We start from the raw sequence: 62,613 nt of genomic DNA on the forward strand, positions 1-62,613 counted from the left end.
ACTCAGGCTCTGTGAATCTGGACAAAGAAGTAAGTCCAAATCTATTTCTTTGTGTATCTTTGGGGATTTACTTCCCATAAGGCAGCAGAATGTACACTAGCTGACTTATCTCTGAACCATGGCAACAGTTTGAAAAGGTAAAGCAGAGAGTACACGGAAGAGCCATTTGTCAAGAGCAATTGCAAGCAGTCCAAAAGTGCAGGCTGAGTACATGAATCATGATGTAAAAATGGTGAAGGGCAGGCACTTAGACCAGTTGTGGTAATACTGGGACATAGCCTAGCTGTGGCATGATTTACTAAAGCTGTGTGCAGAGGGACAAGTGCAATGGAGAAAGAATTAAAGTTTGCCTTTGTATCTCATGAGGCATGGGAAATTTAATTTGACATCACACACAATTCACAACTTTGGAAAAAAAGGGAACAGTGGCACCGCAAAGGCAAAGACCTTTCTTATATCCTGGTATTCCCCACCACAACCAATTTTGACTTACAAAAATGTGTTTGCAAATAAAACCGACAATCTGGACAAATGAGTGATAACAAGAGGGTCAAAGCAAAAGTGAGGGAAAGATTTTTTTTTCTTTTCTGAGGAGAAATTTCAGGCTTCTCATTCTTGCTCCAAATACACTCAGCGATACTGAACTTACACAAATTGCTTACATTAAATTCATTTATGTTTTGTATACACCTTATGCACATAGCCTGAAAATAGTTTTATACACAATATTTTTAATATACTGTTCTTTGGTATTATAACTAATTGCTTTTAATCATATTTGTTTTAGCAAGTACATTTATATACCATAGTTTTTTGTGGGTTTTTCGGGCTATGTGGCCATGTTTTAGAAGAGTTTATTCTTGATGTTTCACCAGCTAGAACATGGCCTTCTTCTAGAACATGGCCACATAGCCTGAAAAACCCACAAGAAACTATGGATGCCGGCCATGAAAGCCTTTGATTTCACATTTATATACTACTTATCAGTGCATTTAAGAACTCCCTAAGTGGTTTACAATGTATAAGCCAATTTCCCCAAACAAACTGGGTACTTATTTTAGCGACCTATGGAAGGATGTATGGCTGAGTCGACCCTGGAGCCTTGGCTGGTACTGAACTCACAACCTTGTGGTTGTGAGAGGCTGCAGCGCAGGAATTTAACCACCGCACCACCAGGACTCCCTAGGTTATGTGTAAACAGTATTTTTTATAATTCTGTGCATAGAACATCGAACCATCAGACAGCAAAGGTGCCCCTGTCTCAGCTACTCAAGTGAACAATTTTGGATTTTGGAGTATTTTGGATTTTGGAATTCTAGATAAGGGAAACTCATCTTGTACAGATGACAATAACAAACTGCCATTTGGGACATCTAGTCCTTACACCTTTTACACAGCCCTGTATCTTTTGCTTCTGCCTTCCTGGGAAATACCATGGATTATGACAGAAATAGACAAACACCTGGATGTTTGTGGAACTTCCCTGTGGATTATTTCTCCCCTAAAACCCCCACCCTTGAATATTTGGCACAAAGTGAGAACAATGATATGGCTGGGTGAGTAGCACAACCTGGCGCTGCCATGAGAGCTGGCCCTGAAAGTAAATACTATTCAGATATTGGGGGAATAAACTTCTCTTCTTTGGACTAAAACTCAGAGAAACTCCAGCCAGATATAGCACCCAGCATGACTGGAGTCATTGTCCAAAGGCTAACTGTTCAAAATGCTGGCACCATTCTTGGCAGTCTGAATCACTTGGCAGACTGAAGGCACTTTCACACTATACCTTTATATCATTATGACTCCACCTTAACTGCCGTAGATCCATCCAATGGAATCCAGTAGCCCTTTCACTCTATGCAATCAAAGCACTATGGTTCCAGTTTAACTGCCATGGCAAGATCCCATGGGATTTGCAATTTTGTTATTGCTGTTTTGTGCCTTTTAGTCATTCTGACTTATAATAACCCTAAGGGTTTTCTTGGCAAGGTTTGTTCAGAGGAGCTTTGCCTTTCCTTTCCTCTCAGACTAAAAAGAATGTGACTTGCCCAAGGTCCCCAGTGGGTTTCCATGGCTGAATGGGGATCTGACCCCAGTTCCCCAGAAATCATACTATGTGCCCATTTTTTAAAATTAAAGAAAAAAAATCCTACCTAAATAACCTACAGAGCTGTGATTGAAATGAACTCTGGTCTTCAGAGTTGTAGTCCAGTGATCAAACCACTATATCATGCTGGCTCTTTTATTTGCTGTTTAAGGAGGGCTATTTAGAATTGTCAGCTAAAGAGCCCTAGTACCTCACCAATCCCAGGATTCCACAGAATATTATGATGACAATTAAAATGAAATCATAATGCTATAATGATGTAGTCTGAAAGAACACTAGATCTGCAGTTTTTATGATCCCAACCTCTTTTCCACTACTGATATCTATATGACACAGCAAGATTCTTCTGAGTTCCTCCATTCTGCTAGAATATTCAAATGCTGAAATGCTCAATAATGGGGCCAGAGATAAAAATAACTAAGTGTATAACAGATATTCCTAGGGCTAAGAAAACTCCCCTCAAGCTCCATTAGAATGGATATCAGCAGTGAAAGAATATGGCCGTACCCTTCCTATCAGACTCTCAGAGGAGACCTTGTGGTGGATTGTGCCCAGCACCATTGCAGCCTAATGCACAGTAAACAGTTGTTAGTCAGAGTGATTTGTTTACCCTAGCATTGAAACAGCGTCTCTTTTGTCGCAGTCAGTTTAAATTAAGTGTCTCCAGTACAGATTTAATTTTCAATTAATACGAGTTATTATAGGATAATTAGGGGCCAATTGATTAGGAAAAATGTTACTGAAATATAACAATGTCAGTTATTACACTTTTAACAAACATATTTTTATAATCAATTGGCATTTAATCTTGTTACATGTATATCAAGCCCATTTAAGCATAATTTAACACAAACAAATATTCTGTTTTACACCATAAAACCATAATTTGTTTTGCCTAACAACCATTCTGCTAAATAAATGGAGTTGGATTTTCTGACACTGTGGCTTTCAGTATAGTTACTCATAGACTCTCAGTGCATCCTAGTCATGTCTACGGAAGAGTAAATTTCATTTAGTTCAGTGGAGCTTCTGTGAGTAGAGGCCTATGCCATCCTAGGGAGCTAATTACAGCCAACATCATTTTTGGACAAAGGTGGACAAAGTAAGGTGAGTCAGATGTTGTTAGATCACAAATACCATTAGTCTTGTTCAACAGAGACAGAAGTGAGGAATAAAACACCCTGTAACATTTGGAGGGGCATCCTTGTGAATGGTGAAGCAGACAAAACGTCAACAGAGGACCAAGAGTACATCTGCTTGTATACCTCCATCACAATTGCTACTGAATCTCTGACTGCATAAAAACATTGGCCTTCTATTAGAAAAAAAAAATTTGGTTTGATCCTCTTCAAATAATATCAATTTAATGTTCATTTTTGTCTCTTTTTAGTGCTATTACTTTTTGGTTTTTGTTTTAGTCTGAATTTTAAGTCCCAATTTTGGGAGCTGGCCTTTTTATCTTAATTACACCAGATCTCACTGGTCTTGGAAAATAAGCAGTCAGCTCTGTTTAACTTGGGTGGGAGACTGCCAATGAACACTGGGTGCTGTATGGTATGTTTCAGAGGTAGGAAGTGGCACAACCTTCTGTTAGTATTTCTTGCCTGAGAAAACCCTAAGAAATTTATGAAGTCACCATAAGTTGACAAGCAACCTGAAGGCACATACACATATAGGGTTACTAGTTTAATATTGCTCATCACTTTCCATCCTCATAGTGTAAATTCAGTCCACCCCAAACCTTTGGAAAGGAGCCAACAAGGATTAGCAACCACAATGAGAGCTTGGCTTCTTGAGGCTAAGCATTATTTAATATTTGGGAGTTAGTTAAAACTGCCTGAGTACACAGTAGAAGTGGATGCTTCCAAGTTTAATGTGGCCATGTCATAGAGGACATGTGTGAAGGCAAAGAGAAAGGCCATAACATTATGTGTTAGTTGGAGCTTCTCTTGACATCTCAATTCAAGCTGCATTATACTAATCAGTCCTAACATTTATAAATACAAGGATGATGTTCATTGCAATAGTTCTAGGACTGTAATGTGCACACTCCTTCCATTATATTGTGCTTATTAGAATGCACGCATAGGTCAGCATTCTGCTAGTGACTTGCACAAGTTTAAGTACAACCTATAAATGTGTAAGTCCCTTTTTGGACAGTGCACAAAAGGCTATTTTCTTGCCCTTATACTCCATCCAAAAATCTCCCACAAATGGCAACTGTGAAGCCCTGGGAGGGACTTCTACTGCTTTTTCTTACAGAGGGTCTGGGAAGGAGTGGGAACGAGATTCACACTATGAAGACCTGGCTGCTCTGAGCTCCTAAGGGAAGAAAGTGGTAGTTACACCCCATTTGAAGCAGCCTAATTACTCTAAAGACCACAGAGAGCATCTGGTCTTGGAAGCTAAGCAAGGTTAGTACTTGGATGGGAGACTGCCAATGAACACGACATGCTGTAGACTCTGTTTCAGAGGAAGGAACTGGCAAAACCACCTCTGAGTATTCCTTGCCTAGGAAAATCCTTTGAAATTCATGAGGTCACCATAAGCTGACAAACAATTTGAAGCCCTTATACACACAAACACAAGGCAAACCTATCACAGGGATTTCTTGGCAAGATTTCCAACCAAAGGCCTGCATGAATAAAAAGGTATTAGCTTCTAGGCAACATTATTTATTTGTTACATTTGTATTATATTTATGCTCTAGCACTCCATTTGAGAGAGAATTTTCATTCTGCCCCTCTGATCCAAATAAGTTGGGACCAGTTGCTTCTTTATGGACTGAACCTCTTCTGTCCCTCCCTACTGTCACATGGCAGTAACAGGCCCCCTTCCCAGGTTTTGATAGCTACCAGGTAGTGGGAGAACATGAAACTGTGCATGCAGAGCTACATGCACATGTATGATCTTGGTCGTTATGCACACCTTTTTTGTTTTCTAAGTTGCCCCCTCAAATAACAGCCACTTCAGCACTGTGACTCTCATGGGAGAAATTACTCTATATATTCTCATGAGAATTCTTTTTGCCCCTTGAAATTTCATGGAGGCTTAAATGGCAGTTCTCTGTAGTTTCCAAGGCCTATAACACTTTCCTCTTCCATTTTATTTGAACAACTACAGTAAATCACAATTTGCTGTGACTAGACCTGGAGGGGTTTGAAAGTATCATAAAACTCTCTCTTTTTTTCTCTTGCCCAGCAGGAAGAAAATCAAGGAGCTATCCAACATATGTATAACAATCTTTCTGTTCTGTTCTCTCTTTTGGTAGATTAATAACATGTTAGTGAAGAGATTCAATAACATTTCACAAACAACCATGGCCTAAATACATGTGTTAGAGGCAGTGCAGACTGGCACTTTATGCCGGCCTGTGTGCGAACTAGGGCTGAGTGTCCAGATGCTCCTAGCCCTAGTTTCACTGCCTGGCTGTCATCATGGTGTGCTCCCATCCACACGGTGTATGCCATGATGATGTGTGCCAGGTGCAGTGTCCAAACAGCACCGGACAGAAGGAGCGTCATGACACCATACTGCGGAGTTATGACAACCCATTCCAGGAAGCTGCTCAGAGCAGCTTCTTTTGGGATGCAGCTGCTGAGGAACCAATCTGGGGCAGGAAGGGCTGCCCCTTAGTCCAGACCTCCAGAGAAGGGAAAATCCACATTTCAAGGCAGTCTATTTCATTGTCAAACAGCTTTTACTGTCAAAAAGTGCATCCTGATGTTTAGACGGAGTTTCTTTCTTTCTTTCTGCAATACAAGTATGAATCCATTGGTTCATGTTCCAATCTCTAGATTAGCAGGAAACAAACATACTCCATCTTCTACATGGCAACCCTTCAAATATTTAAAAATAGTTAAAGGCAAAAGATGTATACTATCTGAAGAGACACCAGAGTAAAAATAGATATCAGGTTAATTTTCAGTTTTATCTTCTCCAGAGTAAAGAAGTTCCAGGTTAAGCTCACTAAGCTGTTCCTCATAGGATTTGGTTTCCAGGCCTTTTACCTTCTTGGTCATCCCCTTCTAAACATATTCCAGCTTGTTGATACATGTATTCAATCGGTGTATTTAAATGTAACTACCAGGGGTAATTTAGTTAACAGGTGATACATCTGTTAGGCCCGTTACAAACGGGCATAAAGTATGTGCTCTGCGTGTACTAGGGTTAGGAAGGGGCGTCACTTCCTGACGTTCCTAACCCTAATACACACGGAGCGCATAGAAAATGGTGGTGCCCTATACACATGGGCGCCGCCATGACTACGTCATGACCGTGCCGCCTCCAAACAGGGTGGAAGTGACGTAGTGGGGCTGGCGAGGGTGCCTGAGGCGCCCTTTCTGCAGCCCCGGAAGGAGCTCCATTTCGGAGCTCCTTCCACCTTTGCGTCGCTGGGTGCAGCCTTTACATGGCTGCGCCAGTGACGCAGAACAGAAAGGGGCCAAGCGGCCCCTTTCTCCTCCTCCTCCCCGCCGTCGCCAGGTGTCCTTGGGGCTTGAAGTCCCAAGGACACCCCTCTCCAGGCTGCAGGGAAGCGGCCTTTTGCTGCTTCCCCGCAGCCTGGAAAGCGGCGGATCGGGGCCTCAGAGGCTGCCGCTGTGGCAGCTGAGGCCCCAATCCAGCGGGGAAAGGGCCAGTTACAGGCTGCCCCAAACGGGCAGTCTGTAACGCACCTTAGTTACGATGGATATACAAATCTTCAGATTCATAAATACTGTTTCATTGAATGTTAATTGCCAAGGAGGAACAACAGGAATGGCTGTTCCCACCATAAACAGGTCAAAGCAACCATCTTAACAACCAGATCCTGGGTGTTCCTCATAAGCTCCCCAACTCCCTCTCCTGCAAGATGATAAACCTGTACATACTACACAATTTGTCATGGGCCTCATTAAGTAACTTTTAAATGTAGGTGTGGTGGATTATGGTATCTCATTGCCACTGTTCCAGTTAAGATGCAACTGCAATTCCAAACAGGTTCTTTACTTTTACTGGGAAGGGGGCATCATTTTGTTCTTTGTATCAGGATGCAAAACATCTTTGGCTAGCCCTGAGAGCAGGAGAGGCTTCCTGCTTTCCTGACCTTCTTAGGAGCCACTGTAGAAACAGAATGCTGGATTAAATGGGCCTTCAGTCCTTCAGTTTGATCCACCAGGTTCTTCTCATGCAAACCCCCCCCCCCTTGTAGGTCTCCTTTCCACATTTTTCTAAACCAGATTGTTATTCTATCTTTCCCCCTTGCATTTCATTTAAAAGAAGGACTGTCGATATTATCCTGGTGCTCACATATGTTTAACTGTCTTATTTATTTATTTAGGATTTGAATTAAAAGGCAACAAAAATGCTTTGCCTTGTAATCTTTCAAAATGACACACAGGGATAGCTGACTTATATACACACTGATATTAGTGTGGATTAAACTTCAAAACTGTGCAACAGGTTATTGACTGAAATTAGACCTGCCTTATTATGTATTTACTTACCTGTGAAGAAGTCCATGGAATTACAGGGATGTCCAGAGTATCACAAATTATTTTTGGTTTATGTCCTCCTTGTTCTCCAGGTCTGTAAACACTCTTTGTTATGTCTCTTTGTATCTGGAAAAACAAAATGATTAACTTGCAATTTTAAGCAAACACTCAGTTGAATGAGAAGTCATAGGCTTTCACGGCTTGCACCCATAGTTTTTTGTGGCTAATTTTTTGGGCTATGTGGCCATGTTCTAGAAGAGTTTATTCCTGATGTTTCACCAGCATTTGTGGTTGGTATCTTCAGAAAATGCTGGCATGGAAGAGAGTGGTGTGTGTGTGTGTGTGTGTGTGTGTATTTACTGTGTGACCCTAGCTTGGGAAAAGTGATTTACATGTTAATCTGTGTATTGTTCTGTTGTTGAATGGCTGGGTAAAAAGGATCTGTGAACCTCTCTTCCTGGAAGATGAATTGAAGCACCTGAACTGCTTCAACATCAGAAGGGCTGCCAGAAGCAGAAAAACCCAGAGGAGTAAAGACAAACAGCTGCTGTTTGAGTTAGGCTGTGTCTACATTACAGAACTGGCATATTAGTTTGACACTGCTTTGACTGCCATGGCTCAATGCTATGGAATTCTGGGCTCTCTAATTTTGTGAGATATTTAGCCTTCTCTGTCAGAGAGCTCTGATTCTACAACAAACTACAAAACCCAGGATTCCATAGGATGGGAGCCATGATAGTTAAAGTGGTGTCAGACTGCATTAAGTGTGCAGTCCAGTGAATTTATTCAATTTTGAAATAGTTATAATATTTTAAATTTATTTTAAAAATATTCCCCAGGGAAGTTTACAATACAATTTAAGCCATAAAAACAAACATAACAGTTAAATTACTGCACCATAGCTGTGTCTTGAATTACAAGTGACTTTCAATTACTAAATCAGGTATGTGGTTCTGATCTAACCAAAAAACATGTCAGATGTTTCTCTTTATTTGCTACCATTTCTGTGTCTTCTTGGAATGAAATATATATGATTCACCATTAAACTAAGTTGAGGCATTTGAAGTGAATTGTTCTCTGTGTCTTACCATCATATAGACATAGAAATATAAAGGTTTAGTTTAGAAAAAAGCTAAAGTAGCATTTTGGTTGCACTATTGCACAAAAATAGACTCCTTGTAATTGGGACATTTTAGCTTGTATAATCAGATACAAATGTTGACTCTGACATCATGATAGCTTATGCTTGTACTGTAAAGGTAAATTTCAAATATGAGATGATCCATAACAAATTAGTCACCCAATACAAGTCATAAGCATGCAGCCATTGGAAGCTCAAATATTTTCTTTATAGACGAATTTCAGAGCCAAGTTTGAAAGACTACCATTATTGGACTAAACGCAGAATATCGACAAATGAGCTTTCTGGGTATAGGAATCCATTTTTCACAGTCAATCCCATTCTGACCTGGAGGGGTGTTTTCTATATCCCTGAAGCCTGACTGTCAATATTCCAGCTTTAGCCCAATAAAAGGTATTACCTGAAACTTGACTCTACATTTTGTCTCACTGATAATAAAGGCAAGTAATTAAAAATATTGAGTTAGCTAACAAGACGCATAGTGCATTGTGATGCGCTAGTGACTATGTTCTTTAGAAATCATCTACTGTATCGCTCTCTAAAACATACAGTGGATACAAACAAACTGAAGATATAAACTGGAGACTAGAAAGGGGGGAAAGAACAATTTCCAAGTGTGGTTGGATAAGCAATATACAAAGGAATGCAAAGCATGAGATGTGTCCAACAGTCTCTCCATTTCAGTGCTTGACATGTCTAGTAATGGAGGAAGACAGTCCCAGAAAGGATTATTATTCAGTGGCAGCAAATCCTGAATACATATGAACAGCTGGAGTCTTGCTGTTGGCTCTGAAAAGTCTAGGTTCCTGTGCCCTATTTGCAAAGGTAATGCATAGAAACAAACGTCTTTACTCCAGTCATTCGTTGAACCAAATGCAGTGGCAACCCAAAAAGACAGAAATGTTCATTCTTGTTCTCATACTGTATTTTCAGACCTTAAATGAGAAGGAGGTGCAGTGTGAAAGATGCAAGTCAGTGGTGTGATTGGATTGGAATTAGTGAATTTCCATCCCTACCCTTGGTCACTGAATGAACTTAGGCTACATTCCTCAAACGTCCAACATATATTTCATGTACCAGATGTGATGGGCTTGGAGTGTTGTATCTAGTATTACATATGTATGTGTTTCACCTCCTGAATAAGCTCCTTAGGGCATTAAGATTTGAGATCCTGCTCTGAATTTTCTCTCTCTTTTGAATCAGACTGTCATGTGTGAGGCAGCACTTCTCAGCTGTGGCATTTTTATAGTATAGCAGGGTGATACCAGCCGCACTGCCCAGACACCCCTCCAGTCCTGGCCAGTTATGGCCATATTCCCACATTAGGATTGCATAGTGTAGATATCTGCATGTGAAATTATGCATTTGTTGTGCTATGAAACTGAATGGCCCTGGTCCCATTAAGTATGCACATCTGCATATCAATTGATGCACTATTTCCCCCCATATCCTGAATGCATGCACATAAATACACATCCAGATTTCTTCTCCCTCTGTCCTTGCACCCCTGCATGCTCAGGGGATTCTCCACAGTTTCTAGCATGATCCAGAGCAAATGGGGACTTGTTTTACTCTGGAGAGCTGCCCTGGAGACATGTTTAGCTTGTTTTGGCCCTGTGTGTCACCTGAACAGGTCAGTGTGGGAACAGGATGGGAATGTTTCTTTTCCTCTGTGCAGACACCACCCTAGTTTAATAGCTATCCATGATGAAACCATAATATCTAGCCCAAGCATTACAAACTTCCAGTTATGGCCATGTTCCTGCATTAGGATTGCATAGCATTAGATATCTGCATGTGGAATGATGCATTTACTGTGCTATGAAACTGAATGCATGCCTCTATATGCAAATAAATCATCAGGGAGAAGAAGGAAATGGCTTGTCCAGAAAATAGGACAGTTTTTTCTGCACTTTACTGTGAGTCTCTCCTTTCCTTGTCCAGCTACTTAATTTCATCACTCCTTCCACCAAATTATTGTTTTTCCCCATGTCACTCTGTCACTATTCAGTGCCACTGGTTTGTTTGGTTTGGACTTAATTCCCCCTGCTCCTAAGATTTATCTTTTAAGATTTTTCATAGCCTTGCAGAGTTCAGGCTTAAGTCAGACAATACCTCCATTTTGTATATAAGATTTTGGCTACATCACTATAAGAAAACTTAAACTGGAGTTTGAAGGAATGATGTAGACTCCTCAAGAAAAATCTGAAAATGACATAATACATAATTGTTATTAATCTTTATCTCTAAGTGACATTACCATTAGGGTGAAGTTTAGACTTATTATGCAATCAAGTAGAGTTTTGCTATCCACTTGTTGATATGTTTTGCAACCCATGTATAAGAAAAACCAGTGATTTTTCTTATGTCAGTCACTGGAACAGCATTAAACAACATTCCACCTATTAAATAAAATTCTTAGATTCAGCCAGGAAAAGTCCGAACCGCAACCAAGAGTTAGAGCTCCAAAGAGACTCTTTCTCACCAGTCCACAGGGCCAGACAAAGGGGGCAGATCAATGGAAGCCGGCTTTTATTTCTCAAGGCAAGCCACCCCCCCCAATTTCGTTAGCCAATCCAATTGATTGGCTTGATTTCGCAAGCCAATCACTGCTGCTAACGAAATTCAAATTTCGCGCCAAAGCTAACCCTAACCCAGCCCCCTTAGGTTTCCGTTAGCCCTGGAAATCCCTGGAAAGCCTGTAGATGCACTTTGCATCATTTGAATTTCGCGCCGAAAAGAATTTCGTAACCCGAAAAATCTTTCGTAACCCGGAACAGTTTTTTCCAAGCCGCGTTTTTCGTATCCCGGAAATTTCGTAACCCGGTCATTTCGTATCCCGGGGTACCAGTGTAATTTTAAAATCTACCAATATTGATACACTGGAGAGAAGGGTCTAAACAGGCTAAAATGTCTGAGGGCTCTTTTGTCCTTATGGATAATGGTGTTACACCTTTTATATTTTGGCCATCAAATATACAGTAAATTAAAGCTCTTTCCTCAAACAAAACTTATGAGGCAAAGATTGTGACTTTATGAAATATGACAATAATTCCACTGGCTTGGATTCCAGACTGATCTTTCAACAGACTTGCTGAAATAAATGAGACTAAACTAAAATGGTCCTGCTCTAAACCAACATGAAACGAACCCCTTTGCAATGTGCTAGTGTGACACTTCTTGGGACAATATTTTTATTTTTAGACCTCTCTAACAACTTTGGCATTATTTACCCAATAATAAAGAGGCGCTGACCAATTGCATATTTCTATAGAATTATGGCCATCACCTAATCAAGCCCATTTGTTATGAGAACAGGATTATATATTTATATAAAGCATCTCCTTGTTTTATATCTACTGGACTGATAACAAAGGGCAAGGCTGGATGTTAAAAGAGCAGGCCTCCATTCACACAACAGGTTGTTGTCTTCTCCTCCCATTCCAGCAGCCTCCTCTCCTAAATCTGCTCCAGAGGGTTCCCCCAAGCCTCAGGAGCAAACCGACAGAAGCTGTTAACTGGGTACAACCTATAGTATCAGACATTTGCATGCCCAATGTCTCCTCTATTGATCATCTCACAAGAAGAAACAGAGTATGATTTTATTTTTTTTAAAAATGACAAACTGCCTCTCCATTTTAATGTTCATTATCTATTTACAAGGGTAGGCTGCACCTCTCATAATGGATACTGGTAGTGAAATGGTACTTTCCAAAGCATGGCACCTACAACAATACACACAAAGCCAACAGAGGCTGTGTTCAAACACAGTGCTGTCAGTCTTCATTCTCAACGTCAGTTAAGGTTGGGACTTTGAACAGGTTTACAATATTTCTGGAATTGAGCCCATCACCTCCCACTGTTGTAGGTCACAAGGCTCCAGTCTTCTGGAGCTACTACCTCTTTGCACATGATTCGAGTACAAAGCTACAGTACTTGAGACTATCCTTGCACCTTTTTCCTGACAGAGCTTATGTGGCTCATTAGTCCGGTTTTATTGCGCGCTAACTCACCCCACCTCATTTCACATTCCAAATTATCACGAGCACTGGGCTGTACTACCCAGCACCATGTTTTTCTTCAAGTCTGAAAGCGACTTGAGCAGTTTTGAGAAAAGAAGATTGACTAGACTGCACAAAGAATATACTTCTGAAAATATTTACATTATTATACATTTACACACCACTGGAAGCTAAACCTCTGGATATAAATGAACATAAGTACTGACAGTTTGGGACACATTCTTTCCAGTAAAGCAAAAAGGCTAGGTTATCTTCAAGTTTTATACACTGGAATCATGTGAAGATCCTCATTTTAAAAAATTCATCTGAAGAAAAACAAACAGCCTTTCTCTAATTACCCACACTGGAAAAAACCCTCATACTTATACTTCTGATTTATTTTATTCATTGCAAGCCCTATTCATTTCTCCCAGTTTTTCACTTAAGAAAAGCTTAAGCTCTGAGATTGTTTGTAAGGTAACTGCATATATTCAATATATTTCCAAATGTTGCTGTAACAATGCAAGGTTTGTGTGTTTGATGGGCAGCTTTTGTGGATCAGCTAAGCCCAAACTAAAACGTCAGCAATTCAACTTGTAGGCTAATAAAATCTCCAAGCATGCTCTCCAACACACACAGCAAGGACATTTCCAACCAGTTTGAAAACATATCTGCAGATTTCATGAGAAGATTAATAAACAACTTTCAGTGGAGAAACTGACAGTATGGGAAAAATATGAATAGCACCACAATGAATTGCACTAAGGTGCTAAGAGGAGGTACCTTATTCCCTGCAGAGTGAATGCTCTAGTTCTGAAACGTATTGCAATAAGTAAATGCAACTGTTTAAATGGTTACCATTTGGTTCATTCATCTACAGAAAATTAATTCTTTCTACTATATGTTCAACTGATGTTCAGTTCACAAAATATTACAGAATTTACAATTTATGAAAACAAAGCTTGGAGGAACATTATGAGGGCATCTTGAGGAAGATGGATGTTTTAAAGGGCAAATAGAAGGTAAGACATTTTAGTTTTTTATGCTAATGGTCCAAGAGTGGGGTTTTTTTATTACCAATATATATATATATATATATATATATATATATATATATATGGGGAAAAAACAATGACAGTCTTTATAGCTGTTATGTAAGTATCTGTGGGGAGGTGGGGGGATTCACCGAGTTGCCAGGCTACCATGCTTGCAGGTCTGGATGTACAGTACAAATGTTTGTGATTCATCAGGAGACCTGCCCTCATTTAGACACTAGATGGATGCTTGCTATATGGTACAACTGATTGAGATTCACTCTATGTTCCCTTTCTGAATTCATTTAAACAAGTGTTATCCCTTCCAATTCACCCACTTTACAACACGTCAGTGGGCTTTCTGCATCCTGTTTTTCTCTCTGTGGCATGCTGGTGTTCTTTTACTGATAACTTTCCAGTTATGTTAGAGATCAGGAAAGCGGCTAGGGTCCTCCTTGTAGTCATCGGGAATTGTGAAGATTGATTCATCAAACTCATCATAGCGAAACTCCTGAAAAGTCACAGTGGCCGTGATGGTTGGAAACACAGGTATATCTAGAAAGAACAAAACAAAAACACGGTTGCATTAAATACAAAAACGCACAGTAATGAGCATTTTTGTTTTTAGAAAAAGACTACATCTGGCTCACTTGTTCCATCTCCATGTTATCCTTCTGGACTAACTGGTCTGAGTAGGATAGGGAAGGCAAATTTTTGATGTCTGCAGTCTTTTTGAGTTGGTCCAGAAGGTGATACTCTTGTTCCACTCCATGGACACTGGCCTTTAAGAGTTTTGCCTGTCCCCAATATGTTTCTCTCTTATCTACATCTACAAGAAGAGGTTAATTGGAGATTTAAGACTGAAATCACCCTAGTTACCTCCAGGTGCATGGATCAATCAGTTTGGGCACTGATCAGGGGATACAGATGATAAATCCAAGTAATATGGAAGTATTGCTCATTGCAAGATCTGATGATATGGATGAGGGCTGCAATGAACTGTGGATAGGCTGTTGTTGCTGTTGTGTGACTTCAAGTAGTTTCTGACTTATGGTGACCCTAAGACAGTTTCCTATCATGGAGTTTTCTTTGCAGAGAACCAAGATTGTTCAGAGGAGGTTTGCCATTGCCTTCCCCTGAGGCTGAGAGCATGTAACTTGCCCAACTCAGTCGGTTTACATGGTCAAGCTGGGAACAAAACCCTGGTCTCCAGAATCACAGTCCAACACTCAAACCACTATGCCACAGCCAAGCAATTTGGGGTACACCTCTATTCAGATACCAATGGAGGCAGAAGTTGGGAATGACCAGGATCCAGAGGCTGAGGGGGAGTGACTGCTCAGAGAATGACAGATGATGAGCCATCAGCAAACAAGTCTAGTGTCAGCACAGATATGCTGTGGCCCATCAGCTGCTGATGGGCCATAATTATTTTACCAGTCATATTCAGGCTAATTTTTTTTTAAAAAAAAATCTACACCAAAATGATATTTATTCCTATATTCAGAATAAGGGCAAGAGCAAATTCCATGCAAATTCATAATGGTGGTTTGATTTAAGTTAGTTTAAAGTTAGAAATTACACATTTGGGAAGTATTCTTTTCTTTAAAAAATCAGGATTGCAAATGTTTCCCATAAAACTACATACCTTATTTGGCATGCTATGTAGCCCTGGAGGCACAGTGGTTATATAATAATAATAATAATAATAATAATAATAATAATAATAATTATTATTATTATTATTATTATTATTATTATTATTATTATTTCTATCTTCCCGCCTCTCCCCATGGACTGAAGCAGGATCACAACAAGGTTAAAGTCACAAAGTTAAAATTACAACAGCATTAAAACCACAATAAAAATAAAAACAAAAAACATCAGAATCTAAAAACGGTTGCATCCATCAATCAAGGGGTCAGCTGGTCTCATTCCATACTAATGATCTTCATAGGTGGTCAGGGGGATAAGCATGCCAAAACAGTTCTGCCTTTATATGCCTGTACTGCAGCCACTCACTCACAAACCATAAGGTTGTCAGTTCAATACCAGCCAGGGGCTCTGAGTCAACTCAGCCTTGCATCTTTCCGGGGTTGTTAAAATGAGTACCCAGCTTGTTGGAGGCAATTAGCTTACACTTTGTAAACTGCTTAGTACATTGGTAAGCAGTATAGAAATGCATTTGTTATTGCTATTATTTTATCCCAAAATAGCCATTTAAAAGAACCAGAATACCCTAGTCATTGTTGGATTTTAGGGATAGAGCCAGGTCTAGCTCATGAGGTTCAGAGAGTTGAGGAAAATGGGATGAGCACAACTTTCAGACCCAACCCTAATTTATCAGAAATTTGAATGATGAGTAGGGAAGAAGAGAACTTGTAGAACTGTTAAGTGGGGCAGAAGGGAACATGACCTCAGTGGCCAGGACTACCTTTCAATAATTTAGGCTGCTTTGTCATCTGCAACCTCATCTGGAGTTCTGGCATGGACTACACCTAGACCAGACTTTGCACTACATATAGCTAGGAGAAAATCTGGAAACTTCACCTTCTGCATATTTTAGCCACCAGGATGCTGGGGGCAACTAGGCAGTTTGATCATGTCACATCAGTTTTATATCATTTGAATTAGTTGCTCGGCCATTTCCAGAGTCTAAAGAACTTTTCCCAAAAACTTCACGCCCTGAAGATTCTTAGAGCCACTGGTATCAGCATATCACTATGTTTTTTCAGGTTAGTGCTACAGGAACAGGGTTTTGTTTTTTATCCAATCCAACTTCATTTACTGTATTTGTCTAAAAGACATTACACATCTAATAAAACAATACATACATACATGTACATATATAGAAAAAGTCAAATTAATGAGCCCTCTGCACATTCTACAGCAATAACTTTCAGAGAGATAGACTGTCATGGTCGCCTTGGTTGATGATCTCCATCTGTGCATCGACAGGGGAAGTGTGGCCCTGTTGGTGCTCTTGGACTTCTCAGAGGCCTTCGATACCAGACCATGGTATCCTTCTGGAGCGCCTGAGGGAATCGGGAATCGGAGGCATTGCTATGCAGTGGTTCTGGTCCTATCTCTCGGGCAGGTTCCAGATGGTGTCGCTTGGTGACAGTTGTTTGGCCAAGAGGGAGCTCAAATTGGGCGTCCCTCAAGGTGCAATACTGTCGCCAATGCTATTCAACATTTACATGAAGATGCTGGGTGAGATCATCCGGAGACATGGGGCGGGTGTTATCAGTATGCTGATGACACTCAAATTTGTTTCTCCATGTCTCGGACTGCTTCAGTGACCAGGGAAGGCATTTCCCCTCTGAATGACTGCCTGAAGTCAGTAATGGATTGGATGAGGGAAATCAGACTTAAATTGAATCCAAATAAAACAGAGGTACTCGCTATAGGCAATCCCAATCCGGGTATGGTGATAAGCTCTCCAGTTCTGGACAGGGTCATATTTCCCCTAAAGGACTGTGTCCATAGCTTGGGAGTGCTCCTGGACTCGTCACTTCAGCTGTCATCCCAGGTGGATGCGACAGCCAGGGGCACCCATTATCAGCTTCGGTTGATTTGCCAGCTACAACCCTTCCTGGAATGGGAAATCCTAGAAACGGTTGTACATTCACTGGTAACCTCTTGTCTCGATTTCTGCAGTGCACTCTACATGGGGCAACCCTCATGCCATGTTTGGAAGCTGCATCTGGTCCAAAATATGGCAGCCAGATTGGTGACAGGGAGTTCCAAATTTGATTCTATTACACCTATCTTAAAATCCCTACACTGGCTGCCCATTAGCTTCCAGGCACAGTATAAGGTGTTGGTTATTACCTATAAAGCCCGGCATAGCTTGGACCCAGCTTACCTGAGGGAAACGCCTCCTCCCATACAATCCTTTCCGCACTCTCAGGTCCTCTGGGAAGAACCTACTGCAGTTAGAGATAACTAGACTGAAGACAATTTCTCAGAGGACATTCTCTGTTGCTGCTCCAAAAATCTGGAATAACCTGCCGGATGAGATCCACCATCTAACATTTTTGGAGGCCTTTAAGAAGGCAATAAAAATGCATCTCTTCCGGCAGGCCTTCCCAAAATGATCTCCTCAGAATTTTCACTCTCCATTTGTTTAGCTGTACCCACCGGACTTTAAGCTAGATTTATTTTATTAACTATTTTATTGGGAATTGTTTTAATGGTATTTTAGGGTGGGAGGGAGATTGGGGAACTAGGATCTAATATGTCCTGTTATGCTATTGATAGTCAAGTTTGATTTTATTGTTTTTGTTTGTTGTTATCCACCTCGATCCAATACAGGGAGAGGCGGGATACAATTATTATTATTATTATTATTATTATTATTATTACTACTACTACTTTTAGCAGCCTTGGCATATAAGGTTGTTTTTTTCCCTTGCAAATTAGACTTGCCACAGATAACATATTAAGAGTCACTGGTGTTTTTACTAAATAATCACCAGACACAAAAATAAACTGACCTTACTCAGAAGTAAGCCCAGTTGGATCAAGTGGAATTTAATTCTTGATACATGGGTGTGATAAAGTTATACTGCTCTACTCTGATATCCTTGGATATATCTGCATTGTTATTATTAAGTATTAAATGCCGTATTTTTTCATATAGTTTGTTTCAGTTATTACTAATTTATAAAAAATAAGTTCTCTGGAGATTCATTTGTTTTGTTTTTTGTTTTTATATGAAGAGACCAAAAAAAAAAAAAAAAAATGCAGTGAAGTCACAAACAAACCCATAACCAAAACTGAAATAACATTTTTTTGGCTTATCTTATAAGATACTATCATTTAATGTAGCATATAAGGTTGTTTTATATGTGACATATGAATCACAATCTGACAATAGCAGCATACCTTCATGTAACAACTCTCACACTGTAAGAGAGCCAAAATCTGTTGCTTGTTTCACTTTGGACCATATTGATCTTTCATCTTTTACTAAAGATTTCTGTGGAGAGGACCTTTTTTTTTTAAGTTGTGGTCCCATACGCAGAATTCTTTTGTCTACAAACTCTGCCTGCAGCGCTGTGTAAATTTACAGCACTATATAAATAAGATTGCATCCACTGAACTTTTTTTATTATTTGCTGCTTTTTCTGTTGTACTATTATGATTTTATCTGATACTATTTTAATCAACAGTTAATTATTTTAACTTATTTCCAGTTGGCCTTAAAATGATGAGACTCATTCACCCAACTATTTTTCTCAGATGGGAGCACAATGGGTCTTTTTATCCCACTGCTGTCACCAATATTGTGATGGCTACCTCCCTATCTGCCACCAAATTGCATGACAAAACCCTCAAACTCAGATAGATCCCTTGCTTGAGTGACTCCCACACTTTTCTTTTACCTCTGGGCAACTGTCTAAGACACTATTTTGAGTGTTCTGAGCAATAAAATTATTATTAATTCCTGGTAGCATTTGGCTTATAGTTTCTTAAAATACTTCAAGTGACCACAGACAAAAGAAAACTTTATTTACAAGATAGTTGGTTACAGTATCTCTCTTCTAGGTGATATTCAGAGTTGATACGGTGTTTATGTGCTTAAATGGTTACAAAGATTCACAGTATCTGTTACTAACTATGGTGCTTTCTGCACCGCCATTTGGGACGTCTGGAGGACGTCCCATTTTTAAAAGGGGGCGTCTCTTATAGACGCCCCTGGGCCTAGTACGGACTCCGTCCGTACAAGATGGCACAGGCCCTTCTACATGGCCGGCGCCATCTTTGCGTATCGGACGCTGAGCGTCCGTACGCGTCGCGTCGCTTGTGACGTAGAGAGTGCGCCCCTGGCGCCTCGCTACGTCGCAAACGCGACGGAAAAAGAAGCTCCATTTTGGAGCTTCTTTTTCGGTCCGCGCGGGAGTCGGGCCGTGTGAAGGCTCCGACTCCCCTGCGGACCTACTGGCGGCGGCGGCAGAGCGCCGCAAAGCGGAGGTATGTACCCCACCTATATTCTAGAAGTGGTCTCCAGGTTATAGTTTCACATAAAACTTTTTTACTAGACTCTGAGCTTTAAAACTTTGTTTCTACTTTATGCCTCTTCCAGAAACACCAATTCAACTTCCACACTTGACCTCTTGTCAGGCCAATCTGGGTATTCAAAGCCCTTCCAACTGCCCCCTTCAGCACCTTGGCTGTTAAAGCCCCTCAGGATTTAATATACCTCTAACTCAGAGCTCTGTCCCTATTTGGCCCCTATCCTATTCCCTATCTACCTCATAAATGCTCCTCTCTTCCTATTTATACTTGCTCCTGCAAGTAGCCCCCACCTTTTGTTGGTCAAGCTCCCATTGGCTGATGCCAATGCTCCAATCTGCCTTTTCTCCTCAAGCAGCTTCTGTGTCATCATGAAGGTCAGCCCCAAAAAGAGTGTATTGCAGTAGTCTAGATGGGAAGTTACCAGTGCATGAAACTACTCTGATAAGGACATCCCTGCCCTAAAATAGTCACAGTCTGCATCATTTGTTTAGAAAGTATTATAGATTACTTCCCTAGAATATTAAAAAACAGTAAAGCTGTTTCTCTTATTCAACTGTAAAATTCAGACACCACTAGGAATTGAATATGACATTTCTAGGCTCTATAGAGCAATAAAGGGTTGCAGAAAAACTGAGCTGGAGACAGAGGGACTGTTTATGTGTTTGAAAAAGCTGAAGGGGATCTGACAGCAGAATTGCCAGTTACAGTATATATTCAGTCCTTTTTTACTTCTGATTAACAGCTTCCATAGTGTCTTATCTAATATGAAAAATGTAACAAATCTGACAAAGGTGATAATAAGACAAAATTGGCATAGGACAGAAGAAATTATGCTCCCTTAAAACCACTTGTGGCTCTCTTATGAACACTTCAAACTGGCTGAAGTTAAAAAAAAAAAGGAAGTGAACATTTAAAAGTGTGCTGATACTGCTTTGTATCTGAGTAGTATTTTGAAATCCTTCCTCCCCACTCTCCCACAATAGTCACACTCCAAAAGGAATAAGGATTTAGGAAAAGGCAAAGGCAAAGAAATCTCTCAGCTGAAATAGATGACACATCAAGTGTGTGACTGTACTTGACACATTTAAAAAAAAACTCTCAAAGGAAGTGGTAATCCTTTCCAATCAGCAGCACAGTTTTGATGATCCCTAACGCCAAAACTTCAGGCAATAAAGGCTGTCCCTTGCAGCAACAGTAGCTTTGGGGCAGGGGAATCTTCATGAGGGCTGGGGCACAGGGGAATGGCTTGATCACCACCACTGCTGCATCACAGTCTCAGTTCTGCCCCTGGCCAGTCAAACGGCAGATTAGGGAACAGGAATTCAGCCTGTGCTGTTTGGGGTTACACTCCCCTTTCAATCTCAGGCTCGCAGTTTGGGGTTTCCCCTGGAATAAACTCTGAGCCTGGAGGCCCAGGTTTCAGCAGTGGTCAAAAGTAATACATTTGCACATCTAAAACTAGTGAGCCAGCTATGCTTTGTTCCCTGAGGCGTCAGATTTGGCTACAGTGACATATACCTTGACTGTTCATAAACTTCAGTGGGTCCAAAATGCGGTGGCCAGAACACTGGCCAGAACCAGTTATAGGGAGCATATAACTTCCTTGTTAAAAGAGCTTCACTGACTAATGATTTGTTTGTGGTCATGGCCAATGCTGCTCATGACTTATGTGTTTGTCATCAGCTATGAAGACCTATACAGCTTAGGTCCACTCTATCTGAAAGACCTTACCTCCTCATATGAACCTGCAAGAACTCTTTAAGATCTTCAAGGAAAGGATTTCTCTCGGCCCTGCCACCATCACAAGTTCAGTTGGTGAGGATACAAGAGAGAGCCTTCTGAGTGGCTGCTCCCACCCCCTGGAACTCCCTTCCACGGGAGGCTAAGTTGGCCCCCTCCCTGTTTTCCTTTGGCCAGCAGGCAAAAACCTTTTTGTTTAAGCAGGTTTTTAACATGCAACTGTGCAAGGGAGGCTTTTTTAGTGGGATGTGAGTTTTATTTATTTTTTAATGTTTGTACGTATTTAAATAATTTTATATTTTTTAATCTCAAAGATGCCAACAAGATCCCTTTGCATTTTTCATTGTGCAATGGCATGCCCATTCCTCCAAATGTCTAAGTGGCATATTACTCACCCCAAAGACTGAGATATTTAAAGAGCAACCTTGAAATCAGAACAGAAAGCTCACCTAACTTTACAGGAAAGCCTGGTGGAAGTTTCATCTGCACAAATTCCCGGAGTTTGTTAAAGTGCTTGAAGGGTGCAATTACTTCTAAAACATTCAATAACCTAAAACAGAAAAGGCACAAGTGTGACAAACACGCTCTGAATCAGTATGCTATCAGAAGAGGTTCTTAAAGTCTCCTGGCTACTGATCCATGTAATTGGATTTGACTACAGAAACAATTTTTAAAAACAAACCATCAAACAAACAATCTGGTGATTATTTATTTAAGCCAAAAAGTAGTTACAATAGCTCAGAGAGAGTGGTTTAGTCTCTGCACCCTCCCCAATGCTGCAAACTCTTTCATATTCTCATCCAAACTGGCCCCAAAAATGGCTGAAAACAAAAGCAGAAGCCATGTGTTGTCAGTTTTGATCATGTTGGAGTAGCCACTGCACTGCACTGTCACTGACAGAGAAGCAGGATATAAATAAAGTTTTATATTTATTATTATTACTCTCCACCTCTTTGCAGTTGCCCACACTGATTTAGAACTATCCAAAGCAATTTTTCCCTGACATGGATGGCATCAAGAGGCCATAGTTACGTCCCAAAGGGCAGGGATCCTTGCAACAAATTCTTGATTGGCCCACAAAACCCCCTGCCCCTTTGAATGGAAATTCAGCTTTAAGTATATCTATGTTTTTCAGTTACCACTCACTATAAGGCAGTTTCTTTAGTTTTCAAAGAACTGTGTATGTGTTGGGGTATGTGTCTGGGATGCGGAAGAGCCCAAAGTTCCCTTTTTGGGGGGACAAATTTGTGCAAAAGAAGAATCAGAATTCTAATTCTAATACAAACAACTATTATTCTGTGATAAAGTATTACATTCCAGTTTCTAGAATAGGCAAAAGCAGTGTATTTTAGATTTACTTCATAGCCTTTCAGAAATATTTGTAGCAGATAGTTTAGACTTACGATTCGATTCCCAGAGGAAATTCTTGGCTCATGGCTATTGTGGCTTTAAATGTTTTCTTGCTTTCTTTGCAGACCAGTTCTCTACCCAAATGTGGTGCTCTAGTTAAAGAAAATAAAAATTAAAACTTCTCTAAAGATTCAAGTTTCTCAAATAATAAAATCATGGGATACATTTCAACTAGGCAGGAAAGCAGGCTGACAGAAATTGCTTATTGAAGACTGGAAGAACTGATGCAGCAGGAAATGAAATTGACAAGTTGCCCAATGCCTACAGATAACAGTAACTGAGCTGGAATCTATTAAGAAAGAGAGTGATATAAAGAAAGACATACATAAACAGACACACAGCCCAGTCTGGCCATATAAAATTCTGTATGGTCAAGAGTCAATGGCCAGGAACTAAAGCTGCTATTTATCTTCTATCTATAGAACTCAAACCCTTACTACTGTTTCAAAAAGCATTCCATCTGTGTAATGAAGAGGACTAAAGAAAATAGTATTAAGCTTCTTGATTATGCCATTTTGTCCCAACAGTTCTTTGGATTTTGACCAATGAGCTCCATCACTTTAACTAGAATAGAAATAATTCAGAAACCCTTTAAGGAATAGATATAGGCAGGTTAGTGTCTAGTTTTTGTGAACAGACTACTTCTGATGGAGAATTTTGTATATTTAAAATTAAGCATTTTTATAGTGAAACATAACTTCTTTGAGAATTTTATAAACTGTTATTTCTACTATTCATGGCAGCCAAATTCAAGAGAGCTACTTTACTTTTAATTATGCCCAGGGTATTATGCATCCTTAGTGGGCCTTACTGGAAAAGCATATTACCCCTTCACTCTACTTCTCTCTCACACACGGTTCCCCACATAGTGTATCAAAGAGTTATTTTGAGGCGGGCTGTATCCGCCCCTTTCCCTGGTGTATTGGGGCCTCAGCTGCAAGAACGGCAGCCGCTGAGGCCCTGATCCGCCGCTTTTCAGGCTGCGGGGAAGCGGCAAAACGCCGCTTCCCCGCAGCCTGAAAAGGGGTGTCCTTGGGGCTTCAAGCCCCAAGGACACCCCGCAACAGTGGGGGGGAGGAGAAAGGGGCCACTTGGCCCCTTTCTCCCTTGCTTCGCTGGGCGCAGCCGTCTGAAGGCTGTGCCCAGCGACGCAAAGCGGCGACACAAACCAGGAAGGAGCTCCAAAATGGAGTTCCTTCCTGGTCTGCGCTAAGGGCGCACTAGGTGCCCTGGCGCGGTGCGAGGAGTCATGTCCGCGCCGCCCCATATAGAGGCGGTGTGGCCGTGATGTCCTCATGGCGGCGGCCGTCTGGAACGGCCGCTGTCATTTTTTACGCGCAGAGCGCGTATTAGGATTAGGGAGGTGCAGAAGCACCGCACCTCCCTAACCCTAGTACACGCTCCGTGCATACTTTAATGGCGGTGTGTAACCCGCCAAAAACTGTTTGCTGACAATTGCTGTTCAACAAAGGAAACAAAAAACCCTGTTGGGAATAGTTTCACTGTTGTTGCAATAACAAGTCTTCTCATACTTTTCATACTACCTAAATCGCTAGATACAAAATTAAGAATCAGATTCTCTTAATCCGATGAGAAAGATAGGCACATGCTTAATTTTATCTCAAAGAATCAACAAGAAGCTTTAAAAAAACCAGCAGATAAGCCCACATAATTTTAAGTCTGTGAGCAAAATCTAAGCGGACCAGTCTATGTTCTATTGAATTAGACTTTATCTAATATCACTGCTGTTAAAGATAGGAAAAATGATTTTGCATACTCTTAAGATGTACTAGATTCACCAGAAAAAGAACTGTGAGGTTAACCAAGAGCAGAAGCTTATACAAGAAATGTGGTTGTCATAGCAAGTCTCACACATTATTAAATTTCACAACTTTGCACTTTTACAATCCAGAGCAGAAGCTATTTGATTACTTCACATAATTCTAATGGAAAAGTTATCCTTGCTTCAGCAGCTGCTTATAGAATAATATGTAGAAACACCCTTTAAAACAAACAAAACAAAAAAAAGGGGGGGGGGGCTGGGATTTTTAACATGATAGTTCCAGAAATTCAGAATATTTGTGGTTCTGGTAATATCTGGTTCTACATATTTTCAAAATAACTTTATCACCATGGATATTAATACTCACTTTCCATTTTCTGCAGATATGTACTCCTCCCACGTAATTGTGTTGGGTGGAGGTGGCGTAAGAGACTGCCTTCTGACAGGCTGTTAAAAAACACATGGTATTCTTTGTAAATGGAAATAATATTTCATAGCCTAATAGTGCTAACTAAGCACACTTCTCAGTCTACAGAAAAATAAATTGGAACAATCTGAAATGAAGCATAACAAATAATCATGATCTTCCTCTTGAAGTAATTTAAAAGAAGATGCATATTAATCCAATGTAAAATCACCCCCAAACCTAGTATGACAGGTAAGCCCAGTTTAAACATGTACTTAGTACATTCAAAAGCCATACATGTGCCCTAGAACCCTGCAAAATATGAAGCTTCTAGGTGGGATTTTCCTAGATGATTAGGTGAGCTCTGGCACCCTTTTCTAGATAGAGATTATTATGTAGACATCAACAATGAAAGCATCTATTTGGCCCACTCTAGCCTACTCATGATCAAGCTGTCAGTGAGACTTTACAAACCTAATTTATAACTTTAGATTACAACTATTAAGCATACCATTAGCATTTATATATACTGTTGTATCATGAACTGTCCATTTATACATCCTGAAATCTGACCCTCAGTGGCCTTTAAACTTACAGAATTACTAGCATTCTATCAATACACCAAATTGTGGCAGCCATGAGCACAAAAAGCACTCTTAAATCTACATTATTTTTTATTCAAAACACCATGCCATCTCTCAAGGAGGTAGAGGGAGACAATACACATTAAGATTAAAGCTTCAGTTTCTTGGTAGAAATAAAAGAGATTCCTATTTTAGAAGTATTGAAAGAAAAGGGAAGGGAAGATAGCAGGCTATCAAAACAAAGCAGATAGAAGTTGGGAGCCATGGAGAGAGAGAAGCATCAAGTATGAACTCCATCAACAAAATGACACGCTTAAATTTCTCATTAATAAACTAGGGACACCCTAGTTTAGGAACAATTAACATTACAATAGAGGGGACACTTGCTGTAATTTCACATTTGATGTAAATTTTACCAAAGAAAGATGTCTGCAACTAGCTCTCTGGAATAACAAGTGTTATTAACTTTAGCACAATGTAGTTGGGACTACAGTGATTATTTATCAAGTGAGGACAAATGCAAAGCACCTTACAGTCTGGTCAATGCTCTCTGGGACTTCCAAAACCCTTGTGTCTGACAATCTCTCATAAACCACAGGAGTGAAAACACATCAATGCAGGGATGTGACAGAAATAAGTTGATGCCTATGCTCCTACATAAAGGAGCTTTCTGTTACTAAGGTTCCACTTTCTATCAACTAATCAATATTTCTGTTTGTTGTTGTTTTGTTTGTTGTGCATCTTCAAGTCATTCCCAATTTATGGTGACCCTAAGGTGAACCTATCACAGGGTTCTGGCAAGATTAATTCAGAGGGGCTTTGTCTTTGTCTTCCTCTGAGACTGAGAGTGTGACTTGCTCAAGGTCACCCAGTGATTTGAACCCCGGTGTCTAGAGTCATAGTCCAAGCTCAAAACGTTATACCATATTGGTTCTCTTCTCGTTTAGATGGAGCTAAAAGGGTGTATGTGGTTGAATACCAAAGTTGGCTATACCTCAAAGTTTTGTTCCATCAGGTTTCCACCTTTGCTCAAGCTTTCCATGATAGCCTTATTTCGAAGAATGTCTTCCTCACTGAGATGTTCTCGTCTTTTCCTTGATTCTAACACAAGCCCATTAACCGAGTAGAAGTCTGCCAAAAAGTTCCCTACCCTTTCCTGCAAAGAAATAAAATAAAATTGCAAAAGACACAAAGCATTTCCTATACAGAATACAGATCATCACCTCACCATTCACTGGCCCTATCTTTACCATTCACTATCTACTTTCTCATTATCTGTTTCCCCCAATTTCTTATTACTTTATGTTCCATTGGTAGCAGTCGACCTTTATCATTATCCCTCCTTTCAATCCAGTCAGGGAGAGCAGGCACAGCAGTCTAACTGATTGTACTGTTTTTCCCCCGACTGCTATTCTGGGGCACAGTAGCACAGAAGACGCCTTAATCAAGAGAGAGGAACCTCCATCCCACTAGTTTATTATTTGGCTTGTAAAAAATGTACAGTTGGCCCTCGGTATCCATGGGGGATCCGTTCTGGACCTCACCCCGCAGATATCAAAATCTGCAGATACTCATGCCCATGTTGTCCCCAATGGTGGCACATGCATGCAGCCAAGCTGCCATTAGGAACAGCCCCCATTGTCTCATGGTGGCGAGTACACATGGCTGTACCGCCATTGGAGTCAACAGAACTTAATGGTAGTACAACTGTGTGAATGTGCCGCCACCGGACAAGAACGACAGTCCCTCATGGTGACACAGTTGTGTTCTTACACCACCCTTGGGGACAACATGGGCTTGCTGTCCATGGATGCTTAAATACGTAGATACCAAGGGCTGACTGTAAGTTTGCTAAAAGCTTCCCAACAACCTCAGCTCTTTCTCCTTTTCCAAAAAAATAACAGTCCCAGATATCTCTGGTCAGAGACTGGAGATAAGAACATGGATTCCCCAAGAGCACTAACACAAAGAGATTTGCTTCCCTTTCCTCTTCTTCGGAGGAAAAAATGGGGGTGTTTCAGCATGGAGGTACTAGCTGTAAAAGTGCTGTTGCAACCAACACTTGGGAAGTAGTGGCAGCTCAACAGTGCTTCAACCCACCCCTTTTGCACTGGGTCATGTGAGATGAAAGAACTCCAACATCAGTTGCAGGAGTATTACTTCAGCCTGGACCTATAGGAGCATTTTGCTGTACACAACTTTCTCCAACTGTGTGAGTAAAGCCAACAGTGTTGATAGAATGGCTTTGTCCCCTTTCATACCAAGCCCACAGAGGCTTTGCAGAGGAATCTGGTCTCTAATCCATTTGCACTTCCCCATCCTTGTCTTAAATACAGATAAGCTTACTGTTTTATCTTCTCGGAAAAGCCATCCTGTCTGGGCACGTGTGAAAGTAATTGATTTGGTTGATAATGTTGCTGAATAAATATCACTGCTCATCAAAATGTCAACTTCTTCCTCTGTTTCCATTTCAGATTCCTTTGAGAGAAAATATCGGTCAAGCATATCAGAAAACTTCTTAAGCAGATTTTACAACAAAAATAAGTAAATCTACTGAAACACTATTAAGAAGTTAAGATTTTAGAATATTATCGGTCATCAAAGATAACTTAAAAAGCAAAACCAAAGGTGGATGAAAAAAATCAAGGACAGAATGCTTACTGAAAAAGAAAGGTCATTGTATGACATTTCAGTGCTACTAATGAGGATGTCAGGTAGAGTCCTTCTGGGAGGTCATTCCACACATACAGACACTAAATATGCACCTTGTACATTTCCAACACACTAGAAACAATATAAATCCCCATCCACAAAAAAGGAGACACAGAAAACTGTAGCAACTATAGGGCCATAGCATTAATTTACCATGCAAGAAAAATTATGCCCAAAATGCTGCAACATAGACTCCAGTCATAATATGGAGAAATCCCAGAGGTGCAAGCAAGGTTCAGAAAAGGAAGAGGCACCAGGGACAACATCACAAACATACAATGGCTGATGGAGTGTGCAGATGAATTCCAGAAAAGAATCAGCATGTGCTCTATAGACTATAGTAAAACATTTGACTGACAGATCACGAAAAGCTATGTATGGCTTTTAAGTACATGGGAGTGCCACAACATCTGATAGTCCTGATGAGAAATCTGCACTTAGGAGAAGATGCTACTGTTACAATAGAATTTGGAGAAACAGAATGGTTCTCAATTGGCAAGGGTGTCAGGCAACGCTGCATCTTACCACCCGACTTGTTCAACTTTTATGCAGAAAATATAAGAAGAGCAAGTTTGGATTCAGAATGAGGAGTGAAAATAGGAGGACGGAACATCATCAATCTAAGATATATGGATGACACTATACTACTAGTAGAAAACATCGAAGACTTGGAAAAATTACTAAGGAAGGTCACAGAAGAAAGCACAAAGGCAAGTTTAATGCTGAACATAAAAGAAAACAAAAATAATGACCATGGAGGATCTACATAAATTCAACCTAGATAATGAGTAAATCAAAAGTCAAAGATTTCCTGTACCTTGGATCATTGATTAGAAAGAAGACTGCAGTTAAGAAATAAGAAGAAAGCTAGGAATGGGAAGGGGATCTATAAAAGAACTAGAAAAGATCTAAACAGTAAAGATATGCAACTGAGCATTAAAGTTAGAATCATCCAAGCCATTGTATTCCTCATCACCACATATGGATGTGAGAGCTGGACAGTGAAGAAAGCCAGTAAGAAGAAAATCAACTCAATTGAGATGGGGTGTTGGTGAAGAGGGCTGAGGATACCGTGCAGATCCAGAAAGACAAACACATTGGTTCTTGAACAGAGATCAGGTCTGAAATTTTTCTGCAAGTCAGGATGACTAAATTGAGGCTGTCGTACTTTGTCCACATCAGAGGAAGACTGCAAATCAGATTGATAGACTCAATCACAGTAAGGCCACATGCCTAAGTCTCAAAACCTGGGCAAAGCAATGGAGGACAGGGGGTGGTGGAGAAGTCTCATCTACAGGATTGCCATGGGTCTGGGTCAGTTAAGAACAACAACAAATATGTTTTAAAACTAAGTATAGGATTTACTTGCATCAAAAACAAAGTTTAAGATACTCACTTTCTAATACTTTAAAACAGTTATCAATCACAGTATGGCTTACCTCATGATGTATTCGTTGGTAAACTTTTTGTTCATTGTCTAAAACTACAAAGGATTCAGAGGGTGCAGCATCACCATTGAAAATGAAGCTCAAGTCCCCTCGTTGGCACTTCATGTCAGTAAAATCTATAAGTGTTGTGTCAAGCCTGTGGAAACATTTGAAGGCTTGAGTTACCCAGATATTCTCCTAGTATTATAGAGAGCACCCTCCATTATATTTAAAGCTTATGGAAAAAACAGTATGAAGAAGGACTCCATCAGCTCTTCAACACTGCAGAGGTAAAGCAGTTTGATACCACTTTAACTGTCAGGGCTCCATCTGTGGAATCATGGGATTTGCAGTTTGGTGAAGTATTCAGCCTGGTTTGTCAGAGACCCCTGGTGCCTCACCAAACTACGAATCCCAGGATTCTGTACCATAGAGTCATGGCAGTTAAAGTGGTTGGTGTCAAACTGCTTTATTTCTGCAGAGTGGATACATCCCATGTGACATAAACCAAAAAAAGCAACACATTTATTTTTAAAGAAATACAAAAGCTACTTCCATTTGTTCACAATTAAAAACCCATTATAAGTAGTGATTTCAACATTCAGGGACTGCAATCTGCCAAAGTCCATGAAGAGATACTTACACAGCCCTCCCATGACAATACACCCAATAAAATAGTGCCAGTTAAATAAGTCTAACGGAAAGAAGAGCAGAAGGCGGCATATGTACCGCCAAACAGTCACAATCCTTTGAATACTGAGGCGGTGTCTGCACTGAAGAAATAATCCAGTTTGATACCACTTAACTGCCAGGGCTCAATGCTATGGAATTCTGGGAATTGTAGTTTGTTTGGAATAATAGTCTGACAGAGAAGACTAAATGTCTCACAAAACTACAGTTTCCAGAATTCCACAGTACTGAGCCATGACAGTTAAAGTGGTGTCAAACTGGATTATTTCTGCAGCGTGGATGCAGCCTGAATAGGAAGAATATAAAAAGAAAGATGTGGCAATTTTAAGCATAAGATTAAGAAGGAAGGAGATTTAGGGCTCGAACAGACATAAAAGGTCTTCTGAACATTCTGTGGATAACTCTTTCCAATCTATCAAGAAGTCTTATCTTCTTTTTAGAAGGATATGAAAACTGACCACACAGTCAGATCACAAGAAAATTATTTATTATGTTTATAATGCTAGAGCAAGGTGAAGACTATTCTTACCTGATATTTATACCTTGTTTATATATTTTACATGCATCAGAAGGCAGGATTCGGGAAAGTAAAGGCACTGTATTGAGCAAATATGAGAAACTGTTAAAATTAATGTTACATCAATTCATCTGTAACAACACAGGGTGCTTATCTGTCAGTCAGAATTACAGTTTCAACACCATGAGACCAAGACACCTTAAACTTGGCATTCATAGTAACAGGACACTAGGTGTGCACTCCATGGTTATTTGGCTTTTAAGACATATTAGCTGAAAATGCCTTAGTAACTTAAATGCCCATACACCATCCCTAACTAGCATACAAGTTTAGAGCTGGCACAGCCTGAAACCAGGGCGAACAGTTTGAGGGTCAAAGCTATGGCATTCCCTCTCTTAGTTGTGGAAAAGCACCCTTCACAGGCATGGGGTAGCCAAGCCCCTCTGTCAGAGGGCTGTAGGAGTGCCCTATGCGAGGGGCGCATGCATAGGCTTGCCAGAAGCTGTGGTTTCACTGACAAAGAGGAGGCATAATTTGCTGATTCTGACAATTGCAAAATTTTGCTTGAAGGCTTTAGGGCATCCAAATAAGTGGAGGCTCAACCCATAAAAAGCCAGGTACATAGAGTAAACATAATAAAATGACATTAGTTTCCTCACAAGACCACATGCATATCAATGCTATTGGAATCTAGTTTGAGCTGATGAATCCCTGATGTGTTCAAAGCATCCAATATATTTCACAGCAGTAAAGAAAGACACATTTTCATTTTAATTCTTATGAACAGAAGGAGGTTAACAAGCTAACTTGAATTTTGTGCTCTACAAAGGTATTATTAAAAATGCTAGCTTCCATGTTACAAAAAGAAAAAATTATGTGGTTCCTATTACAACACAGGCTCAGTCCACAGAATATTTGCCAATCCTTGAACAATGGTTAAGTGACTGGGAACTCTCTCAGGCTTGTATATTTCCTCACCACCCACCATTTAAACACTTTTCTCTTCCACCTTCAGCAGGAATACAGTAAGTGTTACATCTTGTTTTAGTTTCATGCTAGCCATAGACTGCTGCTGTACTGCAGAAATAATGCAGTGTGACACCACTTTAACTGTCATGGTTCCATCCTATGGAAGCCTGGGATTTGTAGTTTGGTGTGGCACCAGAACTCTGACAGGAAAGGCTAAATGGCTCAGAAAACTACAAATCCCACTGAGCCATGGTATTTAAAGTGGTGGCAATCAAACTGCACCAATTCTGCAATGTAGATGCAGCCATAGTTAGCTTTAACTATTTAAATCATAGTTAACTTAAAGTATTTAAACTTTTAACTATAACTTGAAGTGGATTTCAAAACTCTGGTTAAGATTCAATTTGTGGTAGACGAAGTGACAGCCATTGTAGCAATGAAAAGGTAAACAAGGGACAAATCTGACCAGGAGAAATCATCCACATCTAGTCACAGGTACCACCACAAATTTGGGTTCTTAGATTAAATCAGAACAGGGATTAACTCCAAGTACAAGCCTATTTTGATGTTAACTGTATGAGTAAAAGTAACACATCAGCAAGTTTGTGGTAAATAGTACTATCCTAGACATCATATACTAGTTTCCATGGATACATACACCTGGCAATATTTGCAGGGAGGAGAGTATTTGTGTACAGAGATGCATGCACAAATGCTTCTGTGTAACTAGATTCCTCCATGATCAGTGTTCAAAGTTGTGTGAAAGCCTTTGTATATATACATGCACACCAATCATACAGGGCTTACATGAAAGCCTTTTTAAAGGCCATACCGTTGTAATATGCTGGTCTCAGGATGAGGGGCTTAGCAAAAAACTGTTTACTTTACTCCTTTTACTTATAAATAGGCCTGCAAAGAGTTCTGCATTCAATATAAGCTACAGAGTATGTATTGAATCATAAATTGAAAGAAACAAGGATTCTGAACAATGATGTTTGGATTTGCTACAGCAAATCAGCTATGACAAGTTATGAATGATCACTTTAGACTCCATTAAAAACTTACCCCAACTTTGAAAATCCCAGTGAAGTTCAAGATAGAAGTCACCCAGCTGAAGAGAAAAAAAATGAATTATCTCTTATACGTGAAAAGAAATTATTATTGCGCGTGGTGTTTTCAGAAATGTTTTCACAAATACAACCCTCTTTCATGTTCGACATAAATGGCAGCATGCATTAATGAAATGCAGTCTGCACACCTTTCATGTTAACTCATTTTTCTGATATCTCAATTATCCTCCTTGAATTCATTATGAAAAAACTAAAGTAAGAGCCCCTCAACATTTTTGTTATTAGTGTTAAATATTTATGAACAAAATCAACATTGTTCTGACAAAAACTAAACAGCTAATTATTCAAATCAGACACCCAGTCTATTTTCTCTTCACTCTTGTCAGCAGTGATTTTGGAAGCCCATTCCAAAGTCTCCTTGGACTTTGCCAGAAAAGGTCAATTATGCACAACCTTCCCTCTCCATTTTTTTCTTTCTGCAGGAAGAAGTGAAAAACAACACCAGGAGAACCTATGGTTATTTTGCCCTTGTTACTAAACCCAGCAAGATTTTCAGCCCTGCAGATCTTTAAACTGTCTGCTTTAGGGAGCACTTCTTACAAGGATGACTGTTCTGAGGGCAGTAGCATAACAGGCTGGCAAAGGAAGCAGGGGTCAGTCCTTGACTCCTCTGCCAGCTTGCTGCGCTTCTATCTTTGTCCCGAAGGAAGCAATCCCCTTCCCTCTATAGCCAGCACAGAAGTGACAGAAGTGAGTTGGCAGAAAAGACAACATCTGTGCCTTCTCTACCTTACCTACCTGCATTTGCTTGTACATAAAGCTCTTCTGTGAACCCAAAGCAGAGAGAAAAATGCATAAATTCACAGAGGAAGGATGGCTGCCTTTTCCCTTCCTCATCAGCATGCCTACTTTCTATGCTGGAGACATACAAAGGGGCTTCAATCCCTCCGCATCCACCACAGAAACAAGTCAGGCTAGCACAATAGTGACACTCTCTGCTCTATCAGTCTATGTCGTTTCCTCTCCAGCATTATATACCTGGAAGGAACTTCATCCATTCATTTATGTGGAACTCCTGGTCACCAACACTTGTGAACACTTAAAGCATAGGTGAGAATCATACAACTCTTCAAATGTAGTTGTACTATAAGTCCTAGTAGCTCTGGCAAGGAATGCTATGTGTCGCAATTGAACAACATTTGAAGAGTTGTACAATTCCTATCTCTGACTTGAAGGCAAAACTGGGTTATTTGAATAAAGGGATAAAGAGTGTACACATTCAAAACTAATGGTAGTTCTTAAACAGTAGTGCAAGGAAAAATACAGTCTGCCCTCCCCATATGTGGGGAATCCGTTCTGGACCCCCCCCTCCCGCGTATGGGGAAAAGAATATATGCTCAAGCCCCATAGAAAATAATGGGGCCCGTGCTCACAGGCGGCGCAGGTATGTGCCCCATTACCTTTACTGAGCTTTGCCTTCCACATAAGCTCAAAGCCTCAGAAGGCAAGCCCGCCTATGGGGAGGGCTGAGTGTACTGTAAAAGAGAGAGAAGAAAATATTCTGCTTTTCCTATTAATATCGACAGAAATAAGCAACATCTGACTACAGATCACATCAAGTTGGCATATTTTCCCCAAGACCATTTTACTGTCATATGGTGACTCATCAAGGAATAATCATTCCAAAGGAGATAGCCAAGGACTCTGCAGCTCACAAGAAGATCGGCCAGGCCTACTTGAAAGAGCTGAAACTAATACAGCACTTTCTCCAACACATTAAACTCTAAGTTTAAAAAGCTTGTTCGCCATTTGAAATTACTCACAAATTATTAAAAAGCCAATGGCCCCATAGTCTTACCTCCTTCAGGGCTTTTAATAATCGAGGTCGCTTTTCCTCAACACTCTCCCTAGATTGTTGTTTCAGTTTCCTTAGCAGTGCTGTAACTAAATAAACATACTATAAGCCAAATATAATACAGAAGAATTAGTTATCCAGTAAACTTGGTTCTGTTTTCATCGTTGTCTTTGTTATTAGAAAGCATAAAGCTAATCAGCATTAATAATTTCAATTTTCCCCACATATTGCCATTTAGCTATTACCTGGCTACTAATCTGGATGGAATACTGACATGACTCTTTTAGCATGAGTGGAAGCAATTTCTTATTCAAATTGTATGTAATTAAACATTTAAATCACCCATCTGGAATGGCTATCAATTACATAACTAAGTTTTATATTAAGGATATCAATCCTGAAATGTAATCTAATCAAGATCCTTCTTAGGCCCGGTGGGGTAATCTGGGCTTTACAGTTTCACTTCAATAGGCAGAATGTCTTTTTTCACTTGGATAATTTTTTATGTGAGAAGCAGAATTAACACTAATGCCACTGCTCTTTATTTTGAAGAGCAAGAATTAATTTCATGGTATAGAAAGAAGATTCTAACTATACAGCAGGAAGAATTTCTTGATGCTAAGTGTTGTTTGGGTTACCTTGTAAGCATATGGACCATCATTGGAGATTTTTAAACGGAGGTTCCAGGGTCATTCTATCATGGATATGTTAGCTATGGACTGGAGGTGACCCTTTGAACTGCTTCTAATTTTACAATTAAATGATTCTGTCAATTCATTAGTCTGAATTTTAACAAAAGCTTGGTTTAGTTTTACTTAACAATTGCATTATTTAATTCTTGATTTAGTAACAGTTAATCTGGTGCTCCCCTCTCTCTAATTCTCTCCCCCACACCATCCTTATATGTTAACAATGATGCCACTGGTGCAGAAAGATTCAAGATCCATAGGCCATAATTAAGTGATACAGAGCTCCACCCAAATATCAGCTTTTCCTAACAGTCTATAAAAGAACCTAACATAAAAATTCAAAGTAATTTTAAAATGATTTAAAATGATTTATAAAAAATTAGAAATAATTTTAGAGAGTCCAGACATGTTAGTCAGTATTTGCAATACACATCTGATTTTAAAAGCTAAGTGGGTTTCCTTTACATTTATTCTAAACAGAGTAGCAGTTTCTTACTCATTTGTCTGTCTCCGTAGCTGATGGCTTCTGCAAGAGGACTCCATCCCTGAGCATTTTTCACTTTCACAGGAGCATTGTGGGCCAAAAGCAAGTGGGCACATTCTGTAATAAAGGAAGTGACTGTAATTATTTTCCAAATAAGAATACCAAAATCCTCTGCTACACAAAAGCCACTGACAGATGGACAAAAATAACATGGGAAAAGAAATATATTTTTGTAGTTTATTCAGTTAGGGAGCACATTAAATCTATCTAGCTGAGGACACAGTTTTTCAAATGTAACATTTTAGTGTACATGTTACATCCAAGTCTGTTGTTAGGGTCTTCCTATATAATAGGGTGAGTCGAGGAAGCTCATCAAGTTTTCACCTGACTAAAATCAAAACCAGTATCAGTCTCAGCTAACTTATGCAATATATTTCAACAGGATTAAGGCATGACTAACAGTGTCCAACATATTCAGAGCTATTATAAATTTATAAGGAATCATGCCTGAAAGAAGATATTCTGGAAACAAACTGTATGTAGATGATTTTCCTTATGATACAGACTATGCCCCTTTTCAAACCAAAGTATCTTCAATTTTTAATTTCAAAATCAATATTGGAACATGGTATGTGATTCAGAATTACAAAAGAAGAACAAAAGAAATACAAAAGAAATAGTGGATCACCATTTTGCTCCCACAATAACCAATTGCTTATGAGAAACTCACAAAGATATTGCACACCCCTTTCTCAGCAGCTGGTAATAAGAGGCATAGTGTCTGATATGACAAGTATGCTGGGTCTGCACTGCAGAAATAATCCAGTCTGACACCATTTAACTGCCATGGCTCAATGCTATGTAATTATGGATATTGTTGTTTTGTGAGACATTTAACCTTCTCTTCCAGAAACATATCCCCTGAAATTACAGCTATTCAGAAGAATTCTGATTCAGTGAATCTACATCTGCTTTCCCACCCTGCCCACAATGTCAACTCAGAAGAGAGAAGACCCAGCCTGCTTTATGGCTGCAGGACAAAAGACCTTTGACTCCTTATGTTGACTGAGCTACACTGATCAACCCCAGTTACTGCTCACAAGTAGTGCCTTTGCAATGCTGCTAGGGGCATTGTCCAGTGGCACAAGGAACTGCACATATACAATTCACAATCAAAACAAATTTAGGAAACATTTCAACACCAATATATATTTTTTTCTACAAAGTGAACCTTTACCACTGGTAGACAGCCTTTCTTCCATGCTTCCTGACCCATTTCAATGGATGGATACATCAATGATATTCAATAAGCTACCATCTGAAATAGTGCCCAACACCCATTTTAATTAAATTTTCTTTACCAAAGACCTCACAAAACCCTGGAAGTTCATTCCTTCCTCAAGAGCACATTGAGCTGCTTAACAAAATTTGCATTTATCTGTACAGCACTTCAAGTGGGATTACAACCTGACCCAGTTAAAACTGGAGCCCTCTCAACTGGGAATTTTCAGTTTCATTAAAGTGAACACGACAAAGCATACACAATCCACAGTACTGTACTACTATCACATATCTGGCTGAAGGTTTGGCTATTATGCAACAGTTTCAAGTCTGACCCAATAAATGCAGCATATTCTCTGTGTTATCTCAGGATGCCTGGCTAATCCTAAATGAACCTTATTATTTTGCTACTGTCCATGTCAAAATAATCCAGGCTTTTATCCTAAAGGGACTATTTGCTACAAAATACAGGTTATAGTGTTTTTTTTCCTGTCACCTTAGACACCAAGAGACTTGCATTATTGTAAGAAAAAAAGCAGCAATTTTCAACGCTGGTCTTTAAGAAGTGAGCTGTATATCAAAATCAGGCCTCTAGTTTCATAATCTAATTTTACAACTTTATTTATTTTTGTGTAGCACCCTCTACTGCTCATAACTTAAATTAGACTGGCATTGGATTTTTTTATCTATCTACCAGGACAACACTTTCAAATGAAAAGCAACTGATATCATACATTTTGTGTGAAGGGTGTGTGTGTGTGTGTGTGTGTGTGTGTGTGTGCATGCGTGCGTGCGTGCGTGTATGTAAGTGTGTATGGTATTAAATTAATCTTTTATTTTTTTTGGAAATGAGTGAAGTAATATGACTTGGTGAAAAACCATACAAAGTGAACAAGGAATCAAGCCCAAGTTTTATGCCTGATTAACAAGGGAGATGATGGTCCAAAACACACTGCAGAAATAATCCAGTTTGAGACAGCTTTAACTGCCTTGGCTCAATACTAGGAAATCCTAGGAACTGTAGTTTATTGTGGCACTAGAGCTGACAGAGAAAGCTAAATGTTTCACTACTGTTCCCAGGATCCCCTAGCCTTGTGCCAGGGGAGTTAAAGCAGTCTCAAACTGGATGATTTCTGCAGTGTTTCAGACAGATGTCACTGAGGGGGGCAGGGAGGTAACTCTAGAAAGAAATGAAGCCAGGAAAAAGAAACACACTTCTCAAAGTGCCCATATTTACTATCTTCTAGGCAGAGTCTGGCACAGAGTTCGTGCACACTGTTTTGTTTTCAACATACTACCGGTAAGCTGGTTAGAGACTTGAGAAAAATGGCCTCATATTTCTTTTGTGTCAGCTTTCCCTTGTTATCTAGTCATGGAAAGCTGACAGAAAGTAAAGAGAGGACCCTTCCTTCCTCTAGCTCATTCTATACCTCCCTTCAAACAATTTTCATATGAGAGAGAAAATCAGCTTAGTAATTTTAGTTTTTGGCTTCTATGCTATATAATTTTATGGGTCTTTTAAGTGGAAACATTACCAACCTTTATTCCCCAGCATCACAGCAAGATGTAAAGGAGTGTTTCCTATAAAGAAAAAACAATCTTGAGTTAATATATACAACTTTTACCAAACATAATAAGATAATTATAACCTTTCACAATCCTATTATTTTCAATTTAAAAGTTTGCATTACTAATCACATGAAAAATCACTTTGGTATATTTCTATATTGTTTCCCATCCAACTATATTCCTAGAAAAATCAATAGGGTAATAATAATTAAAAACATGGCCTTAAAACTACTAAAAGACTCTTGTGTCCTAAATTAACTATGGGCTGCACATTATCAAGAAAGACAGATCTAGGTCACTACCCATAAGGAATTTATTCTCATAAAAAATTTAACATATTTTATTTATTCATTATACAGATCCAGTTTTAAACACTTTAAACTACAATAATGTAAAGTGGAGATCATATGTAGTTATTTACTACATTGCAAACAACCTGAGGATAACTATTTTGAAGGACAGTATATAAATATTGTTTTAAAAAAGTAAGGCGAACAAACACAGTCCTTTAAAAAATAGAGTTAAGATCTTTAAATTATATATCAGCAAGTATTAGAAGTCGCAATTGTGATACAAGAGTACAGAATTTGATACTGGATATACAATCCAGCTTCTTGACAACCTCAACCTTTGTTTTTTACAAGAATGAAGAGAGAGAATGACTGGAAAATCTTAGAAGTAGGGTTGGAAAGCTAAGCAGGATTTCCAGAGGTCTGGGACACTTCAGTGTCTTGGAGTATGGCCACAAATTGAAAGGAATTTTTTTTAGTTTTCATAAATTGGGCTTCTGTTTTTGATGAAATGGATGAAGCTGCAGAATTTTGGATTCTGTAACCAAAGGTGTAAATTCAAAGTTATAGTGACAACATAATGGAACTTTCTTCCCTGACTTTTTACAACTCTGGGTGCATCTCAGGAACATGAACTGGAGGACTGCGTAGCTCTCAAGAGAAAGTTTTCTGGGTACATGGGATTGCTGGGTATATGGGATTGCAAATGTGTGCGCACCCATAGTCTAATGCTCAAACCACTATGCTATGCTGCAGATACCACCTCCCAATTCTGTTGATGTTCAGGCCAGAAAATATACAGCAGGCTAAAATAGGCTTCACATTATACAAATCTAATTTTATGTGTACATATTAAATTAATGTTACATTTAACAGACATAACTACATAATGAAAACTAAAGGACAAGAAGAGGTTTGTTGTTAAACTGGCAAATAATAGGAGTTGTTCTCCAATTAAGCAAGTTTAACTCATTAATGTGCTCCAGTCAATAGTCTGGAATGTGCTTAAGTTTACACACAAACAGAACAATTCTTTTTAAGGAAAAAAAGACTTTGTCTTTAGGAGATGCACACAGTAAACACTATCACCAGGGAGGGGAGGAATCATTCTGTAAGGCAGAGAATAGCCAAGTTCCTGCTATCCTAAAATAACACCGGTTTTTATAGGTACTTGTAGTAGAAGTTATGTGTTTTTAAAGTTATTTTATTTAATCATGAGGTTTTTGTGCAATACATAATAAAAAGGTTTTTCTGTTTACAGTGGTAGCGCCTAAACTGTGTTCAAGACATATGTTTCTACAACAACAACAATAAATCTGGTGAGCAGCCTCTAACTTTTAACATGAAATATCTGAATGATGGAATTCAACATGGGAACCGGAAACAAAGCATTCTGCCAGTCTAGCCAATCTACTCTGCATAGCTTTGTGGTTGCATTTTTGTAAAAATGTCGGCAACTACAATATTACTGATTGTTAAATAATGTGATGCAAGTTATTTTAACCCTACATGTGAATCAAGTTGGTGTTTTAGCCAATTATGGAGTAACTAATAGATCCATGAATTAGCTTTTTAAAAAAAAACTAGAGGTACATATACACTGTAGGGATAATGCAGTTTGACTTCACTTTAACTGCCATTGCTCTATCCTACAGAATCCTAGGGTTTGTAGTTTTGTGAGGGACCAGCACTCTTTGGTAGACAAGACTAAAGATCTTGTAAAACTACAAATCTCAGGATTCCATAGGATGGAGCTACAGCTACAGTGGCATCAAACTACATTATTTCTACAGTGTAAATGCACCTTACATCCTGAAGATGTAGATTTGAGTTTGAGCACCACATTTTCCAACTTTTAGAATAAACATATCACCAACACCAGCCTGATGAATGGAACATGGCATGGCAGACCTAGTGACCTCTGCCACTAGGGCCTCCACTGCCACAAATGGTTTTTGGAGTACTAAAGATCACAAACATATTCCAGTAGACAGAGTGAAATCCCACTCAGAACAGATAACAGATCTATGTCACAGATTCAATAACATTTGTGCACAGGATATCCCTCTTGCTATGATGCAGTCCTGTTACTAGAGTTCATCCAACTCATCACTGGTTCCAGACATGATCAAGGGCTTGTGAGGCCACATCCAATTCAGATGTTCCCGCAAGCTTTGTAACATCTATGTACTCATAACACTTTGCTCCAAATCCCAAAATGAACTCTCTTCAACTGGATTCATACAATGTGAAACAACAAGAGGGTATTCGGTGGCACAAGACAATTAAATGACAAAAGGAATGAGGAATAATAAAATTGAAGCCAACTCTGAAGGCAGGAATGAAATCTGTGGTGCACAGTGCTTTCAACACCAAACCAAAAAACTGGTCCAGGAGGATATTACTGCTGATAGTATCAAAAGCCAAATATGAATTTTTCCATGAAATATGTAAGACTGTGTCACATCACCACGGGGAATTTTCAAAGGAAATGAATATCAACACCATGAAAATCCAGAATAGTATGGCATTCCTTTTAATGTGATTTCAAAGCATATTGTGTTTGGTCTTTACCTTTTGTTTATAGGCCGCAGAGAGGGCCTGTACTAGGCATACATTTAAAATATTTTTTTAAAATTAATGATAATTTTTCTCTATTTGATTTTTTTAGCTACTGAAGAAATACATAAAAGATAGCATAATAAGTCACTGCTTTAACTTTAGCTTCAGCATTCAACAGGGAAGTACTTTTGCAACATGAAGAGCACATCTGATTTTGTTGTTTAAATCTATGGATCTTTCATCCTAGAATATTTGTCTTAACTGAACAGTGATATTTCTAGGCTTTTAAATGCTGCTCTGTCACAAAGGTTCACAAGTACCAAGTTTATGTACTAGTGACAACCCTAACACTTAGGTGGCCTTGAGACTGCTTGAATATGCACTTCCTCCATTCAAAAATAATAATGTCAAAACAACAGTCACTAATGTAGTGTCCTGTCACAGAATACACGCTGTATGTATAATACAGAAAATGCCACCCAAGAGAAAGTAATTTCTGGTACCATCTCCTATCCTATTTAATATCACCGAGTACTTGAGCACATGGCAACATGTACCATTTTCAAAATAACATTTCACTATTCTTACCAACAGATCTTAGCTGCTCCTTGCAGGACAAATAAGCCAAGTAGTACAAAGAATTATCATAGGAAAAACAAAGCAAAACTGGAATTCACTAGAAAATTAAATTGAATTCTCAAGGAGAAAAAAGATAAACAGATAGCACTTATCTTATATAATAGCAAACAACATAAACTAAGATTTGCTTGGTGGTCTCAAACTTAATTGATTACCTTGACAGTCATAATTGTTTCTGACATTTTTATTGGGGTAACAATGTCAGATCAACTAGAATAATTAAAATCCTTTTGATCAACTAAACTTTTGACCCTATTTAATCAGGCTTTTTTTTTTAAGTTAAGTGAAAGTGTTGGTAACAGTTTTAGGTACCATACTGATACCATCTTAGAATAGACATCCCTCCTCCTTTCTCAAGCAAGAGACAGAGCTTCTTCCAAAGTTGTACCTGTTGCATTACATAATCAAACTGCACAAAATCTAAGTAGCTCTTTCAAATTCTAGGCTGTCTCCCTTATCCAAAATGCTAGGGACCAGACATATTTGGGTTTTTTGGGGGGATTTTAGAATACCTGTATCTGCATATATGTACATAATGAGATACCTTGGAGAAGGGACCCAAGTCTAATCACAAAATTCATTTATAATTCATATACTGTTTATGCATATAGCCTCAAAGTAATTTTATACAATATTTTGTGCATAAAACAAAGTTTGTGTACACTGAACCATCAGAAAGCAAAGGTGTCACAATCTCAGCCACCCATGAAAAAAGTTTTGATTTCTGGAGTATTTCAGATTTTGGAATTCCAGGTAAGGGAGATGTAAGACTAGGAAACGGTGCAACGGATACATACAACAAGAAAAGAGATACCACCTCAGCATTAGGAAGAACTTCCTGACAATAAGAGCTGTTTGAAAGTAGAACACACTCTCTTGGAGAGTAGTGGAGTCTTCTTCTTTGGCAAGCTTTAAAAAGAGGCTGAGAGGCCATCTGTTTAGGATGCTTTGACTGCAAGTTCCTGCATGTCAGGGAGTTGGACTGGTTGGCCCTTATGGTCTCTTCCAGCTCTATGATTCTATCCTGTATTAACCTATCTATATTAAAGCCAAATATTTAATTAACTGATTAAAACACAACAAAACTTTAACAGGATTTGAGCCTTTGCTGTAATACAATTGCATAGTTTCACTACAATGATCATCCATTTAATTCTGATAGGGATAATGAAAACTGCACATACTGCTCTCTTCTTTCCTATTACAGGCAGCAAACACAAGATTACATACTGTACATGTTTCTTTTACACTGAAGGATTGTTTGCAAAGGATGTCCTTACTCATACATTACAAGAATTTTCTCAAATGTTCATTACAACTATTACTTCATTCTTTACTGGCATAAATGGACTAAGATCCTAGGTCTCACTATTGAAGGCATGCATTCCTGGGAGAATCTCTAGCCAAATAAACACATACTGTTTTGGCATTCACAGTAGTACAAAACAGAATTTCTGACCCAACAGAAATTAAATTTTTCCTTAACCCTATGGGAAATAGATTATGACTGGCCAAGGGCCACATGGGTTCACTGGACTGGACTCAGGATCTGCTTTCTGAGGAAGGAAGAGCTCCACTCACCGAAGGTGGCTCTGTCCAAATCTGTGGGACCTGCCTTCCCCACAATTCACTCAATTCAACTGGTGTTCTTGCCACCTGGCAATCTATCATTAACCAATATTTACAGTAGTGGGAAGAACACAACTCTATCCACTGAGAAGACTTGCATCCAAAAATTCCAGAGCATTATAACTTTGTTACAATGTTTGATTGTAACTTTTCACTAAGTATGGGGGCAAAAGATTTATATGATCTGAAGAGAAAAGAAGGGTTTTACATAAAGTTCTACTGAATTTTTTAAAATCCAAGTAACAGTAAGAATCTTAGCTATTCCTGTCATTTGCTAAAACAAAAGGGAAAGGCCAAAATAAATGCTAGAAGAGACAAACAGAGGAAGCACATCCCTGATGAATTTGGTATCATTAAAAAAAAAAAAAAAATGGCCAGAGTCCAACCTCCCAACTGCAGGTGAAGGAGGCAGCTGACATCATAATTACCTCTTGGAAAATCTGGTCACTAAGTAACTGAAGAATTTGTGGCATGGCAGATTTCTTTCCAGAAGAATTACATTCCTAACACTTTACCTGATAGGTAGTCCTTCCTGTGAGTAGTGGTGAAGGGAATGCAAGTAGTCCAATCTAACACAAATCTCATCAAATTCAAGAAGAATCTCTGTGCAGACAATTGCAGCCAGACTCTCTTCAACTACTATTCTGTAGTCTGAAGTACTGCATGCTTTCTAATAGCCATGGAGGTCTGGACTTGCTTTACAGCTGATTATTTTTTGTTGCTGTGTGCTTTCAAGCCATTTCTGACTTATGGCAACCCTATCATAGGGTTTTTTGGAGCTGAGACTGTGTGACTTGCTCAAGGTCACCTAGTGGGTTTTCATAGCAGGGAGTTGAACCCTGATCTCCAGAGTTGTAGTCCAACACTCAAACCACTACACCACACTGGCTTTCTCAGATAAATAAAAATATAAATTAGTAAGTGATATTTCTGCCAATGAGATATACAGTGTGCCCGTGTTATACACGAGCACGCTATACACAGCTTTGAGCGTACGCACTCAAGCCACGGGGAGTGTGGGGAGTGCAAGGGGCGGTGCGTCCCATTCAGATGAATGGGGTGGGTGCCCGTGGCGCCCCGCATGCTCCTGCACCGCTGTGTGCACAAGCATATGCGGAATTTGCCTTATGCGGGGGGTCTGGAACGGATCCCCATGTAAAGCGAGTTTTCACTGTAGTAACATTCCCAAGCATATTGTACGCTCCAAAAGTTTGGGAGCAGAAATTTCATAATTTCTGACCACTTCTGATTCATGATAACTGGAATAAAAAACAAAGAGCATAAGAATGGAGAAGGTTTGCAGATTACAGGAGCATGAAACACAAAGCAAGAAGCATCATACTCTGTATGGTCTGTGCATCGATCTGAAGCATCATAAATGTGAAGAATTATGCCTGTACTTCTGAGCAGCATACTCTATCTGGAAAATGCAAACATCATAAGCTATATTATTTACTTGAAACTCTCTTCTGTCATTTTTGTCCTGAATGAGTTTTTATTCACATAACCAACCACCAACTTAGTAGGAAGCACCTGTTCTAATTCTCCCAGAAAAAGAGATGTTTCTCAAATGTAAAGTGCACATTCCTTTAGTTAATCTCAAATGTGCTACAAGATTCCTTTGCATACATTTTCAAAACTAACACAGCTATGTCTTTGAATGCATCCCATATCAACATTCTTGCTGGGAGTTTAGAAAGCTAAACAGGAAGTAAACACTATCATAAACAGATCGTAAAACGTGCCAGTGTGTTCTGGCCCCTCAAATAAATGTGTCTTTAATTGGATGCAACCCAAATCTGGGTTAGCAAAAGTTCTGCCCTCACAAAGCCTTTCTAAATTAAAGCTCCTTTACTGGATCATGGTAGGTTTACAAGCGTAGGACCAGAGATACTCGAGAGGATAAAAGCCGCCATGGATTCCAATGCAAGTGAAGTGATCCCAGTCCTGTCATAATAAGACAACAGCTGATCACCATTACAGGAATTTCACCAAACAGAAGGTGTTTTGTTGTTGTTTTGACCAAACTAACTGTCCTCTCTCAAGCAAATACAGTGGACCCTCAGTCTCTGCTGCAGTTTCGTTCCAGGCCCTTAGTGGATTCAAAAACCTAGGGAGACTCAAGTCCCATTTTTTACAAAGGCAGAGTAAAATGTTGTCCCTTATATAAAATGGCAAAATCAAGGCTTGCATTCTGGAATTTATGTATTTTAAAAAATATTTTCAAGCCATGGATGGTTGTACCTGCGAATAAGGAGTCTGTGGCTACAGAGGGCCCACTGTACAGTCCAGTAGAGTACAGTACAGGTATTCACCATGAAGTAGTAACAGCTGGACTTGGTTTGGTGGGAATTTTCATGGACAGAAAACATACAGTGGGCCCTTGGTATCCTCTGGGGTTTGGTTCCAGGACCCTGCAAAGTCTGTGGATGCCTAAGTCCCATCAAATACAAGGGGGTAATGAAATGGTCTACGCCTCTGAAGACCAAGGTTAGATTCCCTGCTTGGCCATGAAACCTGGTGGGTGGTTTTAGGCAAGTCACACTCTCTCAGCCTCAGGGGACAGCAATGGCAGAACTCCACTAGGCAAATCTTGCCAACAAAACCCCGATAGGTTTGCCTTAGGGTGGCCATAAGTTAGAAATAACCTGAAGGCACAGAGCAACAACAATGTTCAAATGAAGGTTTGCCTTTGGGAATATATATATATATATAGACACACACACACACACTGTCAAGCCGTGGATTGTTGAATCTGCGGATACTGAGGGCCAAGTATACCTGAACTCTCCTGTATGCCTAATAAAGGTTGACTGACTGACTGACCTGAACTCTCAGGATGGGAGGCAACATTCCCTAAAATCTGGGGCTGGAAAGGACCTTAGCCCAAGGTACAAGGCTGCATCCACAGTGCAGAAAGAATCCAGGCTGACCCCACAACAACTGCAGTGGCTCAATGCCATGCAATCCTGGGGACTGTAGATTGCTGTGGCACCCGACACAAAGCTCCGAAGGACCAAGAACAAAGCTCTGGTGCCACAACAAAATCTGCCCGAAAACACGCTGCAGAAACAACCCAGTTTGCACTTTATTGTGGCACCAGGGCTGCATCCACACTGGAGAAATAACCCAGTTTGGTGCTGCTTTTAACTGCCCTGGCTGAAGGCTATGGAATTCTGGGAGCTGGAGCTTGTTGTGGGCCCAGAGCGGATTCAGCCAGAAAGAGAATCAAAGCGGTGCCAAACCAGTGTGGATGCAGCCCTGGTGCCACAACAAACTACAGTTCCCAGGATTCCTAGCACTGAGCCAGGGCAGGTCTCATGCAAGATTATTGCTGCAGCGTGTGTCTTGGACCCAGGACCAGAGGAAGGTGAGGAAGAAGAGGCCCCTCTTCTCTGCCCCCGCCTCCCTCACCGTGGCTGTCCTTCTGGCCGATGCCCTGCGTGCGGATGAGGGCCGAGAGCCGCCGGACGTCCCCCTTGAAGACGCACTCGTGGACGGGGAACTGCGTGGCCGGGGCAGGGGCCGCTGTGGCCGCCGCCGTCGTCGCCGCCAAGGGGCCTCTCTCGGCCTTGAGGGGCAGCCGGTGGTGGTTGCTGAAGAGGCGGTGGCCGCCTTTGCCTTTGCCGCCGGTGAAGGCGCCCCCTCCGGCCTCGGCTTCCTCCTCCTCCTCCTCTTCCTCCTCTTCCTCTCCAGGCCCCAGCAGGTCCCCTTCCTCCTTGCTGGGCTTATGGTCCCTGCGCAGCGAGCGCAGCTTCTCTCCGGTCATCGCCGGGGCGGAGGCTCAGAGCCGCGGCGGAGAGTCCCCTCCCGACGGCATTCCGCGTTCGGGGAGGCCCAGCCCGGAGACGGCCCGGCTGCTGCCTTCCGGAAGCCCCGCTCCTTCCACCTCCAGCAGCCGCCGCCGCTTTCCTTCCCTTCAGCGGCTCCGACGCGCCGCCATTTTGTCCAACGGATCTCGCGAGGCTTCAACGGAAGCGGCCTGGGAGGGGCGGCCGGGACCGCGAAGACAAGTCTCGCGAGAGTTTGGCGTCCTTCGGAGATGCTCTGGCAAAGTGGCAAAGGCCCTTTGAGGGGAACGTGATTGGGCGGGCGGCAGGGGAAGGCTGAGGGAGGCGTCCACACTGCAGGGATAACCCACTTTGAGACCGCCTTGGCTCAACGCTAGGGAGTCCTGGGAACTGTAGAGACATTTAGCTTTCTCTGTCAGAGAGCTCTGTTGCCACAATAAACTACAATTCCCAGGATTCCCTGGCACTGAGCCATTGGCAGTTAAAGCGGTCTCAAATCGCATTATTTCTGCAGTGCGTATTGGACCTTGGAAGTTTCCAGGCTCAGGAGGAGAAGGAGGTTGAACAGGAGTCCCTCCCTCTCTGCCCTTTTTCATGTAGGAGAGCAACTCCCATTTGCCCCAGTTGTGGAGGATGCTCCAGCAACGTCTGGGAGGGCGGCCCAGAGGTCCTCCTTTTCCAGGACATGCCCTCCATTTCAGCCATTTCTGCCCAGGAGAGATTCCAAAATGTCCTCCTTCTAGAGCAGGCCTAAGAAGCAAGGATTAACATTTCTATGAGTGTTTTTAGCTCTTGTTTGGACATGCCCTTTTCTTGAACTACATTTTATCCTGCATTTTCCTGAATTAAGAAGCAGGGATTTATATTTATATGAGTATTGTTTTAAAAAGCTTTTCTTTGGTCATGTGTGTCCTACTTTTTTTTTCCAAATGACCTACATTTTATTGGATGCCCCACTAAAAAGCGGGAATTTGTTTTTATATGAGTGTGTTTTTTATTTGTTAATAACTTATATTTTTCTTGAATATCCTACATTTTGCGCCTTGTCCTTCTTTGCGGTTAGGACATCTGAGCACCCTGGGTTGTCAGATGAAAGCTGTGAATCAGGTTGTATCTACACTGTGGAAGTAATGCAGTTTGACACCACTTTTGAGTGCTATACCTCCTTCCTCCTGTAGAGTCCTGGGATATGTAGTTTTACAAGGTCTTTCACCTTCTCTACCGAGGAGTGATGGCGCCTCACAAAACTAGGAAATCCCATAATTTGGTAGGATGGAGCTATGGCAGTTAAAGTGGTGTCAAACCACACTGTTTCTGCAGTGTAGATGCACACATAGTTTTTCAGGGTTTTAATTTATGAAATCATGGGTCCAAAACACAGTGCAGAAATAATCCAGTTTGAGACCATTTTAACTGCCCTACCTCAGTGGTAGGGAATCCTGGGAACTGTAGTTTGCTGTGGCACCAGAGGTCTAGGATAGAGAAAGAAAAGTCTCACAAAACTACAGTCCCCAGAATTCCTTAGCATTGATCCAGGGCAGATAAATCATTCTCAAACTGGATTATTTCTGCAGTGGGTTTTGGATGCTGTATGGTCTGCTACAGTGGTCCTCAACCTTTGGGCCTCTAGATCATTGCTTCTCAAAAACAGTGATCCAAGGACCAGTCCCTTGGCTGCTGGTCTCTGGTGAGTTTCCAGGAAAGAAAGAAACAATTGTAGACAACGGGCACCAACATGGTACTATATCCTGGCATGTGGAAGTGGGGGGTGCCAATCTTCCCCATCAGATAGCTTCAGATGTGCCACCTACATCACTGCTACTCAAAGTACTGATCCATGAGTTGTCAGATGCTGGTCCCTGCTGAAGTTACAGGTAAGAAAAAAAAAGTGTAGACAACCTTGTGAAGGGTCACTGGCATATTGGGAGAAACTGTTGGTCCTATACATCAGTTATCTTAGGAAGCACTGCTCTAGATGTTTAGGACTTTTGATTTGAGGAAGCCACAGTCAACTGGACAGTCTTCAGGGATTCTAGAAAATGAGGTCCAGTAACATCTGAAGGACAAAAACAGAATAATTTGGCCTTGTAGAATTTTACATTACTCTGAATAGGAATAAGACATAGGACCTAGCTGGTAGTGGTTGAAATCTACAGGTGGATCACAAAGGAGATTAAAAAAAAATCTGTGCTTTGGATATCCTTGAAAGATCTTGTGTAAGTCATCTCTTCTGGATTCTAAGGCCTGTTACAGACAGCCAAAATAAAGCTGCTTCAAGTCACAGTGGAGGTATGGTGTTTCAATGATGCATGCGTTCTAAGTGTCCAGAAGCCACACCAAAGCCACGCTCCAGTAGGGCTGAAGCATGGCTTTGGTGTGGCTTCTGTACTCTTAGGACGCATGCATCATTGAAACACCATACCTCCACTGTGACTCGAAGCAGCTTTATTTTGGCTGTCTGTAACAGGCCTAAAGGTACCAGATCCTGTCTGATCTTGGAAACGAAGCAGGATCAACCCTGCTTTGTACTTGGAAGGGAAGCCACCAGTAATAATAATAATAATAATATGTTTTATTTATAGACCGCTATTCCGCAATGATCATAGCGGTGTACAGTAAAAATCGCAATGCGATACAAAATACAAGGTGACAAAGGAGGGAGAAGTCTCGTCCTTCAGGCAGTCCCTGATGTTGCTGGGTCTGCCTGATGACTCCCTCTGAGGCCGAGATGACAGTTGAGGAGGGAGGGGCCTCTTCCTTCAGGCAGTCCCTGATGTTGCTGGGTCTGCCTGATGGCTCCCTCTGAGGCCGAGGTGACAGTTGAGGAGGGAGGGGCCTCTTCCTTCAGGCAGTCCCTGATGTTGCTGGGTCTGCCTGATGGCTCCCTCTGAGGCCGAGGTGACAGTTGAGGAGGGAGGGGCCTCTTCCTTCAGGCAGTCCCTGATGTTGCTGGGTCTGCCTGATGGCTCCCTCTGAGGCCGAGGTGACAGTTGAGGAGGGAGGGGCCTCTTCCTTCAGACAGTCCCTGATGTTGCTGGGTCTGCCTGATGGCTCCCTCTGAGGCCGAGGTGACAGTTGAGGAGGGAGGGGCCTCTTCCTTCAGACAGTCCCTGATGTTGCTGGGTCTGCCTGATGGCTCCCTCTGAGGCCGAGATGACAGTTGAGGAGGGAGGGGCCTCTTCCTTCAGGCAGTCCCTGATGTTGCTGGGTCTGCCTGATGGCTCCCTCTGAGGCCGAGGTGACAGTTGAGGAGGGAGGGGCCTCTTCCTTCAGACAGTCCCTGATGTTGCTGGGTCTGCCTGATGGCTCCCTCTGAGGCCGAGATGACAGTTGAGGAGGGAGGGGCCTCTTCCTTCAGGCAGTCCCTGATGTTGCTGGGTCTGCCTGATGGCTCCCTCTGAGGCCGAGGTGACAGTTGAGGAGGGAGGGGCCTCTTCCTTCAGACAGTCCCTGATGTTGCTGGGTCTGCCTGATGGCTCCCTCTGAGGCCGAGATGACAGTTGAGGAGGGAGGGGCCTCTTCCTTCAGGCAGTCCCTGATGTTGCTGGGTCTGCCTGATGGCTCCCTCTGAGGCCGAGGTGACAGTTGAGGAGGGAGGGGCCTCTTCCTTCAGACAGTCCCTGATGTTGCTGGGTCTGCCTGATGGCTCCCTCTGAGGCCGAGATGACAGTTGAGGAGGGAGGGGCCTCTTCCTTCAGGCAGTCCCTGATGTTGCTGGGTCTGCCTGATGGCTCCCTCTGAGGCCGAGGTGACAGTTGAGGAGGGAGGGGCCTCTTCCTTCAGACAGTGAATACCAGGTGCTGGTATTTCAGAGGAAGAAACTGGCAAAACCACCTCTTGAGTATTCCTTACCTAAGGAAACCCTGTGAAATTCATGGGGTCACTATACATCAACAGGTAACTTGGAGGCGCATACACAGTCTTGTTTCTGTTTTGTAAAGGAATATATTACATAGTTTGCTATGTATGTGTATTTGCTGCTGTGAGAAAGAGCAGGATGGGAACTTCTAGAACAGCGGTTCTCAACTTGTGGGTCACGACCTCTTTGGGGGTCAAATGACCCTTTCACAAGGGTCACCTAAGAACATCGGAAAACACATATTTCCGATGGTCTTAGGAACCGAGACAACACAATGTTATGGTTTGGGGGTCACCACAAGATGAGGAACTGTATTAAAGGGTCACAGCATTAGGAAGGTTGAGAACCATTGTTCTAGAAGAAGCTTTTATTGGGCAGTTGCGCTGCCTCATGTAGAGAATTTACAGGGGCCTAGACAACTTGTCACCTGTTTGTAACTTTCCCATGGTTTTCTACAATTACTTCTGCCCTTTTATATTCCACAAGTGATCATTTCATAAAGAAAAGGCAAAATGTTCACCACTCTGTTTTTCATACCAAAAAAAAAAGATTATTGATTATAAAACTTCCTGTTGTAAAGAGAGTATTAGCAGTCTCATGGTATACATATTTAACTAATTACAGTGGACCCTTGTTATACGCTGAGGTTTGGTTCCAAGATCCCCCGTGTATAACAAAATCCGTGTATGCTCAAGTCCCATTAAGTATAATGACATAGCAAAATGGTGTCCCTAATAAAAAATGGAACATCAAGGTAAATTTATACTTTTTTGGAACATTTTCAAACCGTGTATGCTTGAATCCGTGTATAAAAAATCCGTGTATAAGAAGGGTCGACTGTATGTGCATATTCTAATTCCATACGGTTTTAAGTGCATCTGCATGGTGGACTAGAATATGTGGAAGTGCTATTTAAATTTAACTGCCATCTTTTCAGAAAATGCATGAAATCTTGCAAAATCTTGCCTGAGGCACCATAGCATCTCTCCTGTATTATCAGCAGGAACAATTACAACTGTGTTTAAATTGGTGGAATACACCACCAGTGAAGGTGGAGGCTTTGTTTAATTTTTCTAAAATGGAACATTATCCTTTTGAGTGCTGGTTTTTTAAAAAAGTAAATAAAATAAACCATTTTATACTTAAACTGGGGTTGGAGAATATGTTGCTCTCCAGATGTTGTTGGACTACAACTCCTATATGTCCCTGCCACACATACACAATAGTGAAGGATGGTGGTAGTTGTAGTCCAAAAACTGGAGGGACAGTGTGGAACCCAGATTTCTTAGATCTATCACACTAGATCTTTCAGATCCCTTCACACTGGGTCTCCCGGATCCCACCGATTGGTACCAAATTATGTGACCACCACAGGGTTACACATGATCCTTCTCCTGTCTTACGACAAATAGTTTGAGACATCAGAACTACTGTATCTCCCTAATCTTTGGTCCTCCCACTGACTTAAGTCTCATAAATACAGTGGACCCTTGTTATACGCTGGAGTTTGGTTCCAAAATCACCCGTGGATAACAAAATCCGTGCATGCTCAAGTCCTATTAAATATAATGGCAGAGCAACATGATGTCCCTTATATAAAATAGAAAATCAAGGTTTGATATTTGAAATTTATACTTTTTTGGAACATTTTCAAACCGTGGATGATTGAATCCGTGTATAAAAAATCCGTGTATAAGAAGGGCCAACTGTATTAAGTGCTTTTACTATTCTTGGTGGCGTCTTCTGAAGTTAAACACAAATCACTTCAGATTTCCCCTTTTATTTACAGAAAGAGCTTCTGGTAGCTGGTTCTCAAAGCTTATGATTACAAATTGTATACCACTTCACTGGTTACAAATTGACTTTGTTTCAGTTCACTCAAGGACTTTGGTTACTCTTCAACTGTGTTTTAGTTCTTTCCGCAAAACGTCCACTAAAGCTTATTCAGTAGGAGTATAAATCCTTTTCATCTCTAGCTCTATTCATAAATTACAGTTCTACAGAATAATTTGAATCTGAGCCTTCCCTTCACTGGCTCGCCATTGCTCAAAGAACTTATCAATTTAAACTGATTTCACAGACTTCTTTTGTGCTTCTGAAATCACTCTTCCCTATATGGGAATCTGAATCCCCCTCAAGGCTAAACCCTTACTTCCAACCAGTACCGTCACTGGTATGTGTGTGTGTGTGGAGACCCTAGAAAGGGGGCGACACCTGGTCAGCCCCACCACACCATCCCCCATGCTGCATCCGGCACACGCACCACTTTGTCCCCCCACTGCTCCATTCCCGCCGCACATACTGCTTTATGTTCTGTAGGAATGCGACACTTCATCCCCCCATGTGCGACTCCATCCCCTGTGCATGTGCCGCTTCATCCTCCATGGGCGCGGCCCTCTCCAATCCTCCCATGCACATGCAATCTGTCCCTATGCACTATCCCATCCTTTTCCTCACTAGGAAAAGGATGAGCTGGCTTGGGGAGAGGGAGCACGCACCGTCCCCGGAGGTCCTGCCCCAGGAAACCCCACTGGAAGTCCAGTCTCCCCAGAAATCCCGGTGCGGGAACACTACTGGTTCCAACTGCACTCTTGGCAGTTCTGAGACACCCTCCTGCCTCAGGAGGCTTGACACACTCAACACTCTCAATGGCTCCTCCTTTTTATAGCCGCTTACCAGGCAGGTGCCCACCTTTTTGCCAGCCTGACTCTGATTGCCTGTTCTGAACATTCTATTCTGCCAGTGTCTCTCCCCAGAAACACTTTGCTTTATACATTTCAGTAAAGCTATGCAGTGTTATACTGGAGCATCACATCAGGAAAATTGCAATATAGTTGCAAGGAATTAAATTAACAAAATGTAACAAGTAAATGTCATTGGGCATTCCCAGAAAATGAAAATAACAGTCTATGAGGGAAATCTTAACAGTAGGGATCAACTGAAGTGTCTTAAAATAATGAATAAATGTTACTGGCAGTCTTATCCAGAGTTACTCTTCCAGCTAGATACAGTACTTGGATTAAACAGAAAGGGAGGCAGGTGTTTGGAATTGTTGCCTTTTGCATTCATTTCACTTTGCTCAAAATTGTGTGTGTAAGGGGACTGGTTGTGGCACACAAGGCACCCATTACCATCAAGAAAAAATAAAATAAGGACGTGGATGGAAGAGCAGGGGTAAATACCGTATATACTTATCTACAAGTTTAAACATTTAGGTCCAAAAATTGACCCCAAAAATAAGGTCGACTTATTTACAGGTCACTATGGTAATGTGATAGCAGCTCATTCAGATTTCCCCATGCAATTGACAAAGCAGTTTATTTCTCTCTTGCACTAAACAGAAAGAGACCTGGAGTGACTGACTGATATTGCTGTTTTTTTAAGAATCCCTCTCCCAACTGCACATCTGGCTGAAATGAAAGCTGAAACGATGAAGCAATAATAATAATAATAATAATAATAATATATTTATTTATTTATTTATTTGTATCCCGCCTCTCCCTTTTGAAGATCGAGGTGGGTAACAGCAAGATATTACAATTATAGAAGATAATAACAAGAAAAACAATACCCCCAACCCTTGAATTCTCCCTCCCTTGGATATAAAATTACAACAATAAAAACTATATAACTACAGAATGGCAATTAAAACAGGAGATACCAAGGGGGCTTGATAAGATGAACAAACTAGTTCTATTCTGGACAGAGGTCAATTTGGGAAAGCCCGGCAGAAGAGGATCGTTTTTATCGCCCTTTTTTTGAATATTTTTATTAGTTTTTAAAGAAAAAATTACATATATACATACACATAAAGATAGGTGAGGGGGAGAAGAAAAAGTGACAGGAAAGAAGGAAGGTGGAGATTAAAAACAAATAAAGTACAAAAGTAAAGCATTTTCTAATTTGCATCCGTCCTTTTGATAACTGCTTCTTAGAGTTAATTCATGCATTTTTCCTTTCTTTATGTAAATCATAATTCATTATCTACATCATAGCTTATTCCAAATATCAAAAATATAAACAGCTTGCCTAGAATAAACAAATTTCCTGTTTGTACACTTTGTAAAAAACTTATGAACACTATTTACCATCTCTTAGAGTAATGGATAGTTTTGTTTATATTATATTTTTATTTATTTATTTTCACTCATTTATTTGTTTATTCTGTTTTCTTATTTCCATAATTTGGCTGTGTTCTTCCATTTTTCTTCATATTGTTGTTTTGTCTTTCCGTTAATATACATGGATAAAATATCCATTGTTGCTAAATCTTTTAGTTTGATTATCCATTCATCTTTGGTGGGTATTTTATTACTTTTCCAGTGTTTTGCATAAAGTAATCGTGCAGCAGTTATCATGTACAATATTATGCTAATATCTTCCCGCATTAATTTGTTTTAATTACATCAGTAATGTTTAATAAAAACAGTTGTGGTTTTAAAGGAATATTCTTCTGTAATAGCTGTTCCATGCTTTTGTATCTTTCTTTCCAAACAGTTTTGGCTTTGTTACACTGCTACCATTGCTGAAATAATCTGCCTGGTTTATTATTACATTTCCAACAATTAGTTTTACTCTTTTCTTCATCTTTGATAGCCTAGTCAGGGTCATGTACCATCTAAAGAAAATTTTGTAAAAATGTTCTTTTAAGTTGTTACATTTGTTAAATTTTAAGTTATTTTTCCATACTTTCTCCCAGTTTGCTAAAGGTATCTCTTCTCCAGTTTTCTGCATCCATTTTATCATATTAATTTTAATTGCTTCTTCCGGTAATTCTATATTATTAGTATTATTATTAACCTTTATTTATAAAGCACTGTCAATTTACACAGCGCTGTACATAGAAACTTTTAGTTAGACAGTTATATGTATGTATTAGAAGTTTGTAGAGCTTCTTTATCTTGTGTTTCTCTCCTGCATTTATTATTTTGTCAAATTCCCTCTTTTCATGTTCAGTTTTTATTGCCTTTTTGAAAGCCTCAATGGAAGTAATTTGGTGAGTCTCCTCCAGCAAGTCATTCCAAATTTTTGGAACGGCAGCTGAAAAGTTCCTCTGGGAAGTCACCATCAGTCTAGTTTTTCTTGACTGCAGTAAATTCTTCCCAAAGGACCTGAGTGTGCAGGAAGGATTATATGGGAGGAGGTGTTCCTTCAAGTACGCTGGACCCAAGCCATGTAGGGCTTTATAGGTAATAACCAAGACTTTGTACTGTTCCCAGAAGCTAATAGGCAGCCACTGTAAAGATTTTAGAATAGGTGTAATTCAGTTGAACCTAGATTTTCCTGCACCAATCTGGCTGCCATGTTTTGCATCAGTTGAAGCTTCTGAACATGGCACAAAGGTTGCCCCATGTAGAGCGCATTACAGAAATCAAGACAAGAGGTTACCAGCACATGTACAACCGTTTCTAGGTCCCACAGCTCCAGGTAGGGGCGCAGCTAGCATATCACCCGAAGCTGATAGCTGGCACTCCTGGTCATTGCGTCACTCTGAGGTGACAGACGAAGCGATGAGTCCAGGAGCTGCGATCACAATCTGTTAGGGGAAGTGTGACCCATGTAGGACTGATGAACATATCTTCATACCCAGGTTGGGGTTACTTATCATGAGTACCTCCGTTTTGTTCGGATTCAGCTTAAGTTTATTTTCCCTCATCTAATCCATTACTGACTTCAGGCAGTCATTCAGAGGGGAGATGCCCTCCTTGGTCACTGAAGCAGTCTGAGACATAGAGAAACCAATTTGGGTGTCATCAGCGTACTGATAACATCCCACCCCATGTCTCCAGATAACAGCAGCTTCATGTAAATGTTAAACAGCATGGGGGACAGTATGGCGCCCTGAGGGATGCCAGATGTCAGCTCTCAAAAAGCCTCAATGAGAGTCTCTCTTGTCGTATGCACACATACACGCACTGAAGGAGCCTCCAAGTTTTATCTTTGATCTATCCACAGATCATGGCAAAATCCATAATTTTGGCCCCAAAACCTGACCTCGATTTATACATGAGGTCAACTTATAGTTGAGTATATACGGCAAGCAGATGAAGTTCAAATAATTTGGGTCCCCTGACCAATTTATAATTATTAACTATTTGTTTGCCACTTATCTTGTGTGGATGTCACCATAGTTATGCCTGTCAACAACATATGTATTTATTTAATATTTCTGATTTTCAATATTTTAATTATATCACAATCCTGTACTTCTCTATTTGGAATCAAGTCAGAATCAAGTCCCATTAAACTTGGTTGGATTTACAGGTAAGGATATGATGGAATAAATCTATTTTTAAATCTACATATGAAAATGTGTCAATATATTTATGGTCACATTTAAAATAATAAATGTTCCTAGATTCTGAAAAATGGCAATTTAATAATCTTTCAAAGAAAAATGGTTAGGACTGATTTGAAACTTTTCAAGCCCCGGTTTCATAATTTGAAATAAATCTGACTGAAATTTTAATACAAGGTTGCATATTATATTTGTTATATTGGGTCACAGGTATCATGAAATCTGCTTTTTCCTGAGGCATGCAGGTTCCAGTGGACTCAAACTGCTGACTCTATAGCAGATCGGTGCAGTTCACCTCAGAATAATAGGATTTCAGCTGTTATTGCTATCTTACCTGTGATTTACCAATGTTCGTAATGTGTTAAAATATAGAACATACACAATCTAAATTGATGTAGAAGTGAAACTTTGATTCAGTCTGATGCATGACATTTCTTTAACCATCTAATTTATGGAAACAAAGAAGTTGGGTTTTTATGTTTGCTTCATATTTTTTCTGCCAGCAACTAAGCCCACCAGAGTGAAAGCACAGGCAGTATGACAGCAGAGGGATTAAGAACCTTCTGGTCTTCTGATGGTCCTGGTGGAGAGGCGGCATATAAATAAAAATTAGTTAATATTTCTTGCACCTGTCTTGAGATTTTAGGTATGTTCCAAGAAGTCAGATAACAAAGATAACATTTGCTAACTCTGTTTTTTAATACATAACAGCTCATCTATAAACATTAACAGATTATTGTGATTTGCTCTATGCTGTGAAAAATGCTGTTTTTTTGGGGGGGGGCATTCTGGTGTTAGAAGCACAAAAAGATGCCATGCTGGTTTGTGGTTACTTGGCAACCTTTCAGTGCCATGTTATGCACCCAGAGAAGCAGACTGAAGAAAAGGACATAATGCTACTAAGATAGGAATTGGCCTATGAACAACTGTGTTAGTAACTTTGGAATTTCATTCCAACTGGAGTAGAACTTTAATTCAGCTCACAGGTGCTGAACCTCTGCACCTATTTTTACACACAAAGCTAAAACATATGAAACAGTAATTTAGAAAAGTCTACCTAAGGCTTCACAGTGCTAAGTAATTGCAAGCAGTCCTAATGTATTTGGTATTAGGAGGAAATTTAGACTGCAATCCTGTACATACAGTATTTACCACAGAGAGAAGTTCAGTTATTGGCTGGTCTGACAGAGTGATAAATACTGCTGACTGGGCATGTATAAGATTCCACTGCCAGTGTCTGCGACTGATATATTCAGGAGATAATGTTTTCGAGCACTGCTAACACTTGTTTTAGAAATTAAGTGGTGACCTAGACAGCAGCCCAAACTTACAGATACTCAGAATTGTTAATCACTGCCATAAAGATAAACTATGCTTCTGATAACAGTTGTGCAGCAAACTGATCTGCTTATTCAGTAAAATTATATCCATTGTAAAAATTTTCAAGGTTGGCTGCAGTTTTTAACTGAGTTCCAATTTATTATTTAGTTGATAGGAAGAAACAGGTTGTATGTCATCACATGTCAAAATATATAAATATGTTTTAAAATATTCTGTCTACGTTGGTTCAGGCAGATTGATCTACCAGTTTATGCTTGTGTGAATAAAAGAATAGATATGATCTGGACTTAATCATCCTTAGAATAGAACTCCTGAAATTAATGGAATGGGGTCCCACTGATATTTACGGTTGTATTCTAAGTATGACCAAGTCCGGCTCCAACCATCTGCTTCAGTCTATATCATAACCTTTATACAATTGAAAGCTTAATTTTCAAGACAGGAGAATTATAATGGGAGACTTACAGCCCAATCCTAACAGTGCTTCCTTGGAAGTGGGGAGCTAGATTAATTTCCAAGTAATGAATATCAGGTGCTGTAGGCTATATTTCAGAGGAAGGAACTGGCAAAACCATCTCAGCATATTCCTTGCCTAAGAAAGTGTTGCGAGATTCATGGGGTTGCCATAAGTCATGAGAGACTTGGAGGCACATACTATATACTGAACATTTGCTTAGGATAACCAGTATAGATGTATGTGTATGTGCATGATTTTAAAGTTACATACAATGAGGACTTGGGGTGTAATAGAGCCATAGGAAGCTGTGGTTGTGAAGAGCTCATGACCTGCAACTGCACTGGTGGGTCAGGTAAGACAAAAAATGAAAACTATCAGTCATACAACTCCTTCAGTAAGAGGGGGAGACAAAAGGAGCTGTCTCCTCCTTTACTGTTCTCTACTGTTGGCAAAGAAAAGTAAAAATCTTTTCTACTGGGAAACAGAGAGACTGTTGGGGTTGAAAAGCTTCCACAACCTGCTAATGTAGTCATTGGGACTGGATGACACTAATGACACCAACGCTAATTTTTAATACTCTAAAAGAAGCAACAGTTAAAGCAATTCAGAAGAAGGGGTTGTAAAGAACCTTTCTCACAATTTCTAAAGTGGAGGACCTCCATAGATTCTGGAGAAATGAGAAAGAAAACAGACTTAAGAAAATGTGAAATTAACAAGGGAATCAAGTCGAAAACGGAAACAGAGTGTGGAAGTAGAACATCTAGATGTGCCAGGTTGTGAGAAAAGCCCACTGGTGGAGCAGTGGTTAAATGCCAGTACTGCACCCATAATCATAGAATCATAGAGTTGGAAGAGACCGCAAGTGCCATCCAGTCCAACCCCCTGCCATGCAGGAAATCCAAATCAAAGCATCCCCGACAGATGGCCATCCAGCCTCTGCTTAAAGACCTCCAAGGAAGGAGACTACACTACACTCCGAAAGAGTGTGTTCCACTATCGGACAGCTCTGTCAGCAAGTTCTTCCTAATGTTGAGGTGGAATCTCTTTTCTTGTAGTTTGCATCCATTGTTCTGGGTCCTAGTCTCTGGAGCAGCAGAAAACAAGCTTGCTCCCTCCTCAATGTGACATCCCTTCAAATATTTAAACAGGGTTGTGAGTTCGATGCCAGGGGTCCCAAGGTTGACTCAGCCTTCCATCCTTTCATAGGTTGGAAAAATGAGTATCCAGCTTGTTGGGGGCAACTGGCTTACAGATTGTAAACCACTTAGAGAGTGCTGAGTTCACTGACAAGCAGTATAGAAATGTACATGCTCTTGGCTATTGCTAAAGTTGAGAGGTGGAAAGAGAAAGGAGGAGTTGGAAAGAAACACCAAGGTAGAGGAGAAGCTAGAAATTGAGATAAATATTTTAATTAATCTAATAGATGAAACATAGCAGTTTTATTATATATCAAGCCTTAAGGCACAGTTGAAACAGCTTCCTTTCTTATAGACATCACCATTGTGAAATTAGTCAACAGACTATCCAAATTGGAAATGTGCAAACAAAACTCCCCTTTCTAATCTGAGATAGTACATCAATAGCTCTGTCAACTGCTGTACAAAAGTTGTGTGTTGAATGTAATGTATTCTTCAGTATGTCAGAAACGGGACATTAGTCTGGTAGAGAAAACTTCTAGAGAATCATGTCAAATACTATTATATAATAAATAATATGCTTTCAATTTTAAAAAAAATGCAAAATCACAAAATCAACTCTTTAAATGATATCTGTTGTTCATTATTTGATCCTAGGCTATATCCGCACTGCAGAAATAATCTGGTTTGGCACCACTTTAACTGCTATGGCTCAATGCTATGGAATTCTGGGAATTGTAGTTTGGAGCTCTGCTTCACTGTGCCACAACAAACTACAATTCTCAGAATTCCATAGCATGTTAAAATTATGCCAAACTGGATTATTTCTACAGTGTGGATGCAGCCTAGTTAATCTGAAGTATGACTATTAGAAAGACTATACAGGAAGAGAGCTGTGGGACAGAAAACTGAGGGCAGTTTTAAGTGTTTTTAAAACTCCTGTTATCCTTGGCTTTTAATTAAGAGTGTTTATAATATTTGTTAATTATGGATGTTAAAAATTGTATTTTTATGGTTACCAGCTTGTTTTTGTTTTACTTTTAAGGTGGTTTTATATACAGATTTGATATTGAATTGGCTTTTTATGCTGCAAGGTTCATCAGAAAGATGATGGTCTTGAAATGTGGGAATAGATAGGGGGAATTCATTGATGTACTGACCACTTTTTACTAAACTGATTGAAGATATCTCAGAGGTGGTTCATAAGTTCAACTCCATCCCAAGGCTATCTTAATTCGAAAGAAATAATGAATTAATGGCAACCATTAGTGGGTCTTTCCCAACATATTTGGGGAATGATATAGATTGGTGGTCACATCCTTTGTTTGGTTTTTGGTTTCTTGTTTGAGTCAATACTGAAGATTCTCCATGGGTGTTGCTTCATCTCACAACGCATGGACATTTAGAGACTAATGACCTCTATAGAAGTGGTGAACCTGTCAAATTAATTTGTCCAAGTTGCTTATAGATTTGGTTTTCAGACTCCTCATGCAATGGACTGAATGGTCCATTCCACTGTTCTCTTCAACTGAAGCTCTGGTCAACTCCTGCAATGGGAACCACATGGCTTGGGGCGGTGGTTACAGAAAATCATAGATATCTCCTTGCAGTTAAGGCCATCCTTGCTGTCAAAGTTGTGTCGTC

The 62,613-nt window shown here is 40.3% G+C and overlaps 1 protein-coding gene across 3 annotated transcripts; it reads right to left on the reverse strand.

Annotated features, from left to right (window-relative positions):
- Window positions 1–351: 351 nt before the first annotated feature.
- Window positions 352–48,042, reverse strand: LOC149316413 (ankyrin repeat domain-containing protein 13C-like). 3 transcript variants are annotated; one of them, XR_016280487.1, is made up of 15 exons: window positions 47,502–48,042; window positions 38,938–38,979; window positions 36,130–36,234; window positions 34,948–35,033; window positions 33,085–33,130; window positions 31,063–31,129; window positions 29,856–30,000; window positions 28,051–28,182; window positions 26,699–26,860; window positions 25,082–25,161; window positions 22,925–23,023; window positions 21,971–22,071; window positions 14,096–14,312; window positions 7,594–7,707; window positions 352–5,859 (listed from the first exon to the last, which is right to left on the reverse strand). XR_016280487.1 is itself a non-coding variant. In XM_089515432.1 (13 exons), the coding sequence occupies exons 1-13, from the start codon at window positions 47,854–47,856 to the stop codon at window positions 14,182–14,184; spliced, it is 1,551 nt and encodes a 516-aa protein (XP_089371558.1). In that variant the 5' UTR covers window positions 47,857–48,042; the 3' UTR covers window positions 12,311–14,181. The 3 variants fall into 3 exon arrangements, 1 of the variants encoding a protein (XP_089371558.1); XR_016280488.1 differs by having other exon boundaries at window positions 352–5,946; XM_089515432.1 differs by lacking the exons at window positions 352–5,859; window positions 7,594–7,707 and having other exon boundaries at window positions 12,311–14,312.
- Window positions 48,043–62,613: the final 14,571 nt, after the last annotated feature.

Source organism: Sceloporus occidentalis, unplaced genomic scaffold, assembly GCF_023333645.1.
Source record: "Sceloporus occidentalis isolate IW3139 unplaced genomic scaffold, rSceOcc1.0.p SCAF_3, whole genome shotgun sequence".
In the NCBI taxonomy this organism is placed as follows: domain Eukaryota; kingdom Metazoa; phylum Chordata; class Lepidosauria; order Squamata; family Phrynosomatidae; genus Sceloporus; species Sceloporus occidentalis.

Bases quoted from the DNA above. Each gene is read 5' to 3' on its own strand.
- LOC149316413 (XM_089515432.1), bottom strand. From the start codon at position 47,856: ATGACCGGAGAGAAGCTGCGCTCGCTGCGCAGGGACCATAAGCCCAGC. The intron at 31,130-33,084 runs GTAAGTTTTTAA...TGCTCAATACAG, and splicing joins CTGGGATTTTCAAAGTTGGG to TGCCTTTACTTTCCCGAATC. The intron at 23,024-25,081 runs GTGAGTATTAAT...TTCTTTAACTAG, and splicing joins ATATCTGCAGAAAATGGAAA to AGCACCACATTTGGGTAGAG.